This window comes from Triticum aestivum, chromosome 2D (assembly GCF_018294505.1).
Source record: "Triticum aestivum cultivar Chinese Spring chromosome 2D, IWGSC CS RefSeq v2.1, whole genome shotgun sequence".
Lineage (NCBI taxonomy): Eukaryota > Viridiplantae > Streptophyta > Magnoliopsida > Poales > Poaceae > Triticum > Triticum aestivum.
The window spans coordinates 388,810,353-388,882,441 of NC_057799.1; the positions used below are offsets into that span (position 1 = coordinate 388,810,353).

Sequence of the window (72,089 nt, forward strand, 5' to 3'; positions counted from 1 at the left end):
GTGGCATGAATATTGAGATTCGAATGATTCAAATCAATAGTCTATAGTTTAACATGAAGATATAAATACTCAAGCGTACCAACAAATAATCATGCCTTTCAAAATATCAATGCTAAAGAAAGTTATCCCTAGGCAGTCATGCTCAATCATTCCATTCATGAAACACACTCAATATCAGCTACACCCAGTGTACAAGTATGACAATAGTGCTCTCCTGGTGGTGCTTATAAGAGAACGTAAAGACTGAAAATAAAAATGCATAAAAGTAAATATATAGGCCTTTCATAGAGGGAAGCAGAGATTTGTAGAGGTGCCAGAGCTCAAGGATTAAAATAGAGATACAATTATTTTGAGAGGCATGATTTTCCCGTCAACGACATGACCAAGAGTTCCCAACATTTTCCATGCTAGACACATTATAGGCGGTTCCCAAACAGAAAATAAAGTTCATTTCCTTTCCACCGTTTTTCATAATCCATGGCTAGCCGTATCCACGGGTGCCTTCCAACCTTTTAACTTTCCAAGGAATTTATTTTGGGACTTGGCATTTTTGGGACTAGGCATCCCTATCACCTGCCACTTTCTCGTGCAATGACAAATGAATAAATACTCATCGTGAGAATAACCCACCTAACATGTAAGATATTGGACACCCCCTGCCGCCTCATGAGCGGTACGGGCACACAAAACAAAAAAATTATTCTGAATAGTTAGAGTTGGCACATGCAAGTTTACTTGGAACGGCATGTAAGTACCGCATATAGGTAGGTATGATGGACTCATTTGGCACAACTTTAGGTTTAAAGAATTGGATGCACGAGCAGTATTCCTGCTTAGTACAAATGGAGGCTGGCAAATAGATTGAGAAGCGATCAACCAGAAAACAAAAATGGTCATAAACATGCATTGAACATCACTAACACTAAATAATGCAACATAAGTAGGATATAACTTCATTGCATAACTATGGACTTTACGTGCATGCATAGGGAATCAAAAACTTTAACACCAATATTCTTACTAAACCACAATTGCTCCCTAGCATAACTCACATATTATCATCTTCATATCACAAAATTATTGCAAGGAATCAAACTCATCATATTCAATGATCTATATGAAAGTTTTTATTATATCCTTCTTGAATATCCATCACATGAGGACCAAATTCATATCTTGTGCATATTACCATCACTATTATCAACTCTCAAAATGATATAAATGAATCATGAGAGTGCAAATATTTCTTCAAAATTTAATCACCGTCGTGCTGAAAAGATATAAGTGAAGCACCAGAGCAATGATACGTCTCCATCGTATCTACTTTTCTAAACACTTTTTCTCTTGTTTTGGACTCTAATTTGCATGATTTGAATTGAACTAACCTGAACTGATGCTATTTTTAGCAGAATTGCCATGGTGTTGTTTTTGTGCAGAAATCAAAGTTCACGGATAGTCCTGAAAATTTACGGAGAATATTTGTGGAATATATAAAAATATTGGTGGAAAATATACCAGAGGGGGCCACCTTGGAGCCACAAGCTCAGGGGGCGCCCACCCCCCAGGGCACGCCTCGCGAGCTTGTGGTCCCCCTGGAACTCTAACAACCCTAACTCTGACTCCATATATTCTTATTTGCCAAGAAAAAATTAGAGAGAAGGATTCAACGCGTTTTACGATACGGAGCTGCCGCCACCTCCTGTTCTTCATCGGGAGGACTGATCTGGAATCCGTTTGGGGCTCCGGAGGGTGGAATCCGACGCCGTTGTCATCATCAACCTTCCTCCATCACCAATTTCATGATGCTCACCGTCGGGAGTAAGTAATTCCTTTATAGGATTGCTAGACAGTGATGGGTGATACATCTCCAACGTATCTATAATTTCTTATTGTTCCATGCTGTTATATTATCAATCTTGGATGTTTTATAATCATTTTATAGTCATTTTATATCATTTTTTGGTACTAACCTATTGACATTGTGCCAAGTGCGAGTTGATATTTTCTGCATGTTTTTTACATCGCAGGAAATCAATACCAAACGGAGTCCAAATGCAACGAAACTTTACGGAGATTTTTTTGGACCAGAAGACACCTAGTGGGCCCTGGCTGCGCCTGGGGGTGCTCCGAGGAGAGCACAACCCACCAGGGCGCGCCAGGAGGCCCAGGCACGCCCTGGTGGGTTGTACCCACCTCGGGTGCCCCCCGGACCACCTCTTTGCTCTATAAATACCCCATTATTCCCAAAACCCTAGGGAAGTCGACGAAAATCAATTCTAGCCGCCGCAGAGTCCAGAACCACCAGATCCAATCTAGACACCATCACGGATGGGGTTCACCACCTCCATTGGTGCCTCTCCGATGATGCGTGAGTAGTTCTTTGTAGACATTCGGGTTCGTAGTTAGTAGCTAGATGGCTTCCTCTCTCTCGCTGAATTCCCAATACAATGGTCTCTTGGAGATCGATATGATGTAGCTCTTTTTGCGGTGTGTTTGTTGGGATCTGATGAACTTTGAGTTTATGATCAGTTATATCTTTTTATATCCATGAAAGTATTTCAGTTTCTTTGATCTCTTTTATGCATGATCTTTTATAGCCTCATATTTCTTCTCCGATATTTGGGTTTTGTTTGGCCAACTCGATCTATTTATCTTGCAATGGGAAGAGGTGCTTTGTAGTGGGTTCGATCTTACGGTGCTTGATCCCAGTGACAGAAGGGGAACCCACACGCATGTATCATTGCTACTAAGGATAAAACGATGGGGTCTATCTCTACATAGATAGATCTTGTCTACATCATGTCATCGTTCTTATTGCATTACTCTGTTTTTCCATGAACTTAATACACTAGATGCATGCTGGATTGCGGTCGATGTGTGGAGTAATAGTAGTAGATGCAGGTAGGTGTCGGTCTACTAATCTTGGAGGTGATGCCTATATAATGATCATTGCCTAGATATCGTCATGATTATTTGAAGTTCTATCAATTGCCCAGCAGTAATTTGTTTACCCATTGTTTGCTATTTTTCTCGAGAGAAGCCACTAGTGAAACCTACGGCCCCCGGGTCTCTTTCTCATATATTTTCCTTTGCGATCTTCTTTTCCTTTGCATTTATTTTCAGATCTATTAAACAAAAAATACAAAAATACTTTTCTACACTTTATTTCATTTGTGATCTATTCAATCTATTACAACTTTCTCCCGTCCACGCACTGCCGTTACCCGAAAGGGATTGACAACCCCTTTAACACGTCGGGTTGCAAGTGGTTGTTATTTGTGTGCAGGGGCTATTTACGTTGTGTTGCTTGGTTCTCCTACTGGTTCTATAACCTTGGTTTCATCACTGAGGAAAATACCTACCGTCATTTTGTTGCATCATCCCTTCCTCTTTGGGGAAATACTGACGTAGTCCTAATAGACATCAAAAGGAATTTCTGGCGCCGTTGCCGGGGAGGATCTTCAACATATACCAGGTTCCTAATCACAAATCTCATCTCCTCGCAATTTACATTATTTTCCATTTGCCTCTCGTTTTCCTCACCCCCACTTCATAAAAAATTGCCGTTTTATTCACTCCTCTTTTTCGTTCGCCGTTTTCTTGCCGGATCTGTTTTTGTGTGCGATCTTGTTTGCGTAGTCATGATGCCTCAAAGAAAATATTATGATGTTCCTTATCCAAATATTTTGCTTGAAATTGAGAAAAGTACTAAGGAATATATGACTACACAATTTGAGCATAATAAGTATTTAACTGAAGAACTTAAGGAGCACTCTGTTGTGTTGGATGCTGTCACAAAACAACTTGATGATATTAGTAGAGAAGTTTGCAATCTCTAATCTAAGTATGCTTTTGCTGAAAGTTTGCTAGGAAAAATATCCGATGCACAAGCTACCTTAGTAAATCAAATGGCTGCTAAACCAATCTCGTTAGAAGATAAAAATGATGAAAATCTTAAAGTGCACTCGTACACGTCGGTCCTAAACAAACGGTTTTTAACCCCTTTCCGCGACGGCATTTGGAACCGTCGCCTAGTGAGTGTGTGCGATAGGGTGTTGATAACCCACAAGTATAGGGGATCGCAACAGTTTTCGAGGGTAGAGTATTCAACCCAAATTTATTGATTCGGCACAAGGGGAGCCAAAGAATATTCTCAAGTATTAGCAGCTAAGTTGTCAATTCAACAACACCTGGATAACTTAATATCTGCAGCAAAGTATTTAGTAGCAAAGTAATAGGGAAGTAACGGTAACGGTAGCAAAAGTAATATTTCTGGGTTTTGTAGCGATTGTAACAGTAGCAACGGAAAAGTAAATAAGCGAAGAACAATACGTGAAAAGCTCGTAGGCATTGGATCGGTGATGGAGAATTATGCCGGATGCGGTTCATCATGTAACAGTCATAACATAGGGTGACACAGAACTAGCTCCAATTCATCAATGTAATGTAGGCATGTATTCCGAATATAGTCATATGTGCTTATGGAAAAGAACTTGCATGAGATCTTTTGTCCTACCCTCCTGTGGCAGCGGGGTCCTAATGGAAACTAAGGGATATTAAGGCCTCCTTTTAATAGAGTACCGTACCAACGCATTAACACATAGTGAATACATGAACTCCTCAAACTACGGTCATCACCGGGAGTGGTCCCGATTATTGTCACTTCGGGGTTGCCGGATCATAACACATAGTAGGTGACTATAGACTTGCAAGATAGGATCAAGAACTCACATATATTCATGAAAACATAATAGGTTCAGATCTGAAATCATGGCACTCGGGCCCTAGTGACAAGCATTAAGCATAGCAAAGTCATAGCAACATCAATCTCAGAACATAGTGGATACTAGGGATCAAACCCTAACAAAACTAACTCGATTACATGATAAATCTCATCCAACCCATCACCGTCCAGCAAGCCTACGATGGAATTACTCACTCACGGCGGTGAGCATCATGAAATTGGTGATGGAGGATGGTTGATGATGACGATGGCGACGGATTCCCCTCTCCGGAACCCCGAACGGACTCGAGATCAGCCCTCCCGAGAGAGTTTAGGGCTTGGCGGCGGCTCCGTATCGTAAAACGCGATGAATCTTTCTCTCTGATTTTTTTCTCCCCGAACACGAATATATGGAGTTGGAGTTGAGGTCGGTGGAGCTCCAGCGGGCCCACGAGGCAGGAGCGCGCCCCCCACCCTCGTGGCAAGGGTGTGGGCCCCCTGGCCTTGATTCTTTCACCAGTATTTTTTATTATTTCCAAAAATAATCTCCGTGGAGTTTCAGGTCATTCCGAGAACTTTTGTTCTGCACATAAATAACACCATGGCAATTCTACTGAATACAACGTCAGTCCGGGTTAGTTCCATTCAAATCATGCAAGTTAGAGTCCAAAACAAGGGCAAAAGTGTTTGGAAAAGTAGATACGATGGAGACGTATCAACTCCCCCAAGCTTAAACCTTTGCTTGTCCTCAAGCAATTCAGTTGATAAACTGAAAGTGATAAAGAAAAACTTTTACAAACTCTGTTTGCTCTTGTTGTTGTAAATATGTAAAGCCAGCATTCAAGTTTTCAGCAAAGATTATGAACTAACCATATTCACAATAACTCTTAGGTCTCATGTTTACTCATATCAATGGCATAATCAACTAGCGAGCAATAATAATAAATCTCGGATGACAACACTTTCTCAAAACAATCATAATATGATATAACAAGATGGTATCTCGCTAGCCCTTTCTGAGACCGCAAAACATAAATGCAGAGCACCTTTAAAGATCAAGGACTGACTAAACATTGTAATTCATGGTAAAAGAGATCCAGTCATAGTCATACCCAATATAAATTAATAGTAATGGATGCAAATGACAGCGGTGCTCTCCAGCTGGTGCTTTTTAATAAGAGGGTGATGACTCAACATAAAAGTAAATAGATAGGCCCTTCGCAGAGGGAAGCAGGGATTTGTAGAGGTGCCAGAGCTCGATTTTGAAATAGAGATAAATAATATTTTGAGCGGCATACTTTCATTGTCAACATAACAACCAAGAGATGGCGATATCTTCCATGCTACACACATTATAGGCGGTTCCCAAACAGAATGGTAAAGTTTATACTCCCCCTCCACCAACAAGCATCAATCCATGGCTTGCTCGAAACAACGAGTGCCTCCAACTAACAACAGTCCCGGGGGAGTTTTGTTTGCAATTATTTTGATTTGATTTGCATAAAGCATGGGACTGGGCATCCCGGTGACCAGCCATTTTCTCGTGAGTGAGGAGCGGAGTCCACTCCTCTTGAGAATAACCCGCCTAGCATGGAAGATACGGACAACCCTAGTTGATACATGAGCTATTCGAGCATACAAAACAGAATTTCATTTGAAGGTTTAGAGTTTGGCACATACAAATTTACTTGGAACGGCAGGTAGATACCGCATATAGGAAGGTATAGTGGACTCATATGGAATAACTTTGGGGTTTAAGGGATTGGATGCACAAGCAGTATTCCCGCTTAGTACAAGTGAAGGCTAGCAAAAGACTGGGAAGCGACCAACTAGAGAGCGACAACAGTCATGAACATGCATTAAAATTAATAAACATTGAGTGCAAGCATGAGTAGGATATAATCCACCATGAACATAAATATCGTGAAGGCTATGTTGATTTGTTTCAACTACATGTGTGAACATGTGCCAAGTCAAGTCACTTGAATCATTCAAAGGAGGATACCACCCCATCATACCACATCACAACCATTTTAATAGCATGTTGGCACGCAAGGTAAACCATTATAAACTCCTAGCTAATTAAGCATGGCATAAGCAACTATAATCTCTAATTGTCATTGCAAACATGTTTATTCATAATAGGCTGAATCAGGAACGATGAACTAATCATATTTACAAAAACAAGAGAGGTCGAGTTCATACCAGCTTCTCTCATCTCAATCAGTCCACCATATATCGTCATAATTGCCTTTCACTTGCACGACCGAACGATGTGAATAATAATAATAGTGCACGTGCATTGGACTAAGCTAGAATCTGCGAGCATTCAATAAACAGGAGAAGACAAGGCAATATGGGCTCTTGGTTAAATCAACAATAATGCATATAAGAGCCACTTCAACAATTTAATTATGGTCTTCTCCTATCGACCCCCAAAGAAAAGAAAAGAAATAAAACTATTTACACGGGAAAGCTCCCAACAAGCAAAAGAAGAACATGAAATCTTTTTGGGTTTTCTTTTAATTATTACTACTACAGCAAGAAAGTAAACTAGCTAAAAGCTACAACTAATTTTTTTTGTTTTTCTTAAGGTTTATCAAACACACAAGAAGAAAGCAAGAAAAAGAAAATAAACTAGCATCGATATTACAGTGAAAAGTATGAGCACCGACAACTAGCAATGAGTGTGTGGACATAAATGTAATGTCCGTGAGAAATACGTACTCCCCCAAGCTTAGGCTTTTGGCCTAAGTTGGTCTATTGCCACGGCTGGCCTGGCGGATATCCAAAGTTGTAGCTGGGGTCGTACTGAGAAGAAGAAGCCTCTGATTGCCACTGGTTGGCAATCATCTCCGGATCCCACTGGTAATTAAACTGTCGTGGAGGATCAAATTGTGGTTCCGGCTCTGTGGCTGATGTAGGGTTCCGGTAGGCGTGAATGGCCGCCAGCGGAACGAGATACTGGCCTGCAGATAAATCAAACAAGGAAGGAGCAGGCAAGGTAATAGTCTCAGGGTGATGTTTATGAAAGAACAATTTGTATTTAAGCGCCATTTCCCTATTCTTAACAATAAAATCATGCGCTACCATACTCTTATAATCTAAATAAACAGTAGGCAGCAATTTTTCTTCTTTTTCATAGTGCCTAATAGGTATGTTATAGTATGCAGCAAGGCGTGAAGCATAGACACCTCCAAAGATGAGGCCCTTTGTACGGTTCAGACTTAACCGTTTGGCAATAATACCGCCCATACTAACAGAGTCATCACGGAATAAACCATGGAACAAATAATAATATCAGGAACACTAAGGTTTCCACAGTTTCCGCGACCAATTAAGCAACGACTAGCAAATATTGCAAAGTAGCGTAAAACAGGAAAATGTATGCTAGTGATTCTTGCATCGGAAACCTTCCTAGTTTCCCCTACAGTAATAGTATCAATAAACCCGTCCACATCTTTACGATGTGGTTCCTCTAAGCTACCCTCGAAAGGTATTTTGCAAACCCTGCAAAATTCATATAGTGACATCTTCTTAACCACATCATATAAATGAAACTCTACTGAAGGAGGTGATTCCTTAGGATAATAGTAGAAGTTTTGCACAAAAGTATTGGTGAGTAAGAGATACTGTTCGCGTTGGTCGCGGAGGAAGTCGGTGAGGCCTGCATTCTCAGCCAATTCATAAAAATCATCATAAATCCCGGCTGCTCTCAAGAAATCATCGGAAGGCCATTCACACGGCCGAACCTCCGCGGTGCGAGGCAGATTATATTTGGGCCTCTCTGCTTCTTCACTTTGCTTTTCCTTCGAGCTTCGGCTCGATGAGCCCCTCAAAAATCTCTTCATCATTTTCTGAAAATTTCTGAAATTTTTAGTAACTTCAAATAAAAGTGAACCAAGCTCAACAAAATTGATAGCAACTACTCCTACAAGTGCCTAGAGCCTATATCATGCATTAGAACTACTTGGAACCATATAAATTTGACATGCAAGCTCAAGAACATGGTCACCTAGGCAGCACAAATTTGCAATGAATAAAGCACTAGAACAAAAACTAATTGGACCAATGGAGGAGTCACATACCAAGGAACAATCCCCCAAAGCAGTTTTGTGAGAGGTGCTTTGAGCAAGGAGATCGAAAATCGCAGCAAAATGAGCTAGAACTCGTGCTTGAGCTGGATGGTGATTTTTTTGGGAGGAAGAAGAAGTGTGTGGGTGCAGCAATAAGTGGAGGGGAGCCACCATGGGCCCACGAGGCGGGGGGCGCGCCCTGGACCCTCGTGCCCAGGTGCTTGCTCCCCCTGTTGTGTTCTGAGTGCCAAATATTCTCAAATATTCCAGAAAAAATTATATTAAATTGGCAGGGCATTTGGAGAACTTTTATTTTCAAGGTATTTTTATATTGCACGGATAAATCAGAAAACTGACAGAAAATACTATTTTTACTTTATTTAAACTAAATAACAGAAAGTAGAAGGATGGTACAGAAGGTTGTGCTTTCTAACTTCATCCATCTCATGCTCATCAAAAGGAATCCACTAACAAGGTTGATCAAGTCTTGTTAACAAACTCATTCCGAATAACATGGAACCGGAGAGATTTTGAATAACACTATGTTACCTCAATGGGGATATGCACATCCCCAATAATAAGAATATCATATTTCTTCTTGACAGTAGGAAGAGGAAATTCAAAACCTCCAAAAATAATCGATGGAATTTTTCCAATAGAATTGATACTGTGGACTTGAGGTTGTTTCCTCGGAAAGTGTACCGTATGCTCATTACCATTAACATGAAAAGTGACATTGCCTTTGTTGCAATCAATAACAGCCCCTGCAGTATTCAAAAAGGTCTTCCAAGAATAATAGACATACTATCGTCCTCGGGAATATCAAGAATAACAAAGTCCGTTAAAATAGTAACGTTTGCAACCACAACAGGCACATCCTCACAAATACCGACAGGTATAGCAGTTGATTTATCAGCCATTTGCAAAGATATTTCAGTAGGTGTCAACTTATTCAAATCAAGTCTACGATATAAAGAGAGAGGCATAACACTAACACCGGCTCCAAGATCACATAAAGCAGTTTTAACATAGTTTCTTTTAATGGAGCATGGTATAGTGGTACTCCTGGATCTCCAAGTTTCTTTGGTATTCCACCCTTAAAAGTATAATTAGCAAGCATGGTGGAAATTTCAGCTTCCGGTATCTTTCTTTTATTAGTAACAATTTCTTTCATGTACTTAGCATAAGGATTTATTTTGAGCATGTCAGTTAAACGCATACGCAAGAAGATAGGTCTAATCATTTCAGCAAAGCGCTCAAAATCCTCATCATCCTTTTTCTTGGATGGTTTGGGTGGAAAGGGCATGGGTTTCTGAACCCATGGTTCTCTTTCTTTACCGTGTTTCCTATCAACAAAGTCTCTCTTATCATAACATTGATTCTTTGATTGTGGGTTATCAAGATCAAGAGCAGGTTCAGTTTCTACATCATTATCATTGCTAGGTTGAGCATCAACATGAACATCATCATTAACATTATCACTAGGTTCATGTTCATTACCAGATTGGGTTTCAGCATCAGAAATAGAAATATCATTGGGATTCTCAGGTGTGTCTACAACAGGTTCACTAGAAGCATGCAAAGTCCTATCATTTTTCTTTTTCTTGTTTTTAGAAGGACTAGGTGCATCTACATTATTTCTCTGAGAATCCTGCTCAATTCTCTTAGGATGGCCTTCAGGATACAAAGGTTCCTGGGTCATTTTACCAGTTCTAGTAGCCACTCGAACAGCAAAATCATTATTCTTACTATTCAATTCATTGAGCAAATCATTCTGAGCTTTAAGTACTTGTTCACCTTTAACTCTAGACATATAATCACTCAAGTGTTCAATCATATAAGCATTTTGTTTTAATTGTCTACCAAAATAAGCATTAAAATCTTCTTGCTTAACCATAAAGTTATCAAACTCATCCAAGCATTGGCTAGCAAACTTAGTAGGAGGGATTTCAGCTTTATCATATCTATAGAGAGAATTTACCTTTACTACCTGTGTCGGGTTATCAAGACCATGTGTTTCTTCAATAGGTGATGAATTAAGACCATATATTTCTTCAACAGGCGGTAAATTAAGACCATGTATTTCTTCAATAGGAGGTAAATTCTTAACATCTTCAACTTTAATACCTTTTTCTTTCATAGATTTCTTTGCCTCTTGCATATCTTCAGGACTGAGAAATAGAACACCTCTTTTCTTCGGAGTTGGCTTAGGAATAGGCTCAGGAGTTGGCTCAGGAAGTGTCCAATTATTTTCATTTGTCAACATATTATTCAATAGAATTTCAGCTTCATCTGGTGTTCTTTCCCTGAAAACAGAACCAGCACAACTATCCAGGTGGTCCCTGGAAGCATCGGTTAGTCAATTATAAAAGATATCAAGTATTTCATTTTTCTTAAGAGGATGATCGGGCAAAGCATTAAGTAATTGGAGAAGCCTCCCCCAAGCTTGTGGGAGACTCTCTCCTTCAATTTGCACAAAATTGTATATATCCCTTAAAGTAGCTTGTTTCTTATGAGCAGGGAAATATTTAGCAGAGAAGTAATAAATCATATCCTGGGGACTACGCACACAACCAGGATCAAGAGAATTAAACCATATCTTAGCATCACCCTTTAATGAGAACGGAAATATTTTAAGGATATAAAAGTAGCGAGTTCTCTCATCATTAGTGAATAGGGTGGCTATATCATTTAATTTAGTAAGATGTGCCACAACAGTTTCAGATTCATAGCCATAAAAAGGATCAGATTCAACCAAAGTAATTATATCAAGATCAATGGAGAATTCATAATCCTTATCAGTAACAAAGATAGGTGAAGTAGCATAAGCAGGATCATATTTCATTCTAGCATTCAGAGTTTTTTGTTTCAGCTTAGCTAATAATTTCTTAAGATCACTTCTATCATTGCAAGCAAGAAAGTCTCTAGCAGTTTCTTCATCCATAACATAGCCCTCAGGCACAACAGGCAATTCATATTATTGGGAGCCTTCATCATCACTTTCATCAATATTATCAGTTTCAATAATTTCATTCTCTCTAGCCCTAGCAAGTTGTTCATCAAGAAATTCACCAAGTGGCACAGTAGTATCAAGCATAGAAGTAGTTTCATCATAAGTATCATGCATAGCAGAAGTGGCATCATCAATAACATGCGACATATCAGAATTAATAGCAGAAGCAGGTTTAGGTGTCGCAAGCTTACTCAAAACAGAAGGTGAATCAAGTGCAGAGCTAGATGGCAGTTCCTTACCTCCCCTCGTAGTTGAGGGATAAATTTTTGTTTTCTCGTCTTTCAAGTTCTTCATAGTGACCAGCAGATATAAATCCCAAGTGACTCAAAGAATAGAGCTATGCTCCCCGGCAACGGCGCCAGAAAATAGTCTTGATAACCCACAAGTATAGGGGATCGCAACAGTTTTCGAGGGTAGAGTATTCAACCCAAATTTATTGATTCGACACAAGGGGAGCCAAAGAATATTCTCAAGTATTAGCAGTTGAGTTGTCAATTCAACCACACCTGGATAACTTAATATCTGCAGCAAAGTATTTAGTAGCAAAGTAATATGGAAGTAACGGTAACGGTAGCAAAAGTAATATTTTTGGGTTTTGTAGTGATTGTAACAGTAGCAACGGAAAAGTAAATAAGCGAAGAACAATATGTGAAAAGCTCGTAGGCATTGGATCGGTGATGGAGAATTATGCCGGATGCGGTTCATCATGTAACAGTCATAACATAGGGTGACACAGAACTAGCTCCAATTCATCAATGTAATGTAGGCATGTATTCCGAATATAGTCATACGTGCTTATGGAAAAGAACTTGCATGACATCTTTTGTCCTACCCTCCCGTGGCAGCGGGGTCCTAATGGAAACTAAGGGATATTAAGGCCTCCTTTTAATAGAGTACCGGACCAAAGCATTAACACATAGTGAATACATGAACTCCTCAAACTACGGTCATCACCGGGAGTGGTCCCGATTATTGTCACTTCGGGGTTGCCGGATCATAACACATAGTAGGTGACTATAGACTTGCAAGATAGGATCAAGAACTCACATATATTCATGAAAACATAATAGGTTCAGATCTGAAATCATGGCACTCGGGCCCTAGTGACAAGCATTAAGCATAGCAAAGTCATAGCAACATCAATCTCAGAACATAGTGGATACTAGGGATCAAACCCTAACAAAACTAACTCGCTTACATGATAAATCTCATCCAACACATCACTGTCCAGCAAGCCTACGATGGAATTACCCACTCACGGCGGTGAGCATCATGAAATTGGTGATGGAGGATGGTTGATGATGACGATGGCGATGGATTCCCCTCTCTGGAGCCCCGAACGGACTCCAGATCAGCCCTCCCGAGAGAGTTTAGGGCTTGGCGGTGGCTCCGTATCGTAAAACGCGATGAATCTTTCTCTCTGAATTTTTTCTCCCCGAACACGAATATATGGAGTTGGAGTTGAGGTCGGTGGAGCTCCAGGGGGCCCACGAGGCAGGGGGCGCGCCCCCACCCTCGTGGCAAGGGTGTTGGGCCCCTGGCCTTGATTCTTTCGCCAGTATTTTTTATTATTTCCAAAAATAATCTCCGTGGAGTTTCAGGTCATTCCAAGAACTTTTGTTTCTGCACATAAATAACACCATGGCAATTCTGCTGAAAACAACGTCAGTCCGGGTTAGTTCCATTCAAATCATGCAAGTTAAAGTCCAAAACAAGGGCAAAAGTGTTTGGAAAAGTAGATACGACGGAGACGTATCAGGTGTCCTTCCCACACGACCCAGAAATCGTAATGGATAGGCCCTCCTGGACCCAGGCTGGGGCCATGTGCGATCGGGCGAGGCATCAAAACCCAATCATTTCCGTAGGTATGTACATCCCACACGGTAATCCGAGAAAATCATTTCCGTAGGTATGTATATCCCACACGGTGAATCCCAGAAAAACATTTCCGTTCGTATGTATATCACACACAGTCAATCCAAGGAATACGTTTCCGTTCTTATGTACATCCCACACAGTCAATCCAGGGAAAACGTTTCTGTTCGGTTGTACATCCCACACAGTTTTATGTATACGCTCGTGTGTGAAAGGTGTAACTATCACACACGCTCTGCCTTGGTTAACTGTTTGCTTTCATTAACTACATCACACACGATTTGATGTAGAAAACTGTGTGGCATTGGGCTATCCATCACAAGCGCTTTTACGGCCAGAACCGTTTGCAAAGTTCCATGACCGTCTGTTCTCTTTCTATTTTTCCTGTAATTTATTACTCTAATTGGAAATTTTGAAATATGAAACGTGCAATTCAAATTCTCAGCACAATGGTTCAACAACGAATTCATAAATAAAATTGCCAGTACAATATGTTCAGTAATTACAGGATTAGGCAGCAATTAACTATGATGAACCACAGTATTTAAAGGCGGTAAAGGTGAAGAGACAGGTGTAAATCATTTTGACTACCGACAGTGTTGAAGAAGCGGAATGCCCATAATGTGCCTTCCTGCATGCCATAGGCACGAACAACTTTTGTCCAACCCCTTGTGACAATCGCCCACCCATCCTTCACCGCCTTCAGGAAGGCTTCTAGAGCATTATCATGGTAGCATGAATTATATATGTTAACCTTAGTTGCCTCCACTCCGGTCATGTAGTTTGCAAGGTAATCATCAGTAAATAGCTTCGTAAACCACTGAAAAGAGAAAAATATCAGATACTGAGGTCTAATAGAGTAACTTGTTGTGGGCAGGGGGAAAGGCAACACATTACTTACCATCCTAAAGTTCATTGTTGTCTTCGACAATGTGTTAAAGAGCTTAATTCCAATCACCAGTTTCTTTCGCCTAACAATCTTTCTTAGTTTCCTCACTTGACGCTTGTTCATGAATATCTCATTGCCCCATACGCAAAAGGGATCGAAGCATGGATCCGTACCGCTCATATATGTACCTACAAGCAACCAGTAAATGTTAGAAGCTAATCTGAGATTGCACAAATGATGTAAAATACAACTACCTATATTCCTAAGTACAAGTTTTTTTTTAGATTTCAGTATGAACTACATATGATGTATATAGAATTATAGATATAGTTTAGATTAGAATCTAGATTCACTCATTTTGCTCCTTGTGTAGTCTATATTGGAATCTCTAAAAATACTTATATTTAGGAATAGATGGTGTATAGGACATAGGATGCAACTAACCTCGATGGCAAACAACAGCATCACCCATTGTAGCCCTGTGTAAGTACATGGAAATCCAATGTTAACTACAATAGGGTTAACATCCATCAAAAATAGCAAATGGTAATAAAACGGCAGCATCTGTAGTGATATCTTCATTTCAAAAGAGTAGCACGGCAGCAAAGGGACGGATTAAAAAATGGATACAACTGTTAATTGCAACAGGCTTAACAACATCCTAATTCATGTTTTGTAAGTTTGTAGCCATTGAAATACAACTCTTTAAAAATGGATACAACTGTTAATTGCAACAGGCTTAATGGCCATTGAAACCGGTACTGATAAAAATGCAATTGGCAGAGTTAAACATCACAGGGCAGGTGCTGCCAGAGCAGATAATGGCCCAGTTGTCTATAAAAAGGTAGGGAAAATAGCTAAAACATGTTAGGCATGTTTACTACAACATGCTTAATACATCGACAGTACAAAACATAGCCATTAATTGCAACTGGTATTGGTAAGATTGAACTGGTGGGTACATACTTGTTGAACTGGTGGGTACATACTTGGTAAGTCCTGAGAGGTAGTTGCTGGGGCACTTCATTTTGGCCAGAGCCCGCCCAAAGTTAGCGACGGCGAAGGCGAGCTGTTCCTCCGGGTCGAAGCGTGGATCAGTGCCACTGACATGTGTACCTACAGGCAACCAGTAAATGGTAGAAGTTAAACTGCAATTGCACAAATGATGTGAAATACTGTAAGACATGGGATGTAGCTAACCTCGACGGCAAACAACAGCATCGGCCGTTATGACCCTGTGTAAGTACATGGAAAGCCAATGTTAAGTACAACAGGGTTAGCATCCACCAAAAATAGCAAATGGGGCAGCATCTCTAGTATATCTTCATTGCGGAGAGTAGCATGGTAGCAAATGGACAGATTAAAAAATGGATACAACTGTTAATTGCAACAGGCTTAACAGCATCCTAAGCCATGTTTTGTAAGTTTGTAGCCATTGAAATACAACTGTTTAAAAATGGATTCAACTGTTAATTGCAACAGGCTTAATAGACATTGAAACCAGTACTGATAAAAATGTAATTGGCATAGTTAAACATCACAAGGCAGGTGCTGCCAGAGCAGAAAATGGCCCAGATGTCTATAAAAAGGTAGGGAAAGTAGCAAAAACGTGTTAGGCATGTTTACTAGAACATGCTTAATACATCGACCGTACAGAACATAGCCATTAACTGCAACTGGTATTGGTAAGATTGAACTGGTGAGTACATACTTGGTAAGTCCTGAGAGGTAGTTTCTGAGGCACTTCATCTTGGCCAGAGCTCGCCCAAACTCAGCGACGGCGGAGGCGAGCTATTCCTCCGGGTCGAAGCGTGGATCAGTGCCACTGACATGTGTACCTACAGGCAACCAGTAAATGGTAGAAGTTAAACTGCAATTGCACAAATTATGTGAAATATTGTAAGACATGGGATGCAGCTCACCTCGACGGCAAACAAAAGCATCGGCCGTTATGACCCTTTCTAAGTACATAGACAGGCATGTTAAGTACAACAGGGTTAGCATCCACTAAAAATAGCAAATGGGCAGCATCTCTAGTGATATCCTGAGTCATGTATTGTAAGTTTGTTGCTGGTATTGGTGAAATTGAGCTGGACACGGTAATATTTGAACATCACACAGTGTGCAGTACTGAAATAAACAAGGCACAAACATGCTTAATACATCAACCGTACAAATCATAACCGTTGCAAGTGGTATTGGTAAGATTTAGCTGGTCAGATCTTACCTGTTAAGTCCTGGGGGGTAGTCGCTGGGGGACTTCATCTGGGCCAGAGCCTGCACCATGGCGGCGGAGGCGAGGTGTTCCTCCGGGTCAACACGCACAGCGGCCATCATGCCATGGACCGCCATCAGCTCCTGGCGGGGGGGGGGGATTTGGAGGCATGAGGATGTTTCGCAGGCACCATTTAAGCAATCAGGCCGGGGACGTGATAGAGATTGGTGGGTTACCTGACTGGATCCGAGCAGAACATAGATGTGGTTGAAACTGTGGTTGCGGCGGCGGCGGTTTGAGATGCCGGTAGGGGGAGGCGCGAGGGAGGGGGATACTGAGGGGAAGGGGATGTGGTTGGAGGAATAAATTTTGAAATCGCGCGCCTAATGAAAATTTTGGTGCGAAACTTGAAACTTGGGCGGGGGAAACACACAACGTAGACGAAGCGCGTAAAATACTCGTGTGCGAGAAAAAAGAAAGTTGGCAGACCCGTCTCCAAAAAATGTACATGTGCACTTGATTTTTTTGGTTAATGGTACGCCTGGTTTATTAGGAAACATTGCACAGGTAACTGACTTATGGGTCACTAACGCAAAAAACACGGATGGGTACGACATAGAAACCGTGTGTTTTGTGATCTTCTAATGATTAATGCAAAAAAACGCACACGGGCACACATGCTAATCAACGCTCAAAGCCCTCAAAGGATGCTCTTACCAACATTGTACGTTAATACTACAAACTTAAAGTACTATTGGTAATTTGCTCTAATACTACAAACTTAAACTACTTCTCACATGCTGCCATCAGGGCATGCTGGCCAGACGCCGGCGTTCTCCTTCCCGGCCTTGTAGGCGGCAGCCCACCGTGCTTTGATCTCCGCCAAGCTCTCCTCACCACGGCGTGCGGCCTCTTTTTTCTTGCGGCGGCGGGACTCTCTTTTCTTGACTGCTTTCTGCCTTTTCCGCTCCTTCTGTGCGGCTTTGGCCGCCTCTAGATCCACCACCCATTCGGCCATGGCAGCCTCAAAGTCCGCCCATGTAACTGTCTGGCCACCGGCGGTGATGAACTCGATGCGGCGAGATGCCATCGCTTCCTTACCATGTGTGCGGTCGCGGGCGGCGAGGAACGCAGCGCGGCGGGATGCCATCGCTTCCTTACCAGTTACTGTGCACCGCGGTGCCATGGACGGCGCCTGGAGAGAGCTCTGGGACGGAGGGGCTGGGCAGCCGTACAGTGCGGTGGTATTCAAGAGCTCAACGACAAACGACAACAGAAATTTGGCTTCCCTTACAATTTTGCTCGTTCATTATCGCACACGGTTCATCTCCGTTGCTTCCGGAAATAGTGTGCGCTGAGCCTATTGTGTGTTGCGTTATGATTGGTCGGAACCCCAGCCACGCGGATCACGCGTGTGCACCGTTGGATGCGCCGCGATCGAACGGCAATCCACGTCCCTCACATCACACCCATGCACCTGTAGCTGGATTGTATTTATATGCGCTAAATGGCTAGAAAATGCACATAATCCCCTAAATATGGTAAATGAGCCTGGAAAAATGCCAAATTTAAACACGGTGATTTGCAGGGTGTATGTTTGTCATAGAAAAAAAAACTCCAGGGCAAAGAACGAAGAAAATTTGGATTCCCCTTCAATCTTGGGGATTTCCCTCTCGAAAGCATGGAACTTCCTCGGTGATGGTTCGATTTATGAAGGGCGTGCATGACGACATAAGCCAAACCTTCTTAAATTTTTTACCAGGGCATGGTGAGGTCATACCATGGCACCATGCCAGGCGTCATGTTTTTTAAGCATTTATTTCATTTTTTCTATAGTTAAAAACTCAACAAACAAACATTTGTAGTTGACTATTGCCACACATTCATCGAAATATCTGTCCATTTCTTGTAAAAGGCATGAGAATTTACTAAATGGCACGAGCATGGTTTTCTAGGCCGTTCTTGTGAAGCCTTTCATGCATCGATTGTTTGAACTTTAATTATGTGCATCAATGCCTAGGAAATGCACATAATCCCCTAAATATGGCAAATGAACCCGGAAAAGTGCCAAATTTGAACACGGTGATTTACAGGTTGTATGTTCATCATAGAAAAAAACTCGTGGACAAAGGACAAAGGAAATTTGGACCCCCCCCTTTAATCTTGGTGATTTCCCCCTCGAAACCATGAAACTTCCTCGGTGATGGTTCGATTTATGAAAGGCGCGCATCACGACATAAGGAAAACATTCTCCAATTTTTACCAGGGCATGGTGAGGCCATACCATGGCACCACGCCAGGTGTCATGTTTTCTAACCATGTGTTTCATTTTTTGTATAGTTGTTAACCGAGTAAACGATGCGTTTATGGTTACTATTGCCACACATTTCCTTGAAATATCTGCCCATTCCTTGTAAAAGGCATGAGAATGTACTAAATAACACGAGCATGGTTTTCCAGACCGTTCTTGTGCACCTTTTCATGCACCGATTGTTCAAATTTGAATTATGTCCATTAATGCCTAGAAAATTCACATAATCCCCTAAATATGGTAAATGAGCCCGGGAAAATGTCAAATTTGAACACGTTGCATTTGAGGCGGTATGTTGATCGTTGGAAAAAATTGAATGACAAACTAGGACGGAAATTTGGATTCCCCTTCAATCTTGGGGATTTTCCTCTCGAAAGCATGGGACTTCCTCGGTGATGGTTCGATTTATGAAGGGCGTGCATGACGACATAAGCCAAACCTTCTCAAATTTTTACCAGGGCATGGTTGAATCAATAAATTTGGGTTGAATACTCTACCCTCGAAAACTGTTGCGATCCCCTATACTTGTGGGTTATCACATACCACGCCCGAGGGGCCTGCTTGAGTCCATAGAGGGCCTTATTGAGTCTGAAGACTTTGTCAGGATGCTTAGGATCTTCAAAAACTGGGGGTTGAGCAACATATACTTCTTCCTCAAGCTTACCATTGAGGAATGCACTTTTCACATCCATTTGATATAAGATGATATTATGATGGTTAGCATAAGCAAGCAATATGCAAATAGCCTCAAGTCTAGCAACAGATGCAAAAGTTTCATCGAAATCAATTCCTTCAACCTGTGTGTAGCCTTGAGCTACAAGACGAGCCTTGTTCCTCACCGCTAGGCCATTTTCATCTTGCTTGTTGCGGTAGATCCATTTGGTACCGATGATATTGTGCTTGTGGGGGTCTGGTCGCTTGACTAGTTCCCAGACACTGTTGATCTCGAATTGATGTAATTCCTCTTGCATCACTTGAATCCACTCAGGACCCAGAAATGCCTCATCAACTTTGGTGGGCTCTATGATAGAGACGAAAGCAAAATGCCCACAAAAGTTAGACAAATGTGAAGCTCTTGAGTGTGTGAGAGGACCGGGTGCATTGATGTCGTCGGTGATTTTCTCAATCTGCACTTCATTTGCAACACGAGGATGAGCAGGTTGACGATGTTGATTGGGCTCAGCATTTTCTTTAGAGCCATTTTCCTCAGATGCACCAACATGATTTTCTTCACGTTTTGGAATGACTTCTTCAACAGATTCTTCAGTGGGTATGACATCCTCAGTAGCCTTGAACTTCATGGATTCCTCGGGAGATATTTCATCTAACACAAGAGGTAGGTGCTCTCTTTGCGAGCCGTTAGTTTCATCGAACCGCACATCTACAATTTCAACAACCTTGTGATGAAAGGTGTTGAAGACTCTGTAGGTGTGCGAGTTCTTTCTGTAACCAAGCATAAAACCTTCATGTGCTACCGGTGAAAATTTAGAATTGTGATGAGCATATCTAATCCAACTTTAGCACCGAAGACTTTGAAATAACTCACATTGGGTTTCTTGTCAGTGGGGAGTTCATATGAGGTCTTTTTGAAGAATTTGTGAAGATATACCCTGTTGTTGATGTGGCATGCAGTATCAATAGCCTCTGGCCAAAAGTGACAAGGCGTCTTGTATTCATCAAGCATGGTGCGAGCCATCTCAACAAGACTCTTGTTCTTGCGCTCCATGACACCATTCTGCTGAGGAGTGTATGGGGCAGATAACTCGTGAGTAATACCAATTTCATCAAGATAGTCATCAAGACCAGTATTCGGTCCCATTGTCACTCTGGATATGCTTGATCTTCACCGAAATTCGTCAAGGCCCTCGAGGAAAATCATTTGAAGACTTCCTGCACTTCAGTTTTGTAAGTGATGATATGCACCCAGGTGTAATGAGAATAGTCATCAAAAATAACAAAGCCATATAGAGATTTTGCATTTGTTAGTGTGGCATAATGAGTAGGGCCAAAGAGATCCATGTCAAGTAATTCAAAAGGACGAGTGGTAGTCATGATAGTCTTCGAGGGGTGCTTGGACTTGGTCATCTTTCCAGCCTCACAAGCCCCACAAAGATGGTCTTTGAGGAATTTGACACCCTCGATGCCAATGACGTGCTTCTTCTTCGCGAGTGTGTATAAGTTCCTCATGCCAGCATGACCTAATCGTCGATGCCATAACCAGCCTTCTGAAGCTTTTGCAAGTAGACATCTGGCAGGTTGTGGTCCTGCAGAGAAATCAACAATATACGAGTCTCCTCTCCTAAATCCTTTGAAAACTTTGGAATTGTCAGATTCCATGAGCACAATGCAACGATATTTGCCAAAGACGACAACCATATCAAGATCACAAAGCATTGAGACAGACATGAGGTTGAATCCTAGGGACTCGACAAGCATGACTTTTTCCATGTGTCGATCCTTTGAGATCGCGACCCTACCTAGACTCAATACGTTGCTTTTGCCTTTGTCAGCGTAGGTGATATGTTTCAGATGCGATGGAGATAAAGCAGTGTCCATCAATAAGTTCTTGTCACCGGTCATATGATTTGTACATTCACTGTCGAGGACCCACTCAGTAGCTTTGGGTTGATCATCCTACATATGAATTAGTGCATCTTACGAACTCATATACTTCATCAGTGAAGAATATGACAGCAAATTCATCAGATTGAATTTCATCAAGTAGTACAACAGATATAGCAGTATAAGGACGTGAGAAATGAATATTCATTTCTTCATGATTAGCTTGCGTCCTTTCAAGCATATTCAGGTCTCCAAAAAATTCTTCAGACATTCAAGATCATTTGGAGATCTGACCCTGCATAAGAGATTAGTTCTTTTTCTTCACCACCCACATCTGGAGGGGTGGCAAAGAGTTCATCATTATATGAGCTCCATAAGAGAATGGTGGCATTGAAGCCAGTGCACTTTGTTTCACAGAAGAGGGGTTAGAGTATGCATATGAATAAGCGGAGAAATTCTTCGAGGACTTATGAACATAATGATTTGAAGAATAATGCACATATTCATAGCTCTTAGATTTTCCCTGTGAAACAGAAGCATTAGCACGATGATGTTCATATGAGGATCTGGATCCACGTGAGGATTTGATCCATATGAGGATTTGGATCCATATGAGGATTTTGATCCACGTGAGGAATTTGGTCCATTTGAGGACTTGGATCCATATGAAGACTTTGGTCCATATGAAAAATTTGATCTGGGGTTCCTATTCTTCATAGGTGGTGTCATGATGACATTCACCTGAAGACTTTCAAGGCACCTTTTGGGAACCCAGATTTTCTTCATAGGGAGACCGTTCCTGCAGTTAGTTCCAACATATCTAGCAAATACTTCACCATTCTGATTTTTGAACGGTTTATAGTTGGAGTCAAATGACTCATCAGATGAATATGAAGATTCACATGTAAAGCCAGATAAAGTGGATGGATCTACGGGAGGTCCTTTTGCAGCAACCCATGTGGTTTTGGGATACTGCTCAGGTTTCCAGTAGGTCCCATCAGCATTGAGTTTCCTTTCAAAGGCAATACCCTCTTTCCTAGGGTTTCTATTGAGGATCTGCTTTTTAAGCACATCACAAAGAGCCTGATGCCCTTTGAGGCTTTTGTACATGCCTGTGACATACAACTCCTTCAACCCTGCATTATCGTTAGTGATACTTGTGGTATCCTTAGATGAGGAATTTGTGACCACGGAAATAGTTGAAGAATTTGCAGCAATAGAAGCATTTGAAATTTCAGGTGAAGAATTAGCAGATTCACGTTCAATGCATTTCAAACATGGCGGAATGAATTCTTCCTGAGCGGAACTGATCTGTTGAGCAAGTAAAGAATCATTTTCCTTCTGAAGATCTTCCTGACTCACCCTTAGCTTCTCAAGATCTTGCTTTCTTTGAAGAAATTCATAAGAAAGCTTCTCATGATCGGCTAAGAGAGTGTTATGATGACTTTGAAGGTTATCAAACTTAGATTGTAGTCGCTGAAGATTATCAGTCAGAGTTTGAACTCGATCCATTTCCTCACCCAATAGGTCATCGCTTTCATCTAGCAGATTTTGAACCCTTTCCAAAGCTTTTTGTTGTTTGACGGCAATCTTAGCAAGTTTGGAATAGCTAGGTTTGAGATTTTCATCAGTTTCATCCTCACTTGATTCAGAGGAGGGATATTTGAGTACCTTGGCACCTTTTGCCATGAAGCAATAGGTGGGAGCGTAGTCATCGTCGCCGTCGTCAGAAGTGTTGGGGAAGCCATTTTCCTCAGTGTTGAAGATGGACTTGCTGACGAAAGCAGCAGAGAGAGCTAGGCTCGCCACACAGGAGTCTGACTCCTCAGATTCCTCCTCTTCCTCATTTTCCTCAGATTCAGCTTCAGAATCCATTTCCTTGCCAATGAATGCCCGAGCCTTCTTGGAGCTACTCTTCTTGTGAGATGAAGACTTTGAAGATTTTGACGATGAAGACTTTGAAGATTTCTTCTGCTTCTTCGAGTCGTCTGAACTATCATCCTTGTACTTCTTCTTCTTTGATTCCTTTGCCCACTGAGGACAATCAGTTATGTAGTGGCCAGGTTTCTTGCACTTGTGGCAAGTCCTCTTCTTGTAATCACGAGATGAGGAATCTGATCTCATGTCATCACCTCTTGAAGATTTTCCAAAGTGACCACGTCTTGAGAACTTCTGAAATTTCCTCATGAGCATTGCTAGCTCCTGGCTTAGTTCTTCAGGATCACCAAGACTACTATTAGAATATTTCCCTTCAGATGAGGAAACTACCTTGGCCTTTAGAGCGCGTGATCTTCCATAGCTTGGCCCGTAGAGGTCTCTCTTCTCAACTTGTTGGAACTCATGAGTATTTAGCCTCTCGAGGATATCAGCAGGATCTAGTGACTTGTAGTCTCCACGTTCTTGAATCATCAGTGCAAGTGTGTCGAATGAGGAATCAAGTAATCACAACAATTTCTTCACCACCTCATGGTCGGTGATGTCAGTGGCACCAAGTGCTTGAAGCTCATTTGAGATGTCAGTGAGGCGATCAAAGGTTTGTTGAACATTTTCATTGTCGAGTCTTTTGAAGCGGTTGAAGAGATTGCGAAGAACATTAACTCGAGAGTCACGTTGAGTTGAGACTCCTTTGTTGACCTTGGACAGCCTATCCCAGATAAGCTTTGTTGTCTCCAAGGCCCTCACTCTCCCGTAATGTCCTTTGCTCAGATGGACACACATGATATTCTTCGCTTGAGAGTCGAGTTGCTTGGATCTCTTCACATCAGCAGCGTTCATGGAAGGAGTGATGGAGGGAATGCCATTTTCCACAACGTACCAGAGATCGTTGTCAATTGCCTCAAGATGCATGTGCATCTTATTCTTCAAGTAGGGGTAGTCCGTCCCATCGAAGGTGGGACACCCAGCCGAGACCTTGATCATGCCTGCAGTCATCATAATTAAAACTACAGGTGGTTACCAAAATCACATAGAACAAGGGAGTACTTGCTCTGATACCAATTAAAAGTGCGTTATATCGACTAGAGGGGGGTGAATAGGCGATTTTTACAAATTCATCACTGAGGAAAATTCAACTTGAGGAATTTGCTAAGCGATGAAATACAAGCAGCGAAATAAGTACTCAGGTGCAAGCATAACATGGCAGTAACACAGTCATCATGATGATATGAAACAAGCACAAAGGACTGGTAGCGTGTAAATAGGATAAGCATGCTGAAGATGAGATTACTGAAGAATTAGGATTGAGGAAATTGATAAAGTCTTCAGTCAAAGTCTTCAAACGGTACTGATCAAGTGCATCAACACATGAATGAGGAAATGAAAGGGTTGAGGAAATAGTCTTCGGGAACGTAGTAATTTCAAAAAAATTCCTACGCACATGCAAGATCATGGTGATGCATAGCAACGAGAGGGGAGAGTATGTCCACGTACCCTCGTAGACCAAAACCGGAAGCGTTAGCACAACGCGGTTGATGTAGTCGTACGTCTTCACGATCCGACCGATCAAGTATCGAACGCACGACACCTCCGAGTTCAGCACACGTTCAGCCCGATGACGTCCCTCGAACTCCGATCCAGCCGAGTGTTGAGGGAGAGTTTTGTCAGCACGATGGCGTGGTGACGATGATGATGTTCTACCGACGCAGGGCTTCGCCTAAGCACCGCTACGATATTATCGAGGTGGACTATGGTGGAGGGGGGCACCGCACACGGCTAAAAGATCAATGATCAATTGTTGTGTCTTTGGGGTGCCCCCCTGCCCCCGTATATAAAGGAGCAAGGGGGAGAGGCGGCCGGCCAGGAGAGGGGCACGCCAGGAGGAGTCCTACTCCCATCGGGAGTAGGACTCCCTCCCTTCCTTGTTGGATTAGGAGAAGGGGGAAAGAGGAGAGAGAGAGGAAGGAAAGGGGGGCGCCGCCCCCCCCCCTCCTTGTCCAATTCGGACTAGAGGGGGAGGGGGCGCGCGGACTGCCCTAGCCGCCTCTCCTCTTCTCCACTAAGGCCCATGTAGGCCCATCAAACCCCCGGGGGGTTCCGGTAACCTCCCAGTACTCTGGTATATATCCGATAACCCCCGGAACCATTCCGGTGTCCGAATATAGTCGTCCAATATATCAATCTTCATGTCTCGACCATTTCGAGACTCCTCGTTATGTCCGCGATCACATCCGGGACTCCGAACTACCTTCGGTACATCAAAACATATAAACTCATAATATAACTGGCATTGAAACTTTAAGCGTGCGGACCCTACGGGTTCGAGAACTATGTAGACATGACCGAGACTGTTTTGCACCCGTTGTATTTGAACGTAGAGCCTATCACACCGATCATCACGTGGTGTCTCAGCACGAAGAACTTTCGCAACGGTGCATACTCAGGGAGAACACTTATACCTTGATAATTTAGTGAGAGATCATCTTATAATGCTACCGTCAATCAAAGAAAGATAAGATGCATAAAAGATAAACATCACATGCAATCAATATAAGTGATATGATATGGCCATCATCATCTTGTGCTTGTGATCTCCATCTCCGAAGCACCGTCATGATCACCATCGTCACCGGCGCGACACCTTGATCTCCATCGTAGCATCGTTGTTGTCTCGCCAATCTTATGCTTCTACGACTATCACTACCACTTAGTGATAAAGTAAAGCATTACAGGGCGACTGCATTGCATACAATAAAGTGACAACCATATGGCTCCTGCCAGTTGCCGATAACTCGGTTACAAAACATGATCATCTCATACAATAAAATTTAGCATCATGCCTTGACCATATCACATCACAACATGCCCTGCAAAAACAAGTTAGACGTCCTCTACTTTGTTGTTGCAAGTTTTACGTGGCTGCTACGGGCTGAGCAAGAACCGTTCTTACCTATGCATCAAAACCACAACGATAGTTCGTCAAGTTAGTGATGTTTTAACCTTCTCAAGGACCGGGCGTAGCCACACTCGGTTCAACTAAAGTTGGAGAAAGTGACACCCGCCAGCCACCTGTGTGCAAAGCACGTCGGTAGAACCAGTCTCGCGTAAGCGCGTACGCGTAATGTCGGTCCAGGCCGCTTCATCCAACAATACCGCCGAACCAAAGTATGACATGCTGGTAAGCAGTATGACTTGTATCGCCCACAACTCACTTATGTTCTACTCGTGCATATAACATCTACGCATAAAACCTGGCTCTCATACCACTGTTGGGGAACGTAGTAATTTCAAAAAAAATCCTATGCACACGCAAGATCATGGTGATGCATAGCAACGAGAGGGGAGAGTATGTCCATGTACCCTCATAGACCGAAAGCGGAAGCGTTAGCACAACGCGGTTGATGTAGTCGTACGTCTTCACGGTCCGACCGATCAAGTACCGAACGCACGGCACCTCCAAGTTCAGCACATGTTCAGCCCGATGACGTCCCTCGAACTCTGATCCAGCCGAGTGTTGAGGGAGAGTTTTGTCAGCACGACGGCGTGGTGACGATGATAATGTTCTACCGACGCAGGGCTTCGCCTAAGCACCGCTACGATATTATCGAGGTGGACTATGGTGGAGGGGGCACCGCACACGGCTAAAAGATCAATGATCAATTGTTGTGTCTTTGGGGTGCCCCCTGCCCCCGTATATAAAGGAGCAAGGGCGGAGAGGCGGCCGGCCAGGAGAGGGGCACGCCAGGAGGAGTCCTACTCTCACCGGGAGTAGGACTCCCTCCCTTCCTTGTTGGATTAGGAGAAGGGGGAAAGAGGAGAGAGAGAGGAAGGAAAGGGGGGCGCCCCCCCCCCTCCTTGTACAATTTGGACTAGAGGGGGAGGGGGGCGCGGCCTGCCCTAGCTGCCTCTCCTCTTCTCCACTAAGGCCCATGTAGGCCCATCAAACCCCCGGGGGGTTCCGGTAACCTCCCGATACTCCGGTATATATCCGATAACCCCCGGAACCATTCCGGTGTCCGAATATAGTCGTCCAATATATCAATCTTCATGTCTCGACCATTTCGAGACTCCTCGTTATGTCCACGATCACATCCGGGACTCCGAACTACCTTCGGTGCATCAAAACATATAAACTCATGATATAACTGTCATTGAAACTTTAAGCGTGCGGACCCTACGGGTTCGAGAACTATGTAGACATGAGCGAGACACGTCTCCGGTCAATAACCAATAGCGGAACCTGGATGCTCATATTGGCTCCCACATATTCTACGAAGATCTTTATCGGTCAAACCGCATAACAACATACGTTGTTCCCTTTGTCATCGGTATGTTACTTGCCCGAGATTCGATCGTCCGTATCTCAATACCTAGTTCAATCTCGTTACCGGCAAGTCTCTTTACTCGTTCCGTAATACATCATCCCGCAACTAACTCATTAGTTGCAATGCTTGCAAGGCTTAAGTGATGTGCATTACCGAGTGGGCCCAGAGATACCTCTCCGACAATCGGAGTGACAAATCCTAATCTCGAAATACGCCAACCCAACAAGTACCTTTGGAGACACCTGTAGAGCACCTTTATAATCACCCAGTTACGTTGTGACGTTTGGTAGCACACAAAGTGTTCCTCTGGTAAACGGGAGTTGCATAATCTCATAGTCATAGGAACATGTATTAGTCATGAAGAAAGCAATAGCAGAATACTAAGCGATCGTGTGCTAAGCTAACGGAATGGGTCAAGTCAATCACATCATTCTCCTAATGATGTGATCCCGTTGATCAAATGACAACTCATGTCTATGGCTAGGACACATAACCATCTTTGATCAACGAGCTAGTCAAGTAGAGGCATACTAGTGACACTCTGTTTGTCTATGTATTCACACATGTATCATGTTCCCGGTTAACACAATTCTAGCATGAATAATAAACATTTATCATGATATAAGGAAATAAATAATAACTTCATTATTGCCTCTAGGGCATATTTACTTCAAATAGAACCAGTAGCTTTGTGAAGACGGTGATTTGGTAGACCGGATCCAACTGTGTGACAGTTGTACGTCTAGTTGGAGCGGCTGGGTATTTAAACCTGAGGACACACAGTCCTCACCGTATTCTCCTTGAGCTAAGATCACACAAACCTTGCCCAATTACTCGTGGTAAGTCTTCAGGTGACTTCCAAACCGTCACAGACTTGGTCACTCGGTGATCCACAATTCCTCGTGGATGCTCTAGACCATGACGCCTAATCGTCTGGAGGATGCACAGTCCTCAAAGGTAACTAGTGTCGGTTCCATACAGGAACAGTCTCTTCAGTGATGCTCAATCACTTTGGGTTGTAGGTGTTTGGGTTTGGGTTTTTCCTCACTTGATGATTTTTTGCTCAAAGTCCTCGAAGGATGGGATGCTCTCAATGACAAGTGTTAGTTTCTCTCGGAGCAGCCAACCAGCTAGTGGTTGTAGGGGCGGCTATTTATAGCCTAGGAGCAGCCCGACATGATAAGACATAAATGCCCTTCAATGATATGACCGTTAGGTGGATAAGATATTTGGGACAGCTGGCTCATAGCACAGCAACGATCAGAAATTTGTGCTCTCAAATTCCTCGGGGCTATCATGTTCCTTATTTGTAGGCAATCCGCACCGGCGAATTCCTAACTCCTCAGTCAGAACAAATTCCTCAGAGAACAGAAGATCTTTGTCTCTGTCACTAAAGAAATCGACTGAACTGTATGAAATTTCCAATGGCTTCACTCGAAAGGATTGGGTAGGTGTAGGCTTTGAGATGAGCATCACTTGGAAAGTGTTTCCTTAGTTTTACCTCGACCCCCTTTACCAGTACGATGTTTCCTATGACTCAAGAAAGAGAAAATGAAACTAGGAAAACAAAAGTCTTCACGCTTCATAATCCTCGCATCAATATCGAAGTCTTCAAGGTCACACCAATTTCCTCATTTTTAAAGTCTTCAAGAAAACCAAAGTCTTCAAATGAAGACATTCATTTTTAGGGGCCGACTTTCTTCATAAATATCAAACTCCTCATAGACTTATAGAACCCGTGTACACTCATAAACACATTAGTCCCTTAACCTATAAGTCTTCAATACACCAAAATCACTAAGGGGCACTAGATGCACTTACACTGATCATAAACTCAAAGTTCATCAGATCCCAACAAACACACCGCAAAAAGAGTTACATCAAATAGATCTCCAAGAGACCATTGTATTGAGAATCAAAAGAGAGAGAGGAAGCCATCTAGCTACTGCCTATGGACCCGTAGGTCTATGATGAACTACTCACACATCATCGGAGAGGCACCAATGAGGATGATGAACCCCTCCGTGACAGTTTCTAGATTGGATCTCGTGGTTCTGGAACTTGCGGCGGCTGGAATTGTTTTTCCTCGACTCCCCTAGGGTTTCTGGAATATTTGGGTATTTATAGGTCGAAGAGGCGGTGGGGGAGGCCACTGAGGTGGGCACAACCCACCTGGGCGCGCCCTGGTGGGTTATGCTCCCCTCGGAGCCCCCCTCTGGTACTTCTTTGGCCCATCAGGTGTCTTCTGGCCCAGAAAAATTCTTCAAAAAGTTTCGCTGTGTTTGGACTCCGTTTGGTACTGATATTATGCGAAGTAAAAAAGAAGCAAAAAACAGCAACTGGCACTGGGCACTATGTCAATAGGTTAGTCCCAAAAAATGATATAAAGTTGCTATAAAATAATTGTAAAACATCCAAGAATGATAGTATAACAGCATGGAACAAGCAAAAATTATAGATACGTTGGAGACGTATCATCCTTCAACGCGCAACAAAGAATCACTCTAAAGTTCCTATCGCGGAGAACATAAGATGAAATTGATTTTAGGGTACGAAACCACCTCATAGTTATTCTTTTTGATAAATGCATCGAGTTATTCCTATAAGTGTCACAAACAACCCTAGAGTTCGTACTAAAATAGCACCATATGATACACATCAACTAACTCTAATGTCACCTAGATACTCGAATGTCACCACAAGTATCCGTGAGTTTATTATATGATATGCATCAAACAACTTCAAATTCATAATATTCAATCTAACACAAAGAACTTCAAAGAGTGCCCTAAGATTTCTATCGGAGAAAGGAATATGAAAACACGTATCGATCGCTATGCATAGATTACCCCAATGTCACCACGGAAATCCGCAAGTTGATAACCGAAACATACATCAAGTGAATCAATAGAACATCCCATTGTCACCAGGGATATCCCATCGCAAGACATACATCAAGCGTTCTCACATCCAAAAGATTCAATCCGATATAACAAAACCTCAAAGGAAAAGATACAATTCATCATAAGAAGGTAGAAAGGTAAGAACACCATAAGATCGAAATATATTAACAAAGCTCGCGGTACATCAAGATCGTGTCAAACCAAGAACACGAGAGAGAGAGAGAGAGAGAGAGATCAAACACATAGCTACTAGTACATACCTTCAGCCCCGAGGGTGAACTACTCCATCCTCATCATGGTTCCGCCGGGATGATGAAGATGGCCTCCGGTGATGATTTGCCCCTTCGACAGGGTGCCAAAACAGGGTCCTAATTGAGCCTTCATGGATACAGAGGCTTGCGGCGGCGCAACTTATCATCTAGGATTCTTTCTGGGGGTTTGGGTATTTATAGGAATTTTTGTTATCGGTCTCACGTCAAGGGGGTCCACGAGGAAGAGACATGCTCGCTCACCCCTCCTTGGGGGTAGGGCGCACCTAGCGAGCTTTTCGCGTCCTCGTGGGTCTTCTAGCCCTCCCACGAAACTTTGGGGTCTCTTTTGGTCCATAAAAAATCATCATAAATTTTCAGTCCATTTCAAGAACTTTTATTTCTGCACAAAAACGAGACCATGGTAGTTTTGCTGAAAACAGCTTCAGTTCATATTAGTTTCATTCAAATTATACCAAAACCATATAAAATTGTTGTAAACATGGTATGAATACTTCATAAATTATAGATACGTTGGAGACGTATCACGCACCTCGAGTTCCCATGACTGACTCGGCGCCTCTTTGCTCCCGCGGCTCCACGATGACTACCTCGACACCGGTCACCCCGACTTGACATCGACCACAGCGTCCCTTGCACGGCTACCTCGACGAAGGTTGCACCACCCTACGTTCTCGGCTACATCGACATCGGCACAAAGGGCTACCGCCTTGCTTGAGCAACCTCATCGGTTCCCACTCCAATCACGACTCCCGCGATGCATTGATTGTTACGAATGTGGGGGGATGTCCGTCGGCTTATCTTCGAATTCTTCTCCAGTCTCATTGTCTGCGTCGCTACCGTTGTGACTGCGAAAGGATGTTGAGTATCGTGATTGTTTAGGAAAATATAGTATAGACTAGGATTTGTTCTAGCTTGTCTTGTACTCCAAGAGGATCATGTACTCCTGCCCATGAGACTGAAGCAATAAATCAACAATTTCACCCATTCCCTCTTTATTCTTTCTACACGCGTCAAACATTTTAAAACTTTAAGGTAGCAAATGCGCATAAGGGATAGATAATCACAAGTCGCCCAAAAAAATCAACGTCAGACTCTTCTTTCCCGTTCCCGTAAGCAATCAACAGCGAATGCACAGAACAATTGCGTCCGGAATTGTGTTAGTGTCTTTTGCTACGTTGTTTGATGCATGATCTCAAATACATACATGATCAGGGTGCAGCACACATCACGTATTATTGCTTGCTTAATTCTTGTGCACAATCCAACTGAATAATTGTGTGCATGTCACATCGCGTGGGCTTCGAGCAAACGAGAGGCACACAGAAAGAAGAGAAGAAACATATCACTCCTAAATCATTGTTGAAAAAGAAACACAAATCATTTCCAAGAAGAAGCGGGAAGAACCGTTATCCATGATACGCTGCAATTGAATGCAGGAGATACAGATGGAGCCGCATATTCAGAGACCTGTGGATTTGCATTTGCAGGGAACTGTCGAGTCCAAAACGCAACTGCTACTAGTGCAAGAAATGGCCGGATTCTAACCGCGGCATATCTAGCGCCCTCTCGGTTCTTTCTCGTATAAAATGCTCACATATTTCAAAATTTAGGTTTGACAAACAATTAAATTAAAAATGCGTGTGATCGTTCGAAAAAAGATTAATAATGTGTGTTACGATGTGATGTATACTCATGGCCACACTGGATTCACATTCAGTGCCATTTTCCAACGTGATACTCATTGCCTCGTGGGTCCACATCCAGTGTCACACAAATTACGGATCAAGGAGACACAGTTGGCCAGCCTGCCGGCCTCTGATTTTTGGTTGGATGAAAATGCGGGGTTGGTGCAGACGGGAACCACTGCGTGAGCAGGATTGATCTTTTGGCAGTACGTACTTACTTAAGAGATTGGCGGACGCCCACGCACCCGCCCCTCGCGTCGCCCCCGCGGGCGAACCGGGGGAAAACCCTAGCTGCCGCCCCTCGACTCTCCTCCTCCTCTCCCCCTCCTCGCCGCCGTCCATAGCGCCGCCGGGCGAAGCCTGGCCGGCTGGGCGGCGGCGGGGCTTCTCCCCATCCTCCTCGTCTTGGCTGGCGCAGGACAGCGAGATCCAGAGGAACGTCGGGCAAACGTGGGGTCCGGCGGCGCGGCGGGCGGGTCTCCCATCGGCGTTATGCGCGGCGCGGCAGTGGCGACCTGCGTGTCGTGAGGTGGTGGCTGCGTTGGCCTGACCGGTGGTCGCGGGTGCCGCCGGATCCAGATCGGATCCATCTAGATCTTGTCTTCAGACTCCGTCGGCCGCCGCGGGGTGGTGATGATCGTCGCTGGCCACGTCGGATTGTTGGATTCGGCGTCTGGAGATCTACAAGGAGTTCTTCTCGATCCTCCTTTCTGGTGGGTTGAGCTCCATGGCTCTTTCATCTTCATAGGTTTCGGATCGTGGCTTGCCGGATCCGGAGTACACGGAGGTTTGGTGGCATAGGATGGGGACCGGAGGAAACTTTGGTCGGCGTGTTCGGCACGGCATCGGCGACGTCACTTGACGCCGTTACCCTTCCTGGAGGCGAAGCCGAGGTCCCCCTATCCACCCCCAAACCCCTCCGGGACGAAAGCCTAAAATTCAGTCTGGATTGGGCGGCGGCAGCGTCCTGCGCGTCGTATCCTCCATGGAGGCGCCGTCTTGGGAGGAACTGCTGTTCGGGGGAGAGATGTTGTGGATGGTGGGATCCGAGTAGTTCCAGCAGCGGCGATGGTGTGGAGGTTGCCAGGTGGTGCGGCGTTGTATCTACCGCGTCATTGACGACGAGTGGTGGCGACATGGTGCAGCTGCATATCGACGACGGACGCGGCTAGATGGACGAGCGCAGGGTGGTCGAGCTGTCTGGCGCCAGGGTGGCGTCGACGGCAGGCCTGGCAAGGTCTGTGCGTCAGTACCTACTCTGGAGATGGATCGATGGAAGAAGGCGGCGGCAGCCTTGGTGAGTGCGCCGGATCGGCGTGTGACCCAGTCCCGGTATATGGCTAGGATGGGGCATCCGGCATTAGATGTTAGGATTTGGTGCGATGTCTGTTTGGTATTAGGCTCGGACATTCGGCACCACTGCATCAAGGGGTAGGAGTAGCGACAGATGTTGCCTAGATGGTGGCTTCAGGCTTACTGATGTACTACTTTGTAAGGTCGTCTGTGCTTAATAATTAATAAAGTGGCCGTATGCATCGTCCAGATGCAGAGGCCGGGGGTGCATCCTCGTTTTCTAAAGAAAAAACGTACTTACTTAAGCTAATTATGGAAGGAAAGCGACGCTTACCTTGCTCTTGAGGTTGTCTCGATGGGACTGTTAACAATCGTTAACTTTTCACCCGCAAAAAAAAAAATCGTTAACTTTTGATGTTCCCTGGACCCATGCGAAGAAAGAGCAAGATACTACTGTAGTTGTAGCTGTTATAGTATGTTCGTGAATCGTGATCGTCATGAGAAGGGGAAGGAAAGGAAAGGATGATTTCCCAGAGCGGGGGAGACACCGGCCGGATCCTTGCAACCGTTTGGCCCCAGCCAGCCACCCGCGGCCACGGGAAGAGCGTGTCCCGGTGTGCACCGTCCGTCCGCCGCCTGCCCCGCGCGCGGCGAGAGACCGACGCAGATCGGGATCGGGATCGGGATCGGTCCGGCTACGTGGAAGGTCGTAGTACGCTGCTGGCTTCTACTGTGACAGCCTCTTGACCGGCGAGCGCCTTTTGTTGCCTCTTTGTCCGGGAACCCACCCGTCGCGGTGGGCCCCTGCCGCCGAACGAGCACGACGGCGATCCGTGCCTTGCATTGCCTGTTCAACGTGGAATTCCTTTTCAGGAAAACGTCGCTCCGTCCGGTTACGTGCGTGGTTCCAGGAGCGATGCATGATTAGTCGGAAGAATGCATCATTGCGCTGGGTTGAACAGGCGTTAAAGTAAACATAGTAACCTGGATAGACTAACCCACTGGACTGGAAGGACTCGTGCACGACCACACCACGAGAACCGTACGTTGATCTTCTCCATGGAACAGGAGAATGAGCTCACGATTCGTTTCGACCGGCGATCGAGTCTGGTCGCGCTCGATCGGGAAGAGGAGAGATCGGCGTGGTTGTTGGGCTTCATGCTACGTGCTGTACGCAAGTCGCAACCGTTCGCCGCGTTCGCGCTAGCTGGTGATCACCGGGCGCGGGACAGCGACCGCCGGCCCCGGCACGCGGTCGATGCCATCGATGATCGATCACGATTTAGATTCGACGGCACTGGCACAGTACGTACACCGCGCGCTAGCCCTCGATGCCATGCAAGTACACATACAGAGAACGCGATGCACCGGCAACGGCGCTCACCAGTTGCCAGTCCATCCTCTGTGCTCGTCCTGCGGCGCAAGGCACCTCTCGTCTCGGGGGCTCTCGCAATTGGCCTCTTCCTACTACTACTAGGCCAGTGGTTGTGGAAGTCTAATTAAGGCTCGGAACAACGGAGACCCAAGCCGTACGCACGGTGCCTTCTCGAACAGGTCATGGGCATGCACTTTTCCGGGCCGTATTTCCTTCATTCATTGTTCGTAGGCTAGTCTACGTGCATTGCATTGTGCCTTGGGTCGATGGAGACGCTTTTAGTCTGCAGGGTGTATGTATGCGCGCATTAGGACGAGCCCGGCAGGTCGACAAGTGGTCGCGTCAGTTCCGGTCCCAGATCGATCGCAGTCCATCAGCGATCGAACCACCCTGCTACCGCTGCTGCTGCTGCAGAGGATGCATGCGAGAGAACTCACCGGACCAGTGGCTGTTGCTTCGGGTGGGTAGAGGCATCCTCGACCGCGCACGGCTGATTCAGACTGAAAATGATCTCGACGATGAACCCAAAAGGCCATTCCGCGCAACACAGTTTTTCAGGTTGCAGCGTGTCGAGCACCTTTTCTTCAACTGTCGCTACACGCTGAGACTATGGAGTTTGATGAAGGACTGGCTTCAACTTGTCAGCTTGGATGTCTCGTTTGGGCAAACTATAGGAGCATCAAATATTGGTGGTTCGACATGGTCTCCATCCAGAGAATCCATAGAAGGGCGATGCCTTCCCTCACTATGCTAGTATGCAAGGGTCTTTCGAAGCAACTCTGCACTCCCAATCATCCTTCTTCGCACCATCCAAAGAGTGGCGACTTTGGGCAACTGCGGTGCGAAACATTTGGGGCACGTTCTGCCATGAGAGTAGCGTTTTTGTGCTGTGCACTCTCTGTTGGGGGGCTTTTATTTTCTCTCTTCATATAACCTTGTCAGACTTCTTCCTCTCTTAATTAATGAAAAGGGGCATATCTTTTGCCCCGCGTTTCAAAAAAAAAGTCAGGTCACGGCCTTTCGAGATTTGCCGGTTGTGTATGTGTGGGTACCACTAATACGGTAGAAACTACTCCCTTCGTCTCATAATATAATAGCATTTTTGACACTAGTATTATGGGACGAGTCTATGATAGTTCAGAGTGCGCTGTGGATTACTTATCTGACTTCAAAGAGCAAGTCTGACTTTGTTCGCATTTTAGCCATTGGATTAAACATGAACGGTCTAAATGAGGCGTTACAGAAGGGATACACTCCCAGTGTTGCAGGTACAAAAGAACGTGATACCACAAACTCTACCCTTTTTTGCACGGCCTGTTTATTTTTATCCAACGGCTGAGCGAGGCTAAGTTAGGCTAATGTAGCCATAACTTGGCTGTACGAAGTCAGAGAATCCACGCCACATGGACTTTTCCCTTCCAAGTAACGAGCATAGTTTTTTTTTAGGGAAAGTAACGAGCATAGCTTCACAGAGCAGACGAGCCTGGGCTCAGAAGTGGGTTACCGCACAAAACAAGCTTACAGACAGGACCAAACAGGACATGTTAAGGCAAAAAAAGGAAAACAGAGTACATGTTAAGGCAAACAAAAATGTGCATTCAGACTTGGCTGCATATCTCAGCCAAGGAAAAAAAATTAAGCCTTTTTTACTCAGCCAATAAAATTAAAGGCAATTGCCCATTCCATTCAACAGAAACATAGGTTCTTATTCTGCATCGTCATGAAACAAGTACATGGATGTTTAATACTCCCTCAGTAAAATATAAGAGCATTTACGGAGGGAGTACATATCTATTCATTGATGACTGATCTTGCAATACATATCCAGCCGGAAACTCTAGTGTTGAACTAAACCTGATACTGTAATACTCATCTTCGCATTGCTGAAGAGTTGACAAAACAAACAACGAAAAATCTGGACAGAAGGGCCCGTTTCAGTGACAAAATGAAGAACAGAGCGGATCACAATTCACACATTATTAATACTTGTATCAGTTCAGTTGTACAAAAGTTTGGCAGAGTATGATACACCATATAACCCTTGCAATAAAATAAATAAAAACATGTCCACACAAGTGGCAAAATTAGGAAGTGTTTCTAGCTTTACATGGGGGCTAGTTGCTAAGCTCTAACCAACAAACAGAAACGGGGGCAGAGAAAATGCAGGACCTGATGATTGCTGACAGAGAAACGGCGAACATCACAAGCAACCACTAAAACCTGACCTCTTCAGGGCTAACAACAGTTCAAAGGTGGCAATACGACCTCCGGGCTAGAACTCCTTGTTGATAACCTTCTTTTCATGCAAGAAGCTATCACTCGTCATGAACCCGTCTTGGCTGAGGAGTATCATCTTGGCCAGCAAAGTACATCATGACACCGAGAAGAGCAACAACAAACATGAGAATGTATAACGAGTTCATGCTGACAAGAGAGTGCATGAAACCCATGAAGGAAGGCCCACTGACTTTCTTCTTTATTGTTCTCCCTGCTCTATATCCCTCGAGGAATTGGCTTAATTGGGATGATTGGTCGCCTTCTTCTAACTTTTCTGAACCCTCCACCTTCGCAAGAAGCATTTTTAGTCACTTACACGACATGACGAACTATAAAATGGATGCTGACAAGCTAAGCAGACATAGCAGGTTAAAAAAACACACTTCCGTGTTTCTTTTCAATATTTTTAACCATACCTCTATATCTATTTTTCAAACTTCTAAAATACCATATAAATATGAAAGGACTAAACATATCGCTTCTACCAAATACGATATAACCAATATAAGCATGCTGATGAACAGTGATACACTAAAGGTGGTTTCATTAGGATGCTGGTAGCTGGAAGAAGAATAGATTACTGAGGTAAGTGTTAGACTTACTAGTTCATACTCTTCATTTCTGTCCCACACTAGCAGCTTTGGCAATTGTGAGCTCTTGGAAACATCAAAAGTCTCCACAAACTCCTCCCATTGTTTGACTCCAACATATCCAAACACCAAATCACGGTTCGCATGAGCAAAAGACCTCAAAACTTTTACCAGGTGCGTAGAATTTGCATCTGAGTCATCCTCCAAAATTGCGAGGACAACTTTTCTGTCATCATCATCCAGCAATTTCAGTGTCTCGGTGTTGATGGGGACAGTCAAAGGCAGCAGCGATTGCCTTATAAAATCTTCCAAGAAACGTCCTGTGTACACAACAAGATCGCGCATTTACTAGCCTCATAAACATGGGATGATAAGATATTAAAAAGTGTCTACATGTTTAGTCAAATTACCACTCAGATTCAAGAAACTAGAAACTGTTGAATGTTAGACATAAGGAGGGAATAAAATAATGTTTCCTAACAATTACCTTCAAATGGGCCATAGAACACACTTTGTTCATTATACTTTGGATGAACTGCAACCAATGCTGGGATCTTATTAAAATCATATGTCGCCATCCAGTCCTCAGAAAAATCTTTTGCGACGGCAAACCATGCTCTTTTCTTGTATTTTCCTCCATATTCAGCAATCAGTGAATCATTGACCCCAAAACCGATGAACATCGGAAAGCTTGTGCCGGCATTCTCAACAAAGCTCTTGATTGCAGAATCCGACTCGAGAGTAGAAACATCAGGCGCAACAAACTTCTTAAGATTGCGGACAAGCAAGTCAGCTTTCCTTGAACCGGTGTATTCAATAGGGACCCCGTGTATAAAGAGCATTAGAGTAGGGAACCCACTGCATTCAGAAGAAAAATAAAGAACATCATAATGATAGCATGTACAAATCTCTAAACCTAGACTAGTTATGGGCGGAACACTTACTCCACTCCATATTTTGATCCAAGCTTCCTGTACTTGTCAGCATTTACTTTGGCAACCATGATGGGCTCACTCAATCCCGCCAACACCGGTGCAGCTTCATCTAACTGCAACAGTTTATTTTCTCAGTCTTAAGTCCTACAAGACAGACACTCCAAAGTTCCCTGCTTTTATAACAGTTCAAATAAGCAAATGTAAAATTTGAAGATCTAGTTAAGGTCAAGAAAGAAACATCTTGATACACCTATGGGTCTGGGTCTGGGTCTGGGTCTGGTTGGTGCCAACCTTTATCGTACCAAAATGTTGGCAGCCCATGTTTCTTTGGATCTTAATTGGTTGGGATGCCAATGGAATCTTGCCAACTCTCCACACATTCTCTTTACAAATCTTGCCAAACTTTGTCCAACAAAGGGTCAAGGAATCTCTAGCCAATGGTTGGCAAATTTTGGTAGGGCGTGCTATGTCATGAACCAAACATACCCTATACCAGTCTATGGTAGGCTGAAAAGATCAAGAAGGCTTGTGTGCAGCTACACCAATTTCTGTTCTTCCATATAGTAATCTACCTTAATTGAGGTGATGGCGCGTGACATTTCATGGTCCACTTAACATTTAGGTCGCCTCGTACGAATCCTAAAATAAAATTTCATTTTGTACGCTCTCCCCCTATCCTCGCGCTAACCTGCTAGAGTTCCAAGAGATCCCGGTAATGACTTGCGATCCGAAACGCTCGATTAACCTAATTCCATAGAACTCGCGCAATTGGCGAGATCCACAGCTGCATCTCAATTCGCACCATGAACAGTCGAAACAACTCAAGTCGCACCACATCACTAGGGACTAGTGATAGCAGTAGCAAGTAACAGGGTGTGAGGCCGAGTAGCGGCAGTACCTCGGGAGCGAGGCGCTTGCAGTGGCCGCACCATGGCGCGTAGAAGTCGACGAAGAGGAAATCGATGGAGCTGAGGGCCGCCTCGAAGTTGCTGTCGTCCAGGTCTATCACCTTCCCGTCGCGCGGAAACTCCTCGGCGGCGGAGAAGGCCGCCAGCAGGAGGAGGGGAAGGAGGAGGAGAGGAAGCGGCGGCGGCGGAGGAGCCATCGGCGTGCGCGGCCGATTCGATCTTCCGCCGCGTCTGAACGGAAGGGGTGGTTCTGGTGCCCACGGAACTGTCTGTCTGTCTTGATGGAAGAAGGGGTTTATTGGGGAAAAGTTCATTTATGCCCCTTCCTCTTCTGAAAAAGAGGGACGCAAATTCGCACTTGATGAGCCATGTCGGCCTAAGTTATTTTTTCTTTCCTGATCTTGAAATGAGTAGGAGCAATTTGTTAGGCCCCATAGTCCGCTGCAACGCCAAATGAAACATCTACTCCCTCCAATCCAAGTTAATTGTCGCAGATTTAGTACAACTTTAGCTCTCATGTTTTACCTCACTTGCCAATTGAATTAAAAAATACTTCATGCTCAAAAACAAAATTATTTCATCATCAGTACAACATAAGCCAACAAGTACCAAGCCGAAGTGCAAGCTTATACCACCACACAAACATTAAACAGAGCTGAAAGATTGAATCCGCCTCTTTCGCCATCTTGCAATTTTACACTTTGCGATTTCCGGCAAGAATCCATCAGACATGATTTGAGCAATTTTCGCCAGATAATAGGAGTACCAAACTACACAATCATTATCTGACAGCATATAAAGTGATGCGAAGTGCAAAAGAGGCGTCAACAGGTGCCAAGAGGAACGCAAACAACAATTGGATCACACTGCAGGGTTTCTCCACAGCCTGGAAAGTTCAAGCCACTGTATTATTAACAGAAAGCAGTGCCGTAAAGAAACGAGCTTACAGATTCAGATCATCTGCTAAGAGCAAATGGAGTAACACGAAACAACAATAGTCAAGTGAAGTGACAGCTTTGGCTTTCACAAAATGCTAAATTCAAAATAGGTCCAATAAGTAGGCCCTGGGAGGGTATGTGAGCTCATCCGGAGGAGGTCTTCTTTTGCTGGAAGACGACCGCGAAGACCGGGACACCGATACCAATGCTTACGGCTCCCAGCACCGAAGTCCATGCAGTCAGCTTCTGATGCTTCATCCTGTGCAAGTTGTACATGTGCTTGGCGTGGAGGTAGTATGGCTCATCATGGCCGTGCCCTGACATCCTCTTCACGCCGGTAGCATGGAATCCACGTGAAGCTGATGCACACACAAAGAAGCGAATTTAGAGATGTAGAAAAGAGTTGACAGCTCATTCAATCCCCACAACTAACAAACTACCACAGCAAACTTCACTTCTTTACATTTTCATACTACATTGCTGCAGTCACCTCTATGAGTGTTTATAATGATCCATGAGTCCATGGCCTTATGCCAAGAATTCTGCGTTAGTATCCTTACTGATATTTTAGAGCATAATCAGTAAGTTCTGACAAAAGTCCTGTCCAGCGTTGTCATTTAAAGTACAGAAGGAATACTAACAGCAATAGAAGTCCAAAACAAATCAATAATTATTTCTAAAACACACAAATAAGAGGCTATGTAAAGCACACGACAACAAACAGAAACCAAGAGCACCAAAAGCCTGGTGAATCTTGATGATATGCCAGAATCCTACTACTACTCTCCAAGTGTATGTGTGATGGGTCTTCATGAGAATCTAAATTCTACTACTCTCTATGTCACATGATGCTCACCTAAATTCCATCAACCTTATTATATGTCCATATTTACAGCAGAAAGCAACTCACACAGCCTACCAAGAATTAGGACATGGGCCAAAAAGGGTTACAGTATAATGTCACACTACTAGTCTCAAAGTGTATGTGTGCTGGTTCTTTATGAGCATCTATGACACATGATGCTCACCTAAATTCCATCAATCTTATTATTTGTCCATATTTACAGTAGAAAGCAACTCATGCAGCCTACCAAGAATTAGGACATGGATGAGCAAAAAGGGTTAAGAGTACCATGTCACACTACTAGTCTCCCAAGTGTATGTGTGATGGTCATGTATGAGCATCCGTGGCTCGCATGATGATCACCTAAATTCCATCAACCATATTATTTGTCCATGTTAACACTAAGCGCAAATCAAACAGCCTACCAAGTATTAGAATACAGATGAGCAAAAAGGGTTACAGTGTCATAACAAGAGTAATATGTTGGCATTAACCTCTTTGCGGGCTAGAACTAGTTTCAGCGTATAGATGAGCAGACTAGCAGTACAAGGTTGCCAGTAAGCTTGAAAGTGATTTGGTTAAAGCTGGTAGTTAAGAAACATATTACACGATATTCTTTTTAGTCTCCTAGAATGCATGTTTAATGTTCTTTCAGGAGCACCTGCCACTCCCGTAATTCTCATGTGCATTTCATAAATTTTAGTCTTTTTCACTTTCTACAGCAAGACACAACCCACGTGGCTTGCCAAGAATTAAACACTAAAAATTATGATCAGAAGTTGTTACAATGCCGTAAGAAAATACACATTTTATTATTTAATTTATTAGGAACAAAAGATAATTGCAACTCATGCAGCATACACATAATTAGGAGACTGTAACCGGGCAGGAAATGGGATTAAATACCATAAGATATGCATAATATTTTCCTCACCGAAAGAAAGGTATTAAAAATTGAGTCTATTTCCTGTTTTTCATGCATAGAGATGAACCAACAAGCAATTCAAAGTTGCCCATTAGAAAAATGACAAGCTGGTAGTTCAGAAACATGCTTTATCTGGTTCTTGTCTCTAAGAACACATGTATGATGATCCTTTATGAGCACCTACAACTCACATAATACTCACCTAAATTTCATCAACATCACTCTTTGTCCATATTTACAGCAAAACGCAACTCATGCAGCTTGCCAAGAATCAGACATTACAATCAAATTTTGTTACACTATCATCATAACTAACAGTCTAAGTTATCGGTGTAGCTCGTCAGTACATGAATGATAAAATGGTAGACAAATTGTGTTTCAGTCGATCTAGTACTCCCCACCCATATTCATTCCTGACAAGGCTAGTCGCTGGATCCATCCATCAAAGAAGGACAATGTAAAAAACTGATTATATAATAACCAATTCAATCGAAAACCACAGCCATATCAGAGTCATAACAAGAGTAATATTTTAGCATTAAACTCTCTGCAGGCTAGGTTTAATTTCCGTGTATAGATGAGAAAACTAGCAGTACAAGGTTGCCATTAAGCTTCACAGTGATTTGGTTAAAGCTGGTAGTTAAGAAACATATTAGGCAGTATTCTTTTTAGTCTCCTAGAATGCATGTATAATGATTCTCATGTGCATTCCATAAATTTTAGTCGTTTTCCCTATCTACAGCAAGACACAACTCATGTGGCTTGCAAAGAATTAAACACTAAAAATTATGATAGAAGTTATTACACTGCCGTAAGAAAATTGCATGTTTTTTATTGGGAACAAAAGATGGTTGCAACTCATGCAGCATACACATACGACTGTAACTGACGAGGAAATAGGATTAATTGCCATAAAATATGTATAATATTTTCCTTGTCGAAAGATAAGTATTGAAATAATACTCTGTTTCCTGTTTTTCATGCATAGAGATGAACCAACAAAAAATACAAAGTTGCCCATAAGAAAGCGAGGGCTGGTAGTTCCAAAACATACTTCGTCTGGTTCTTGTCTCTAAGAACATGTATGATGATCCTTTATGAGCACCTACAACTCACACGATACTCACCTAAATTTCATCAACATCATTCTTTGTCCATATTTACAGCAATACGCAACTCATGCGGCTTGCCAAGAAATAGACATTACAATCAAATTTTGTTACAATATCATCATAACTAACAGTCTAAGTTATCGGTGTAGCTCGTCAGTACATGGATGATAAAATGGTAGACAAATTGTGTTTCAGTCGATCTAGTACTCCCCACCCATATTCATTCCTGACAAGGCTAGTCGCTGGATCCATCCATCAAAGAAGGACAATGTAAAAAACTGATTATATAATAACCAATTCAATCGAAAACCACAGCCATATCCACATCTGAGGGACCATTTTAACCTATGACGAACCATTTTATATTAACGATCCCAAAACAGCCCGGTACTACGGTTACAGATTCCGAGTAATTTCCACGGGTCGAGCAGATCTACCGCTGCGCAGATACACATCATTCCAGATGGGCAGAAGTAAACAGCCGGAGACGCGAATCGCATCATTCAAACCCCAATCAGATCATAGAGGAGGGAGAGTGGGAGGGGGGGGGGGGGGGGGGGGGGTCCTTGCCTGGCTTGGAGGCCTCGGCGCCGGTGGCGAGGAGGCGGATCCCGGAGCGGAGGCCGCGGTTGAGAGCAGTCGCCATCGCCTTGGTGCTCGTGTTCGTCTGGTCGCCGCCGCCGGAGTTGTGGTGGTGGGTGCGTTTTGGGGGTGATTTAACCGATCTGTTGGGACTCGGCTTTCGAGGGTTGTGCCCTTGCGAGGAGCGTGGGATGGCCAGTGACTCTCGCTGGGCCTCCAGGCTTGTGAGATGATTCGCGGCGAACGGTGGGCGATGAACCCTGGCTTGGAAATGGTCCTATCCATGCATGGGCCTAGATGGGCTGAATAGGCAAAAATGATGCTCGGCACTCTTTTTCCTCGTATGGCTTTTTTTTTTTGATGAATCAAGAGCTTTATTGATGAAATAGTGGGATTACACTACTTTCTCACACAATCCGTGAGAAAAATCCAGGACATAATTAATCCAAATACAATGTCTCCTAGAACTACACTGTTTATCGCAAAGATGTGCTAGTTCATTAGCTTCCCGCACCGTAAAGACAAAGGCGAAATTCCTCAAAATTCCCGCAAAGCTCTTGAATTTCCTTCAAGATAGTACCCATCTTCGAGCAATCGGCACTTCGAGTGTTCCACCAATTTACCACTAATTGGTCATCAGTTTCAGTTATCACCTTTCTATCTCTCAAATCAGGAGTAAGGTGGACATCGTCCGGGAATGCAAACGCCTCCATGGCCATTGTCGAGCACCCATCATCGTATCAGAGGCCCTATGCATGAGATAAGTTTGCCCTAATGGTCACGAACTCCTCTAACCCATGCCTCCATGGTGAGTTTCTTCATAAAAGAGGCACCAACATTGATCTTTAAGAATGACACGACAGGAGTTTCCATCACACGGGACCTTTAATAGCTCTAACAAGTTGTTTGTTTGTCTGTTTCAGCCAGGTCACTCACCACATCCAAGCCCATTTGACAGGCTGCTTGATGGTTCGGGAGCTCTCTTCATGTGGTCTTGCATTTCTTTCTGACCAAATTGCCCAGCATACAACAACCACATAAAAAAGTACATGTGTCAGCTTATGTCTCCTTGATCCCCTCGACATTGTCCACAACCAAGTTTCAGGGTGTAGGACTGCCAGTTTTATAGAAGCAGCGAGTATGATCTCATGCTATAACAATTTAGCCCATGTACACTAAAAAAAGCATGTCTTGTTGTTTCATCTTGTCTGCAAGCTTAACAAAACATGATCTGCTCAATATACCTTTGATGATATGGAAGGGACAAAACCTTAATCACACGCCACCAAAAAAATCCATACTTCGGGGGGTACGAGTTCCGGCACAATTTCTTCCAAAAAATCTTATCCGGTCCTCCCGAGTTCGAGGTTGATTCAATATCTCGTATGAGTTCCAAAATCAATTTGTAAGCTAACATGACGAAGAAATTTCCCAGCATGTATGGGTGCCACGCCCACATGTCCTCATATGCTCTTCCAAGTAGGATTATAGTGATCATGCACACATCTGGCTCAACAAATTTTTCAGCATGCATCTGCATGCATATCCCAATTCCCATTCTCTGTGTCAAGCAATTCCTCAACCATTGTCGTTATGGGGCTGTTTGGATCACACCCGCACCCGTCCTGCCAATAGCTAGTGCGCCAATATATTGGCGAGGGATCCGCTGCCGGTGTTTTGCCCGCTCGTGGGCGTAAAAACTGAACTGCTGATAACCCACAAGTATAGGAGATCTATCATCGTCCTTTTGATAAGTAAGAGTGTCGAACCCAACGAGGGGCAGAAGGAACTGACAAGCGGTTTTCAGTAAGGTATTCTCTGCAAGCACTGAAATTATCGGTAACAAATAGGTGTGCGATAAGATAATTCGTAACGGGTAACAAGTAACAAGTGTAACAAAAGTGCAGCAAGGTGGCCCAATACTTTTTGTAGCAAAGGACAAACCTGGACGAACTCTTATATAAAGCAAAGCGCTCCCGAGGACACATGGGAATTATTGTCAAGTTAGTTTTCATCATGCTCATATGATTCGCTTCGTTACTTTGATAGTTTGACATGTGGGTGGACCGGTGCTTGGGTGTTGTTCTTACTTGGACAAGCCTCCCACTTATGATTAACTACTCTCGCAAGCATCCGCTGTTGGGGAATGTAGTAATTCAAAAAAATTCCTACGATCACGCAAGATCTATCTAGGAGAAGCATAGCAACGAGCGGGGAGAGTGTGTCCACGTACCCTCGTAGACCGAAAGCGGAAGCGTTAGTTAACGCGGTTGATGTAGTTGAACGTCTTCACGATCCAACCGATCCAAGTACCGAACGTGCGGCACATCCGTGTTCAGCACACGTTCAGCATGATGACGTCCCTCGAGCTCTTGATCCAGTAGAGGGTTGAGGGAGAGTTCCGTCAGCACGACGGCGTGGCGACGGTGTTGGTGATGTGATCCGTGCAGGGCTTCGCCTAAGCACTACGACAATATGACCAAGGTGGTAAACTGTGGAGGGGGGCACCGCACACGGCTAAGAAACAACTGTTGTGTCTTTGGGGTGCCCCCTGCCCACGTATATGAAGGAGGGGGAGGAGGAGGTCAGCCCAAGGGGGGGCCATGAGGGGGGAGTCCTACTAGGACTCCGTTCCTAGTAGGATTCGCCCCCCTTTCCTTCCAACGGAGAGGGGGAAAGGGGAAAGGAGGGAGAGGGAGAAGGAAAGAGGGGGGCCGCGCTCCCTCCCCTTGTCCAATACGGATTGGGGCAAGGGGGGCGCGCGCCACCTCCTGTGGCCTGCCTCCTCTCCTCCACTATGGCCCAATAGGCCCATTAACTTTCCCGGGGGGTTTCGGTAACCTCCTAGTAATCCAAAAAATCCCTGATCTTCTTCGGAACCATTTCGGTGTCTGTATATAACCTTCCAATATATCCATCTTTACCTCTCGACCATTTCGAGACTCCTCGTCATGTCCGTGATCTCATCCGGGACTCCGAACAAACTTCGGTCACCAAAACACATAACTCATAATACAAATCGTCATCGAACGTTAAGCGTGCGGACCCTACGTGTTCGAGAACTATGTAGACATGACCGAGACACATCTTCAGTCAATAATCAATAGCGGAACCTGGATGCTCATATTGGCTCCTACATATTCTACGAAGATCTTTATCGGTCAAACCGCATAACGACATACGTTATTCCCTTTGTCATCGGTATGTTACTTGCCCGAGATTCGACCGTCGGTATCATCATACCTAGTTCAATATCGTTACCGGCAAGTCTCTTTACTCATTCTGTAATGTATCATCCCGTAACTAACTCATTAGTCACATTGCTTGCAAGGCTTATTGTGATGTGCATTACCGAGAGGGCCCAGAGATACCTCTCCGATACACGGAGTGACAAATCCTAATCTTGATCTATGCCAACCCAATAAACACCTTCGGAGACACCTGTAGAGCATCTCTATAATCACCCTGTTACGTTGTGACGTTTGATAGCACACAAGGTGTTCCTCCGGTACTCGGGAGTTGCATAATCTCATAGTTAGAGGAACATGCATAAGTCATGAAGAAAGCAATAGCAATAAAACTAAACGATCATTATGCTAAGCTAATAGATGGGTCTTGTCCATCACATCATTCTCTAATGATGTGATCCCATTGATCAAATGACAACACATGTCTATGGTCAGGAAACTTAACCATCTTTGATTAACGAGCTAGTCAAGTAGAGGCATACTAGGGACACTCTGTTTTGTCTATGTATTCACACATGTACTAAGTTTCCGGTTAATACAATTCTAGCATGAATAATAAACATTTATCATGATATAAGGAAATCTAAATAACAACTTTATTATTGCCTCCAGGGCATATTTCCTTCAGTCTCCCACTTGCACTAGAGTCAATTATCAAGATTACACAGTAATGATTCTAACACCCATGGAGTCTTGGTGTTGATCATGTTTTGCTCGTGGAAGAGGCTTAGTCAACGGGTCTGCAACATTCAGATCCGTATGTATTTTGCAAATCTCTATGTCTCCCTCCTTGACTTGATCGTGGATGGAATTGAAGCGTCTCTTGATGTGTTTGGTTCTCTTGTGAAATCTGGATTCCTTCGCCAAGGCAATTGCTCCAGTATTGTCACAAAAGATTTTCATTGGACCCGATGCAATAGGTATTACACCTAGATCGGATATGAACTCCTTCATCCAGACTCCTTCATTTGCTGCTTCCGAAGCAGCTATGTACTCCGCTTCACACGTAGATCCCGCCACGACGCTCTGCTTGGAACTGCACCAACTGACAGCTCCACCATTCAATATAAATACGTATCCGGTTTGCGACTTAGAGTCATCCGGATCAGTGTCAAAGCTTGCATCGACGTAACCATTTACGACGAGCTCTTTGTCACCTCCATAAACGAGAAACATATCCTTAGTCCTTTTCAGGTATTTCAGGATGTTCTTGACCGCTGTCCAGTGATCCACTCCTGGATTACTTTGGTACCTCCCTGCTAAACTTATAGCAAGGCACACATCAGGTCTGGTACACAACATTGCATACATGATAGAACCTATGGCTGAGGCATAGGGAATGACTTTCATTTTCTCTCTATCTTCTGTAGTGGTCGGGCATTGAGTCTGACTCAACTTCACACCTTGTAACACAGGCAAGAACCCTTTCTTTGACTGATCCATTTTGAACTTCTTCAAAACTTTATCAAGGTATGTGCTTTGTGAAAGTCCAATTAAGCGTCTTGATCTATCTCTATAGATCTTGATGCCCAATATATAAGCAGCTTCACCGAGGTCTTTCATTGAAAAATTCTTATTCAAGTATCCTTTTATGCTATCCAGAAATTCTATATCATTTCCGATCAACAATATGTCATCCACATATAATATCAGAAATGCTACAGAGCTCCCACTCACTTTCTTGTAAATACAGGCTTCTCCAAAAGTCTGTATAAAACCATATGCTTTGATCACACTATCAAAGCGTATATTCCAACTCCGAGATGCTTGCACCAGTCCATAAATGGATCGCTGGAGCTTGCACACTTTGTTAGCACCTTTAGGATCGACAAAACCTTCTGGTTGCATCATATACAACTCTTCTTTAAGATATCCATTAAGGAATGCAGTTTTGACATCCATTTGCCAAATTTCATAATCATAAAATGCGGCAATTGCTAACATGATTCGGACAGACTTAAGCATCGCTACGGGTGAGAAGGTCTCATCGTAGTCAACTCCTTGAACTTGTCGAAAACCTTTCGCAACAAGTCGAGCTTTGTAGACAGTAACATTACCGTCAGCGTCAGTCTTCTTCTTGAAGATCCATTTATTCTCTATGGCTTGCCGATCATCGGGCAAGTCAACCAAAGTCCACACTTTGTTCTCATACATGGATCCCATCTCAGATTTCATGGCCTCAAGCCATTTTGCAGAATCTGGGCTCATCATCGCTTCCTCATAGTTCGTAGGTTCGTCATGGTCTAGTAACATGACTTCCAGAACAGGATTACCGTACCACTCTGGTGCGGAACATACTCTGGTTGACCTACGAGGTTCGGTAGTAACTTGATCTGAAGTTTCATGATCTTCATCATTAGCTTCCTCACTAATTGGTGTAGGAATCACTGGAACTGATTTCTGTGATGAACTACTTTCCAATTCGGGAGAAGGTACAATTACCTCATCAAGTTCTACTTTCCTCCCACTCACTTCTTTCGAGAGAAACTCCTTCTCTAGAAAGGATCCATTCTTAGCAATGAATATCTTGCCTTCAGATATGTGATAGAAGGTGTACCCAACAGTCTCCATTGGGTATCCTATGAAGACGCATTTCTCCGATTTGGGTTTGAGCTTATCAGGTTGAAGCTTTTTCACATAAGCATCGCAGCCCCAAACTTTAAGAAACGACAGCTTAGGTTTCTTGCCAAACCAAAGTTCATATGGTGTCGTCTCAACGGATTTAGATGGTGCCCTATTTAACATGAATGCAACCATCTCTAAAGCATAACCACAAAACGATAGTGGTAAATCGGTAAGGGACATCATAGATCGCACCATATCTAATAAAGAACGGTTACGACGTTCGGTCACACCATTACGCTGTGGTGTTCCAGGTGGCGTGAGTTGCGAAACTATTCCACATTGTTTCAAATGAAGACCAAACTCATAACTCAAATATTCACCTCCACGATTAGATCGTAGAAACTTTATTTTCCTGTTATGATGATTTTCCACTTCACTCTGAAATTCTTTGAACTTTTCAAATGTTCCAGACTTATGTTTCATCAAGTAGATATACCCATATCTGCTCAAATCATCTGTGAAGGTCAGAAAATAACGATACCCGCCGCGAGCCTCAACACTCATCGGACCGCATACATCAGTATGTATTATTTCCAACAAGTCTGTTGCTCGCTCCATTGTTCCGGAGAACGGATCCTTAATCATCTTACCCATGAGGCATTGTTCGCAAGCATCAAGTGATTCCAAAAGCCCATCAGTATGGAGTTTCTTCATGCGCTTTACACCAATATGACCTAAACGGCAGTGCCACAAATAAGTTGCACTATCATTATTAACTTTGCATCTTTTGGCTTCAATATTATGAATATGTGTATCACTACAATCGAGATTCAATAAAAATAGACCACTCATCAAGGGTGCATGACCATAAAATATATTACTCATATAAATAGAACAACCATTATTATCTGATTTAAATGAATAACCGTCTCGCATCAAACAAGATCCAGATATAATGTTCATGCTCAACGCTGGCACCAAATAACAATTATTCAGGTCTAAAACTAATCCCGAAGGTAGATGTAGAGGTAGTGTGCCGACGGCGATCACATCAACTTTGGAACCATTTCCCATGCGCATTGTCACCTCGTCCTTAGAAAATCTTCGTTTAATCCATAGCCCCTGTTTCGAGTTGCAAATATGAGCAACAGAACCAGTATCAAATACCCAGGCGCTACTACGAGCATTAGTAAGGTACACATCAATAACATGTATATCAAATATACCTTTCACTTTGTCATCCTTCTTATCCGCCAAATACTTGGGGCAGTTCCGCTTCCAGTGACCATTCCCTTTGCAGTAGAAGCACTCAGTTTCAGGCTTAGGTCCAGACTTGGGCTTCTTCACTTGAGCAGCAACTTGCTTCCCGTTCTTCTTGAAGTTCCCCTTCTTCCCTTTGCCCTTTTTCTTGAAACTAGTGGTCTTGTTAACCATCAACACTTGATGCTCCTTCTTGATTTCTACCTTCGCAGCCTTTAGCATCACTAAGAGCTCGGGAATTGTCTTATCCATCCCTTGCATATTATAGTTCATCATGAAGCTTTTATAGCTTAGTGGCAGTGATTGAAGAACTCTGTCAATGACACTATCATCAGGAAGATTAACTCCCAGTTGAGTCAAGTGGTTGTGGTACCCAGACATTCTGAGTATATGTTCACTGACAGAACTATTCTCCTCCATCTTGCAGCTATAGAACTTATTGGAGACTTCATATCTCTCAATTCAGGCATTTGCTTGAAATATTAACTTCAACTCCTGGAACATCTCATATGCTCCATGACGTTCAAAACGTCTTTGAAGTCCTGATTCTAAGCCGTAAAGCATGGCACACTGAACTATCGAGTAGTCATCAGCTTTGCTCTGCCAGACGTTCATAACGTCCGGAGTTGCTCCTGCAGCGGGTCTTGCACCTAGCGGTGCTTCCAGGACGTAATTATTTTGTGCAGCAATGAGGATAATCCTCAAGTTACGAACCCAGTCCGTGTAGTTGCTACCATCATATTTCAACTTAGCTTTCTCTAGGAAGGCATTAAAATTCAAGGGAACAGTAGCACGGGCCATTGATCTACAACAATATAGACATGCAAAAACTATCAGGTGCTAAGTTCATGATAAATTAAAGTTCAATTAATCATATTACTTAAGAACTCCCACTTAGATAGACATCCCTATAGGCATCTAAATGATCACGTGATCCATATCAACTAAACCATGTCCGATCATCACGTGAGATGGAGTAGTTTTCAATGGTGAACATCACTATGTTGATCATATCTACTATATGATTCACGTTCGACCTTTCGGTCTCAGTGTTCCGAGGCCATATCTGCATATGCTAGGCTCGTCAAGTTTAACCTGAGTATTCTGCATGTGCAAAAACTGGCTTGCACCCGTTGTATGTGAACGTAGAGCTTATCACACCCGATCATCACGTGGTGTCTCGGCACGACGAACTGTAGCAACGGTGCATACTCAGGGACTTATACCTTGAAATTTAGTGAGGGATCATCTTATAATGCTACCGCCGAACTAAGCAAAATAAGATTAAAAGATAAACATCACATGCAATCAAAATATGTGACATGATATGTCCATCATCATCTTGTGCCTTTGATCTCCATCTCCAAAGCACCGTCATGATCTCCATCATCACCGGCTTGACACCTTGATCTCCATCGTAGCATCGTTGTCGTCTCGCCAACTATTGCTTCTACGACTATTGCTACTGCTTAGTGATAAAGTAAAGCAATTACATGGCGATTGCGTTTCATACAATAAAGTGACAACCATAAGGCTCCTGCCAGTTGCCGATAACTGTTACAAAACATGATCATCTCATACAAAAATTTATATCTCATCACGTCTTGACCATATCACACCACAACATGCCCTGCAAAAACAAGTTAGACGTTCTCTACTTTGTTGTTGTAAGTTTTACGTGGCTGCTACGGGCTTCTAGCAAGAACCGTTCTTACCTACGCATCAAAACCACAACGATTTTTCATCAAGTGTGTTGTTTTAACCTTCAACAAGGTCTGGCCGTAGTCAAACTCGATTCAACTAAAGTTGGAGAAACAGACACCCGCTAGCCACCTGTGTGCGAAGCACGTCGGTAGAACCAGTCTCATGAACGTGGTCATGTAATGTCGGTCCGGGCTGCTTCATCCAACAATACCGCCGAATCAAAGTAAGATGTTGGTGGTAAGCAGTATGACTATTATCGCCCACAACTCTTTGTGTTCTACTCGTGCATATCATCTACGCATAGACTTGGCTCCGATGCCACTTTTGGGGAATGCAGTAATTCAAAAAAAATCCTACGATCACGCAAGATCTATATAGGAGAAGCATAGCAACGAGCGGGGAGAGTGTGTCCACGTACCCTCGTAGACCGAAAGCGGAAGCGTTAGTTAACGCGGTTGATGTAGTCGAACGTCTTCATGATCCAACCGATCCAAGTACCGAACGTACGGCACATCCGTCTTCAGCACACGTTCAGCACGATGACGTCCCTCGAGCTCTTGATCCAGTAGAGGGTCGAGGGAGAGTTCCGTCAGCACGACGGCGTGGCGACGGTGTTGGTGATGTGATCTGCGTAGGGCTTCGCCTAAGCACTACGACAATATGACCAAGGTGGTAAACTGTGGAGGGGGGCACGGCACACGGCTAAGAAACAACTGTTGTGTCTTTGGGGTGCCCCCTGCCCATGTATATAAAGGAGGGGGAGAGGAGGAGGCCGTCCCAAGGGGGGCGCGCCATGAGGGGGGAGTCCTACTAGGACTCCGTTCCTTGTAGGATTCGCCCCCCCTTTCCTTCCAACGGAGAGGGGGAAAAGGGAATGGAGGGAGAGGGAGAAGGAAAGAGGGGGGGCCGCACCCCGTCCCCTTGTCCAATTCGGATTGGGGCAAGGGGGGCGCGCGCCACCTCGTGTGGCCTGCCTACTCTCCTCCACTATGGCCCAATAGGCCCATTAACTTTCCCAGGGGGGTTCCGGTAACCTCCTAGTGCTCCAAAAAATCCCCGATCTTCTTCGGAACCATTCCGGTGTCCGTATATAACCTTCCAATATATCAATCTTTACCTCTCGACCATCGAGACTCCTCGTCATGTCCGTGATCTCATCCAGGACTCCAAACAAACCTCGATCACCAAAACACATAACTCATAATACAAATCGTCATCGAACGTTAAGCGTGCGGACCCTGCGGGTTCGAGAACTATGTAGACATGACCGAGACACATCTCCGGTAAATAACCAATAGCGAAACCTGGATGCTCATATTGGCTCCTACATATTCTACGAAGATCTTTATCGATCAAACCGCATAACGACATACGTTATTCCCTTTGTCATCGGTATGTTACTTGCCCGAGGTTCGATCGTCGGTATCATCATACCTAGTTCAATCTCGTTACCGGCAAGTCTCTTTACTCATTCCGTAATGTATCATCCCGTAACTGACTCATTAGTCACATTGCTTGCAAGGCTTATCGTGATGTGCATTACCGAGAGGGCCCAGAGATACCTCTCCGATACACGGAGTGACAAATCCTAATCTTGATCTATGCCAACCCAACAAACACCTTCGGGGACACCTGCAGAGCATCTTTATAATCACCCAGTTATGTTGTGACGTTTGATAGCACACAAGGTGTTCCTCCGATATTCGGGAGTTGCATAATCTCATAGTTAGAGGAACATGTATAAGTCATGAAGAAAGCAATAGCAATAAAACTAAATGATCATTATGCTAAGCTAACGGATGGGTCTTGTCCATCACATCATTCTCTAATGATGTGATCCCGTTGATCAAATGACAACACATGTCTATGGTCAGGAAACTTAACCATCTTTGATTAACGAGCTAGTCAAGTAGAGGCATACTAGGGACACTCTGTTTTGTCTATGTATTCACACTTGTACTAAGTTTCCAGTTAATACAATTCTAGCATGAATAATAAACATTTATCATGATATAAGGAAATATAAATAACAACTTTATTATTGCCTCTAGGGCATATTTCCTTCATCCGCTACTACGAAAGAAGAATTAAGATAAATCTAACCATAGCATGAAACATGTGGATCCAAATCAGCCCCTTACGAAGCAACGCATAAATTAGGGTTTAACCTTCTGTCTCTCTATCAACCCATCATCTACTTATTACTTCACAATGCCTTCCCCTAGGCCCAAATCATGGTGAAGTGCCATGTAGTCGACGTTCACATAACACCACTAGAGGAAAGGCAACATACATCTCATCAAAATATCGAACGAATACCAAATTCACATGATTACTTATAACAATACTTCTCCCATGTCCTCAGGAACAAACATAACTACTCACAAAGCATATTCATGTTCATAATCAGAGGGGTAATAAATATCATTAAGGATATGAACATATGATCTTCCACCGAATAAACCAACTAGCATCAACTACAAGGAGTAATCAACACTACTAGCAACCCACAGGTACCAATCTGAGGTTTTGAGACAAACTAGTTTGATGCCCGTGCGTTGCTACGGGACAAGCAAATATAATAATATTATATATCCAACAAATTTATCAAACAACACACGTAATATTTTTGACCTTGCATATATCACCCACCAACCAATCACACACAGAAGAGCATTAAGCATTAATGCATTATTTTTGGAAATAACAATATCTACAACACGTATATATCAAGTATTATTGAATATCACTAAAAAAGCAGTGTTAAACTTAGAGGTCAAAATGGAATCCGTAAAGTTTTGGGAATATATCAAAGGTTTATATTGAACAGACATGATCTAACACTCACCTATAAAAGCATAGTCAGATTGTTTTTCTTCTAACTAATGACAACAGGGGATGGACGGATTTAATAAATCATCATGAACAATGTGTAGGCTTGCTAGAGATTGGAAGGTTCTACGGTGAGGACAAGGAACAATCTGTAGTGTTAGAGACTTCTCCATATATTTCTATTGTTTTCTCTAGAAAGGTAACCATGTGCCGTAAACAAACACATAAGGATTTCTGAAAAAAACAGATAAGGATAATACACCGCACACAGATTTTTCTAGAAAGATCTAGCAAACTGAAGACTGATGGGGCACCATCACGGGCACCACTTCTTTATAGAGTCGCAAGTCATCCTCCGCATGCGATTTAACCTTCTATATTATGCCGCATCAGCAGGGGATCCACCCATGCCACCCGCCGCCTCCTGCAGTGCCGTCTTCACCCGACGAAGCTGAACAAGTGCACCAGCGCCGTCTACAAAAATCAAAGTACCAAACCCAATCCTGCCACAAGCCAAATGCCTTTCCACTGCCCCACTCATGCTGTCATGCATAGGATTGGAAGAATTGGGGAAGAGAAGATGACGGATATGAGCAGCCAATCGCACCATTGCACCACCACCAGACGTTCTTTAGTCATTCATGCATTAGCAGAACAAGCCGCTGCTATAGGGATTCAAAGGGCTCCATGTGGAGGAGAGGGGCCAGGGGTGTTATGTTGCGCACCGGCTTGGCCAGAAGAATGCCCGAGCTCTGATTGCGGCACAGAGGTACCCTCGTCAGGTCCTCTTGTCGTCAGGTCTCGAACCCTGGAGGGGCTGAATGAGTTGGGAAGAATGTATGCATTTTGTATTGAGTGTCATCTAAATCGTCCATTTCATATTTGATGGATGAGATGGTTAGAAGGCAGGCACACCATCACCACCAACTGTGTCTTTTATAGGAGTAGAAAGATCGGATACAAGAGATGAACTAAGGTTTGAGAGGAGATGGTGCTGGTGAAGATGTTGATGGAGATTGACCCCCTCTCGATGAGAGGATCGTTGGTGATGACGATGGCTTCGATTTTCCCCTCCCGGAGGGAAGTTTCCCCGGCAGAACACCTCCGCCAGAGCCCTAGATTGCTTCTGCTCAGGTTCCGCCTCGAGACGGCGGCGTTCCGTCACGAAACCTTTCTTATGATTTTTTCCAGGTCAAAACCCTCCATATAGCAGAAGATGGGCACCGGAGACCTGCCTGGGGGCTCACAAGCCCTAGAGGAGCGCCCAGGGGGGTAGGGCACGCCCCCCAGACTTGTGGCCACCTGGTGGGTCCCCCTCTAGTATTTCTTCGCCCAATATTTTTTATATATTCCAAAAAAAAGCTCCGTAAATTTTCAGGACTTTTGAAGTTGTGCAGAATAGGTCTCTTAGATTTGCTCCTTTCCGGTCTAGAATTCCAGCTGTCGGCATTCTCCCTCTTCATGTAAACCTTGTAAAATAAGAGAGAAAGGCATAAGTATTGTACCATAATGTGTAATAACAACTCATAATGCAATAAATATCAATATAAAAGCATGATGCAAAATGGACGTATCAACTTCCCCAAACTTAGACCTCGCTTGTCCTCAAGCGAAAGCCGAAATCGATAATATGTCCACATGTTTAGAGATAGAGGTGTTGATAAAATAAAATACGGACATGAGGGAATCATGATCATCTTTAGAACAACAACATATGTTGTCATATAATCTCTTATGCTAAAGTAATAATTTGTTCACAAGATAAAGTATGAATCAGAAACTTTATCGGAAACTAACAAACTAAGATCTCAGTCATTGAAGCAATTGCAATTTATCATAATATCGGAAGGAGTCAATGTAAGAGCTTTTCAGCAAGTTCACATACTCAACTATCATTTAGTCTTTTATAATTGTTAACACTCACACGACATTTTTGAGTTCAAAGCCTCAGTCGGACACAAAGAAAGACAGGGGCTTATAGTTTCGCCTCCCAACCTCTTACCTCAAGGATAATGTCAACAATAATACTTTATGATAACTTACATCCGAGTGGATATATATCTGGATCTTCTCCAACACATAGTGCTTGCCAAAAAGAAAAAGTGTAAAAAGGAAAGGTGATGATCACCATGACTCTTTTATAAGGTTAGAAGATAAAAGTAAAAGATAGGCCCTTCGCAAAGGAGAGGAAAGCAGAGGTTGTCATGCGCTTTTATGGTTGGATGCACAAAATCTTAATGCAAAATAATGTCACTTTATATTGCCGCTTGTGATTGAGAACTTTATTATGCAGTCCGTCGCTTTTATTTCTTCCATATCACAGGTTCGTATAAAGCTTATTTTCCTCACACTAAAAGATCATACATATTTAGAGAACAATTTTTATTGCTTGCACCGATGGCAACTTAATTGAAGGATCTTACTCAATCCATAGGTAGGTATGGTGGACTCTCATGGCAAAACTGGGTTGAGGGATATTTGGATGCACAAGTAGTATCTCTACTTGGTGCAAAAGATTTGGCTAGCATGGGATGAGAAGCAACCTCAACATGTTGGAGGATCCATGAAAATATAACTTATATTCGGATATAAGAAAACATAACCTATTATGTTGTCTTCCTTGTCCAACATCAACTTTTTAGCATGTAATATTTTAATGAGTGCTCACAATCACAAAAGATGTCCAAGATAGTATATTTATATGTGAGACCTCACTTTCTTTATTACTTCCTATTAATTGCAGCAATGACCAAAACTATGTTTGTCAACTCTCAACAAATTTTATTCATCATACTCTTTATATGTGAAGTCATCACTCTTCATAAGATCATTATATAATCTTTTTATCTCTTTTTATTCTTTTCTTTTTCCCTCAAGATCAAAACAAAAAGCAAAGCCCTTAGCTCAGAACTACTCTTTATTATATAGGTCACAAAATCGATTACATAGATAGAACGTAAAGCAAAACTCAAAGCTAGATCATACTAAAAATATATTCTATTAGATCAAGATATAACCAAAAGGATCGAACTAAGAAAAACAATAAAGGTAAAGATGTGATGGTGATACGATACCAGGGCACCTCCCCCAAGTTTGGTAGTTGCCGAGGGGAGTACCCATACCCATGTATTTAGATCTCTTTCTTCGGAGGTGGTGATGATGGAGTTGATGATGTTGTAGGCTTGTCCTCCATCTTCCAAGGCATAGGTTCACCATCATAGAAAGATGAACGAGTCTCCGGGATCCTCAAATCTGTAGCCAAACTCATCATCTTAAATCTATATTCATACTCACAGTTTTGGTTTTGCAGGTCATAGATCTGGGCTTGGAGATGTTTGTTCTTCTCATGAAGCTTGAAGATGGCCTTCCCAATCTCACTAGCATCCAGCTTGTGGTCACGGGTAAAGTCCGCGGTCATGGAGTGATTAGCGTTGAGTCCGTGCTCCACCATCTCTTTGCACTTGAACACCTCTTGCTCCACCGCTTCGAGCTTGGACTCCACGCTTCCGGTCCTCCTTGGTCCTTGAACATCACGGATGTGGGGCACACCCTCATGCATCTCGATGGCTTGAGGGTGTTGCAGCACCTCCACGAGGTAAGGGTTGATGGCCTTCTCGAAAAACTTGTGCTTGGGGGCACTTGGAGATGTCATAGCGATCTAGATCTGTCAGAGAAACAGCTCGAAACAAGAACAGAGGATTTTGCCATGGTACGATGGTCAAAACCTTTTGGAGATTATATAATGAATTTTTACCAACCAAAAGGAGTGTACTATAAGAAAATGGAGTATGGGGGCACACGAGGTGGACACAAGCCAGGAAGGCGCGCCCCTAGGGCTTGTCGCCTCCTCATGCACTTCTCGGACTACTTTTTATTTTCCTAATTTTTTAAATATTCCAAAACGGAGTAAAACTGCTTTTGGAAAAGTTTTGGAGTTGGTTTACTTACCGTACCACATACCTATTCCTTTTAGGAGTCTGAAACATTCTGGTAGATATCCCTTATGTACTCCTCCGATGCTATGGTATTAATAATATTGGTTTCAACATTTATGGGAGTACCTGAGATATAATGTTTGATTCTTTGCCCCACCTTCGGGATGGTGCCCTCGGCGTTGTTGATCTTGATGGCACCGGAGTGATAAACCTCCTCGATAATGTAAGGACCTTCTCATTTAGAGAGATGCTCTAGAAACGCCAATGGGGAGGAGGAAGAGGAGGCCACCAATGAGGAGAACGACGATACAACCGCAAGCAAGGAGGAGGACGACGGCGATAGTGAGGGCCCGTGGAAGAGAGGGATACTAACATTGCGGATGAAGGCAGCGGCTCATCAAGGAGGCATGTCAAGATACACATACCGAGAAGGTGGACAGTGGCGAGCTCGTCGATGGCGGAGAGGTGAGCCTTGCTACCAGCAATGCGAGGGATGGTGGATGATGGCTCCGATGGAAGAGGAGGGGGCGCAAGTGTGGGAAATGGGAGATGCGAGGAAGTGGCAGCTAGGGTTTTCACTGTGAGAAGAGAGAGGTGAAACGGATCTTATCTTATTGTGGTGATTGAGGTTTTTTTGAACTTCACGGTAATCAAGTGCTACTTCTTGAGCTTGCGTTGGTTTTTCCCTCGAAGAGGAAAGGGTGATGCAGCACAGTAGAGATAAGTATTTCCCTCAGTTAAGAACCAAGGTATCAATCCAGTAGGAGAAGAATGAGCAAATCACCAATACCTGCACAAACAATCACACACTTGCACCCAATGCAATAAAGGGGTTGTCAATCCCTTCACGGTCACTTGCAAAAGTGAGATCTGATAGAGATAGATAAATAAAAGATAAAATATTTTTGGTTTTTTTAGTTTATAGATCTAAAAATAAAAGATTGCAAAATAGTAGATCATAAACTAATATGATGGAAAATAGACCCGAGGGCCATAGGTTTCACTAGAGGCTTCTCTCATAAAGGCAAATAATACGGCGAGGTGAACAAATTAATGTCGAGCAATTGATAGAAAAGTGCAGAGTTATGACGATATCCAAGGCAATGATTATGTAATATAGGCATCACGTCTGTGTCAAGTAGACCGACTCGTGCCTGCATCTACTACTATTACTCCACACATCGACCACTATCCAGCATGCATCTAGAGTATTAAGTTCATAAAGAACGGAGTAACGCCTTAAGTAAGATGACATGATGTAGAGGAATAAACTCATGCAATATGATGTAAACCCCATCTTTTTATCCTCGATGGCACCAATTAATTCAATACATGTCTCGCTACCCCTACTTTGTCGCTGGGTGAAATCACGCAAGGTTGAACCCAAAGCTAAGCACCTATCCCATTGCAAGAAAAACCAATATAGTTGGCCAAACCAAACCGACAATTCGAAGAGAAATACAAAGATATCAAATCATGCATATAAGAATTAAGAAAAGATTCAAATAATACTCATAGATAAGCTGATCATAAATCCACAATTCATCGGATCTCGACAAACACACCGCAAAAGAAGATTACATCGGATAGATCTCCAAGAACATCGAGGAGAACATGGTATTGAGAATCAAAGAGAGAGAAGAATCCATCTAGATACTAGCTATGGACCCGTAGGTCTGTGGTAAACTACTCACGCTTCATCGGAAGGGCAATAGAGTTGATGTAGATGCCCTCCGTGATCAAATCCCCCTCTGGCAGGATGCCGGAAAAGGCCCCAAGATGGGATCTCACAGGAACAGAAGGTTGCGGCGGTGGAAAAGTGTTTTCGTGGATACTTCTGGTGTTTCTGGAATATATGTGAATATATAGGAGGAAGATCTAGGTTGGGGGGGTCACGAGGGGCCCAGAAGGTAGCGGGGCACGTCCTACCCCCCTGGGCACACCCTCCACCCTTGTCGCCGCCTCGTGGCTCTTCTGACTTGCACTCCAAGTCCCCTGGGTGTCTTCTAGTCCAAGAAAAATCATCGTGAAGTTTTATTCCGTTTGGACTCCATTTAGTATTCCTTTTCTGCGAAGCTCAAAAACAAGGAAAAACAGAAATTGGCACTGGGCTCTAGATTAATAAGTTAGTCCCAAAAATAATATAAAATAGCATATTAATGCATATAAAACATCCAAAATAGATAATATAAGAGCATGGAACAATCAAAATTTATAGATACGTTGGAGACATATCAAGCATCCCCAAGCTTAATTCCTGCTCGTCCTCGAGTAGGTAAATGATAAAAACAGAATTTTTGATGTGGAATGCTACCTAACATATCCATCCATGTAATTTTCTTGATTGTGGCATGAATGTTCGGATCCATAAGATTCAAAACAAAAGTTTAATGTTGACATAAAAACGATAATACTTCAAGCATACTAACAAAGCAATTATGTCTTCTCAATATAACATGGCCAAAGAAAGCTTATCCCTACAAAATCATATAGTCTGGCTATGCTCCATCTTCATCACACAAAATATTGAAATCATGCACAACCTCGATGACAAGCCAAGCAATTGTTTCATACTTTTGATGTTCTCAAACCTTTTCAACGTTCACGCAATACATGAGGTGAGCCATGGACATAACACTATAGTTGGAATAGAATATGGTGATTGTGGGGAAGACAAAAAGAAGGAGATAGTCTCACATCAACTAGGCGTATCAACGGGCTATGGAGATGCCCATCAATAGATATCAATGTGAGTGAGTAGGGATTGCCATGCAACGGATGCACTAGAGCTATAAGTTTATGAAAGCTCAAAAGAAAACTAAGTGGGTGTGCATCCAACTTGCTTGCTCACGAAGACCTAGGGCAATTTGAGGAATCCCATCGTTGGAATATACAAGCCAAGTTCTATAAGGAAAAATTCCCACTAGTATATGAAAGTGACAACATAGGAGACTCTCTATCATGAAGATCATGGTGCTACTTTGAAGCACAACAAGTGTGGAAAAAGGATAGTAACATTGCCCCTTCTCTCTTTTCTCTCTTTTTTGTTGGCTTCTTTGGCCTCTTTTATTTTTCCTCACATGGGGCAATGCTCTAATAATGAAGATCATCACACTTTTATTTACTTACAACTCGATACTTAGAACAAAATATGACTCTATATGAATTCCTCCGGCGGTGTACCGGGATGTGCAATGACTCAAGAGTGACATGTATGAAAAATATGAACGGTGGCTTTGCCACAAATACTATGTCAACTACATGATCGTGCAAAGCAATATGACAATGATGAAGTGTGTCATAATAAAACGGAACGGTGGAAAGTTGCATGGCAATATATATCGGAATGGCTATGGAAATGCCATAATAGGTAGGTATGGTGGCTGCTTTGAGGAAGGTATAAGGTGAGTGTATGGCACCGGTGAAAGTTGTGCGATACTAGAGAGGCTAGCAATGGTGGAAGGGTGAGAGTGTGTATAATCCATGGACTCAACATTAGTCATAAAGAACTCACATACTTATTGCAAAAATCTATTAGTCATCGAAACAAAGTACTACGCGCATGCTCCTAGGGGGATAGATTAGTAGGAAAAGACCATCACTCGTCCCCGTCCGCCACTCATAAGGAAGACAATCAACAAATAAATCATGCTCCGACTTCGTTACATAACGGTTCACCATATGTGCATGCTACGGGAATCACAAACTTCAACACAAGTATTTCTACAATCCACAATTACTCACTAGTATGACTCTAATATCACCATCCTCATATCTCAAACAATCATAAGGAATCAAACTTCTCATAGTATTCAATGCACTTTATATGAAAGTTTTTATTATACCCCTCTATGATGCCTGTCATATTAGGACTAAATTCATAACCAAAGCAAATTACCTCGCTGTTTAGAGAGACTCTCAAAATAATACAAGTGAAGCATGAGAGTTCAATAATTTCTACAAAATAAAGCCACCGCCGTGCTCTAAAAAGGTATAAGTGAAGCACTAGAGCAAAATTGCCTAGCTCACGAGATATAAGTGAAGCACATAGAGTATTCTAATAAATCATGATTCATGTGTATCCCTCTCAAAAGGTGTGTACAGAAGGGATGATTGTGGCAAACTAAAAAGTAAAGACTCATATCATACAAGACGCTCCAAGCAAAACACATATCATGTGGTGAATAAAAATATAGCCTCAAGTAAAGTTACCGATAGACGAAGACGAAAGAGGGGATGCCATCCGGGGCATCCCCAAGCTTAGGCTTTTGGTTGTCCTTGAATATTACCTTGGGGTGCCTTGGGCATCCCCAAGCTTAGGCTCTTGCCCCTCTTTATTCCATAGTCCATCAAATCTTTACCCAAAAATTTAAAACCTTCACAACACAAAACTCAACAGTAAATCTCATAAGATCTGCTCGGGGACGGAATCAATCAAAGAACTTAAGAAATTGCCCATACCGACGTTAGTATAAGAAAATAAATCACCACTTTTGGTACTGATGTGAACTCATTATTTATTTATATTGGTGTAATATCTAATGTGTTCCAACTTCTCCATGGTTCATACCCATCGATACTACCCATAGATTCATCAAAATAAGCAAACAACACATAGAAAATAGAATCTGTCAAAAAACAGAATAGTCTGTAGCAATCTGAATACCCCAAACACTTTTGTAACTCCAAAAATTCTGAAAAATTAGGACAACTGAGGCAATTTGTATCTTAATCTTCTACAAGAAGAATTAGTATTTTATCGCGCTTCTGTTAAAAATTAGAATTATTTTACTAGGCGCAAAAGTTTCTGTTTTTCAGCAAGATCAAATCAACTATCACCGTAAGCCATCCCAAAGGTCTTACTTGGCACAAACACTAATTAAAACACCAAAATACATCTAACTAGAGGCTAGATGAATTATTTATTGAAAAACAGAACCAAAAAAGTAAGAACAAAAAATAAAATCGAGTTGCCTCCCAACAAACGCTATTGTTTAACGCCCTTAGATAGGCATAAAAACACATAGATCTAGGTATTGTCATAGTAATAATAAGGCAAATCTCGAAAGCTCATCCCGTACTCCCTTCATTCAGCAGTGATGACCCACAAGTATAGGGGATCTATCGTAGTCCTTCCAATAAGTAAGAGTGTCAAACCCAACGAGGAGCAGAAGGAAATGACAAGCGGTTTTCAGCAAGGTATTCTTTGCAAACACTGAAATTATCGGTAACAGGTAGTTTTGTGATAAGATAAATCGTAACGGGTAACAAGTAACAAAATTAATCAAGGTGCAACAAGGTGGCCCAATCCTTTTTGTAGCAAAGGACAAGCCTGGATGAACTCTTATATAAAGCAAGGCGGTCCCGAGGACACATGGGAGTTGTTGTCAAGTTAGTTTTCATCATGCTCATATGATTCGCGTTCGTTACTTTGATAATTTGATATGTGGGTGGACCGGTGCTTGGGTGCCGCCCTTCCTTGGACAAGCCTCCCACTTATGATTAACCCCTCTCGCAAGCATCCGAAACTATGAAAGAAGAATTAAGATAAATCCAACCATAGCATGAAACATATGGATCCAAATCAGCCCCTTATGAAGCAACGCATAAACTAGGGTTTAAGCTTCTGTCACTCTAGCAACCCATCATCTACTTATTACTTACCAATGCCTTCCCCTAGGCCCAAACAATGGTGAAATGTCATGTAGTCAACGTTCACATAACACCACTAGAGGAAAGACAACATACATCTCATCAAAATATCGAACGAATACAAAATTCACATGATTACTTATAACAAGACTTCTCCCATGTCCTCAGGAACAAAACTAACTACTCACAAAGCATATTCATGTTCATAATCAGAGAAGTATTAATTATCATTAAGGATCTGAACATATGATCTTCCACCAAATAGACCAACTAGCATCAACTACAAGGAGTAATCAGCACTACTAGCAACTGATACGTCTCCAATGTATCTATAATTTTTGATTGTTCCATGCTGTTATATTATCAATCTTGGATGTTTTATAGTCATTTTATATCATTTTTTGGTACTAACCTATTGACATAGTGCCAAGTGCCAGTTGCTGTTTTCTGCATGTTTTTTACATTGTAGGAAATCAATATCAAACGGAGTCCAAATGCAACAAAACTTCACAGAGATTTTTTGGGACCAGAAGGAACATAATGGGCCCTGGCTGCGCCTGGAGGATGTCCCGAGGAGGGCACAACCCACCAGGGCGCGCCGGGAGGCCCAGGCCTGCCCTGGTGGGTTGTGCCCACCTCGGGTGCCCCCCGGGCCGCCTATTTGCTCTATAAATACCCCAATATTCCCAAAACCCTAGGGGAGTCGGCGAAATATTCATCCAGCTGCCGCAGAGTCCAGAACCACCAGATCCAATCTAGACACCATCTCGGATGGGGTTCACCACCTCCATTGGTGCCTCTCCGATGATTGCTACCTCTTGAGCACTGCGTTGGTTTTCCCTTGAAGAGGAAAGGGTGATGCAGAAAAGTAGTGTAAGTATTTCCCTCAGTTTTTGAGAACAAGGTATCAATCCAGTAGGAGGCCACACGCAAGTCCCTCGTACCTACACAAACAAATAAGAACCTTGCAACCAACGCGATAAAGGGGTTGTCAATCCCTTCACGGCCACTTACAAAAGTGAGATCTGATAGAGATGATAAGATAATATTTTTGGTATTTTTATGATAAAGACTAAAAGTAAAGAAAGCAAAATAAACGGCAACGGAAATAGCTCGTTGGGATTAATATGATGGAAAATAGACCCGGGGGCCATAGGTTTCACTAGTGGCTTCTCTCAAGATAGCATAGGTATTACGGTGGGTGAACAAATTATTGTCGAGCAATTGATAGAAAAGTGCATAATTATGAGAATATCTAGGCATGATCATATATATAGGCATCACGTCCGCGACAAGTAGACCGACTTCTGCCTGCATCTACTACTATTACTCCACACATCGACCGCTATCCAGCATGCATCTGGAGTATTAAGTTCATAAGAACAGAGTAACGCATTAGGTAAGATGACATGATGTAGAGGGATAAACTCATGCAATATGATATAAACCCCATGTTTTTATCCTCGATGGCAACAATACAATACGTGTCGTTTCCCCTATTGTCACTGGGATCGAGCACCGCATGATTGAACCCAAAGCTAAGCACTTCTCCTATTGCAAGAAAGATCAATCTAGTAGGCCAAACCAAACTGATAATTCGAAGAGACTTGCAAAGATAACCAATCATACATAAAAGAATTCAGAGAAGATTCAAATATTGTTCATAGATAATCTCAACAAACACACCCCAAAAAGAGTTACATCGAATAGATCTCCAAGAAGATCGAGGAGAACTTTGTATTGAGATCCAATGAGAGAGAAGAAGACATCTAGCTAATAACTATGGACCTGAAGGTCAGAGGTAAACTACTCACACATCATCGGAGAGGCTATGGTGTTGATGTAGAAGCCCTTCGTGATCGATTCCCCCTTCGGCGGAGCGCCGGAAAAGGCCCCAAGATGGGATCTCACGGCTACAGAAGGTTGCGGTGGTGGAATTAGGTTTTCATTGCCTCGTGGCCTCTTGCCTCGTTGATTGCTTGACGTCCACTCCAAGTCCTCTGGATCACGTTTGTTCTAAAAATCACGCTCCCGAAGGTTTCATTCCGTTTGGACTTCGTTTGATATTCTTTTTCTGCGAAACACTGAAATAGGCAAAAAAACAACAATTTGCACTGGGCCTTGGGTAATAGGTTAGTCCCAAAAATAATATAAAAGTGTATAAATAAGCCCATTAAACATCCGAAACAGAATATATAATAGCAGGGAGCAATCAAAAATTATAGATACGTTGGAGACGTATCAATGATGCGTGAGTAGTTCTTTGTAGACCTTTGGGTCCGTAGTTAGTAGCTAGATGGCTTCCTCTCTCTCGCTGAATTCTCAATACAATGGTCTCTTGGAGATCCATATGGTGTAACTCTTTTGCGTGTGTTTGTTGGGATCTGATGAACTTTAAGTTTATGATCAGTTATATCTTTTTATATCCATGAAAGTTATTTGAGTTTCTTTGATCTCTTATATGCATGATTGCTTATAGCCTCGTATTTCTTCTCCGATATTTGGGTTTTGTTTGGCCAACTTGATCTATTTATCTTGCAATGGGAAGAGATGCTTTTTAGTGGGTTTGATCTTACGGTGCTTGATCCCAGTGATAGAAGGGGAATCGCCACGTATGTATCGTTGCTACTAAGGATAACACAATGGGGTCTATCTCTACATAGGTAGATCTTGTCTACATCATGTCATCATTCTTATTGCATTACTCCGTTTTCCCATGAACTTAATACACTAGATGCATGCTGGATAGCGGTCGATGTGTAGAGTAATAGTAGTAGATGCAGGCAGGAGTCGGTCTACTAATCTTGGACGTGATGCCTATATAATGATCATTGCCTGGATATCGTCATGATTATTCGAAGTTCTATCAATTGCCCAACAGTAATTTGTTTACCCACCGTTTGCTATTTTTCTCGAGAGAAGCCACTAGTGAAACCAACGGCCCCCGGGTCTTCTTTCTCATATATTTGCCTTTGCGTTCTACTTTTCTCTTGCATTTATTTTTAGATCTATTAAACCAAAAATACAAAAGTACCTTGCTGTGTTTTATTTTATTTGCGATCTATTATTCAATCTACTACAATTTATCTCACGTCCATTTGCCTATCTTGAGGCGCCGTACCCGGAAGGGATTGACAACCCCTTTAACACGTCGGGTTGCGAGGATTTGTTATCTGTGTGCAGGGGCTGTTTACGTTGTGTTTCTTGGTTCTCCTACTGGTTCGATAACCTTGGTTTCATATCTGAGGGAAATACCTACCGCCGCTGTGCTGCATCATCCCTTCCTCTTTGGGGAAATACCAACGTAGCTTCAAGCGACATCAAAAGGAATTTCTGGCGCCGTTGCCGGGGAGGATCTTCAACATATACCAGGTTCCTAATCACAAATCTCATCTCCTTGCAATTTACATTATTTTCCATTTGCCTCTCGTTTTCCTCTCCCCCACTTCACAAAAAATTGCCGTTTTATTCGCCCTCTTTTCTGTTCGCTGTTTTCTCGTCAGATCTATTCTTTGCTTGCAATTGATACGTCTCCATCGTATCTACTTTTCCAAAAACTTTTGCCCTTGTTTTGGACTCTAACTCGCATGATTTGAATGGAACTAACCCGGACTGATGCTGTTTTCAGCAGAATTGCCATGGTGTTATTTTTGTGCAGAAATAAAAGTTCTCGGAATGACCTGAAACTTCACACAGAATATTTTTGGAATTAATAAAAAATACTGGCGAAAGAATCAAGACCAGGGGGCCCACGCCCCCTGCCTCGTGGGCCCCCTAGAGCTCCACCGACCTCAACTCCAACTCTATATATTCACGTCCGGGGAGAAAAAAATCAGAGAGAAGGATTCATCGCGTTTTGCGATACGGAGCCGCTGCCAAGCCCTAATCTCTCTCGGGAGGGCTGATTTGGAGTCCGTTCGGGGCTCTGGAGAGGGGAATCCGTTGCCATCGTCATCATCAACCTTCCTCCATCACCAATTTCATGATGCTCACCACCGTGCGTGAGTAATTCCATCGTAGGCTTGCTGGACGGTGATGGGTTGGATGAGATTTATCATGTAATCGAGTTAGTTTTGTTAGGGTTTGATCCCTAGTATCCACTATGTTCTAAGATTGATGTTGCTATGACTTTGCTATGCTTAATGCTTGTCACTAGGGCCCGAGTGCCATGATTTCAGATCTGAACCTATTATGTTTTCATGAATATATGTGAGTTCTTGATCCTATCTTGCAAGTCATTAGTCAACTATTATGTGTTATGATCCGTTAACCCACAATAATCGGGATACTTACCGGTGATGATCATAGTTTGAGGAGTTCATGTATTCACTAAGTGTTAATGCTTTGGTCCGGTACTCTATTAAAAGGAGGCCTTAATATCCCTTAGTTTCCAATAGGACCCCGCTGCCACGGGAGGGTAGGACAAAATATGTCATGCAAGTTCTTTTCCATAAGCATGTATGACTATATTCGGAATAAATGCCTACATTACATTGATGAACTAGAGCTAGTTCTGTGTCATCCTACGTTATAACTATTGCATGAGCAATCGCATCCGACATAATTATCCATCACTGATCCAATGCCTACGAGTGTCGGTGTCAAAACCGGCGGATCTCGGGTAGGGGGTCCCGAACTGTGCGTCTAAGGTCGATGGTAACAGGAGACAGGGGACATGATGTTTACCCAGGTTCGGGCCCTCTCTATGGAGGTCATACCCTACTTCCTGCTTGATTGATCTTGATGAATATGAGTATTACAAGAGTTGATCTACCACGAGATCGAGATGGCTAAACCCTAAAGGCCTAGCCTGTATGACTATGGTAATGAGTATATCCCCCTCCGGACTAAGTCCTCCGGTTTATATAGACACCGGGAGGATCTAGGGTTACACAAGGTCGGTTACAAAGAAAGGAATCTACATATTCGGTCGCCAAGCTTGCCCTACACGGCAAGGAGAGTCCCATCCGGACACGGGTGCACTCTTCGGTCTTCGTATCTTCACAGCCCATCAGTCCGGCCCATGGCTAACAGGCCGGACGCCCGAGGACCCCTTAGTCCAGGACTCCCTCAGTAGCCCCTGAACCTGGCTTCAATGACAAGGTATCCGGCGCGTAGGTCTGTCTTCGGCATTGCAAGGCGGGTTCCTCCTTCCGAACTCTGAAATAGTCTTCGGACGTATTGATGTGTTAGGACCTGCACTCCACACACAACCGTAGAGAGAACATAATATTTCACGAATCCAATCCGCTGACAACTTTTTGTAACATGACATCACGTCTGTCCGGTCATAATTTTGAACCGTTTTTCGTCCGCCGCTCCATGTTTCGAGACACGGTTGCCATTGGCACGTCTTGTCAAAGCAGAGATCATGTCCCCTTATTGCGGGATTCTCATCAATACGGGCGTGGGTAACCCAACCGTACCATTTACACAGTCCTTGGGAATAGGCGAGTTTCGAGGCGAATGGGGAGGCGTTCAATATTCACTGCCTTTATAAGGGGATAAGGATCCCCCCTTCTTCTCCCACGCCTTCTCTCTTCCTCCGCCCTTCCAATCTTGAGCTCCAGCGCCCAAGTCCTCATCTTCTACCCACTCAAGCTAGCACTCAACCATGTCCGGATCCGGAGGTCAAGGCAAGTGGATGGTCTCCTCTGTCAGGGAGAAGGACATTACTGAGCTTTGGGCGGCCGGGTACTTGGCGAAGGAAATCGCCCACCGTCTTCCAGCCCAGGGGCAAATCATCCCCACGCCGAAGGCCAACGAGAGGGTGGTATTCATCCCTCATTTCCTTCGCGGGCTAGGGTTTCCACTCCACCCTTTCGTCCGCGGGCTGATGTACTATTACGGGATAGATTTCCATGATCTATCCCCAAACTCTTTCCTCAACATCTCGGCGTTCATCGTCGTGTGTGAGGCCTTCCTCCGCATCCAACCCCACTTCGGGCTATGGCTCAAGGTCTTCAACGTGAAGCCGAAGATGGTGGATAGCCAGCATGCGGAGTGCGGAGGAGCCATGGTGAGTAAGCTGTCCAATGTCTCCTGGCCGAAAGGCACTTTCGTGGAGACTGTCAAGGAATGGCAGAAACAATGGTTCTACATTACAGAACCCCGCGGCACCAACTGGGCCGCAGCTACCGAATTCAACCCCGGTGCCCCAATGCGGCTCACCTCCTCGGTCGAGAAGAGCCCGAACTGGTGTTCACCAGATGAGCTGATAGCGCTGCAGACGCGCGTTCAAAGCATGGTGGACAAGAATGTCAAACTTGTCGATATAATCCAGGTGATGCTAGTTCGCCGGATTCTCCTGTGCCAAAGCCGAAGCCTCCC

At 43.4% G+C, this 72,089-nt stretch overlaps 2 protein-coding genes, 4 non-coding genes and 1 pseudogene across 6 annotated transcripts; all 7 read right to left on the reverse strand.

Moving 5' to 3' along the window:
- Positions 1 to 37,412: 37,412 nt before the first annotated feature.
- On the reverse strand, positions 37,413 to 40,457 carry LOC123053335 (protein disulfide isomerase-like 5-2). Its single transcript, XM_044476797.1, has 5 exons — positions 40,153 to 40,457; positions 39,264 to 39,367; positions 38,807 to 39,177; positions 38,332 to 38,639; positions 37,413 to 38,016 (listed from the first exon to the last, which is right to left on the reverse strand). The coding sequence occupies exons 1-5, from the start codon at positions 40,357 to 40,359 to the stop codon at positions 37,768 to 37,770; spliced, it is 1,239 nt and encodes a 412-aa protein (XP_044332732.1). The 5' UTR covers positions 40,360 to 40,457; the 3' UTR covers positions 37,413 to 37,767.
- Positions 40,458 to 41,051: 594 nt separating this feature from the next.
- On the reverse strand, positions 41,052 to 44,813 carry LOC123053336 (uncharacterized). Its single transcript, XM_044476798.1, has 2 exons — positions 44,552 to 44,813; positions 41,052 to 41,459 (listed from the first exon to the last, which is right to left on the reverse strand). The coding sequence occupies exons 1-2, from the start codon at positions 44,625 to 44,627 to the stop codon at positions 41,245 to 41,247; spliced, it is 291 nt and encodes a 96-aa protein (XP_044332733.1). The 5' UTR covers positions 44,628 to 44,813; the 3' UTR covers positions 41,052 to 41,244.
- LOC123056367 (uncharacterized) lies at positions 41,893 to 42,014 on the reverse strand (annotated as a pseudogene).
- Positions 42,082 to 42,186, reverse strand: LOC123056365 (small nucleolar RNA snoR103). The gene has a single exon (XR_006426751.1). It is a non-coding gene; the product is annotated as a small nucleolar RNA snoR103 (small nucleolar RNA).
- On the reverse strand, positions 42,259 to 42,364 carry LOC123056371 (small nucleolar RNA snoR103). Its single transcript, XR_006426754.1, has one exon. It is a non-coding gene; the product is annotated as a small nucleolar RNA snoR103 (small nucleolar RNA).
- LOC123056363 (small nucleolar RNA snoR103) lies at positions 43,023 to 43,129 on the reverse strand. Its single transcript, XR_006426749.1, has one exon. It is a non-coding gene; the product is annotated as a small nucleolar RNA snoR103 (small nucleolar RNA).
- LOC123056364 (small nucleolar RNA snoR103) lies at positions 43,948 to 44,054 on the reverse strand. The gene has a single exon (XR_006426750.1). It is a non-coding gene; the product is annotated as a small nucleolar RNA snoR103 (small nucleolar RNA).
- Positions 44,814 to 72,089: the final 27,276 nt, after the last annotated feature.

Bases quoted from the DNA above. Each gene is read 5' to 3' on its own strand.
- LOC123053335 (XM_044476797.1), bottom strand. From the start codon at position 40,359: ATGGCTCCTCCGCCGCCGCCGCTTCCTCTCCTCCTCCTTCCCCTCCTC. The intron at 39,368-40,152 runs GTACTGCCGCTA...AAACTGTTGCAG, and splicing joins GCAAGCGCCTCGCTCCCGAG to TTAGATGAAGCTGCACCGGT. The intron at 38,640-38,806 runs GTAATTGTTAGG...TTGTGTACACAG, and splicing joins GTTCTATGGCCCATTTGAAG to GACGTTTCTTGGAAGATTTT.
- LOC123053336 (XM_044476798.1), bottom strand. From the start codon at position 44,627: ATGGCGACTGCTCTCAACCGCGGCCTCCGCTCCGGGATCCGCCTCCTC. The intron at 41,460-44,551 runs GCAAGGACCCCC...TGTGTGCATCAG, and splicing joins CGCCGAGGCCTCCAAGCCAG to CTTCACGTGGATTCCATGCT.